The sequence below is a fragment of the Lampetra fluviatilis genome, chromosome 35, assembly GCF_964198595.1.
Source record: "Lampetra fluviatilis chromosome 35, kcLamFluv1.1, whole genome shotgun sequence".
Classification (NCBI taxonomy): domain Eukaryota; kingdom Metazoa; phylum Chordata; class Hyperoartia; order Petromyzontiformes; family Petromyzontidae; genus Lampetra; species Lampetra fluviatilis.
In genome coordinates, this window is record NC_136309.1 from 1,785,646 (window position 1) to 1,846,593 (window position 60,948).

The following is a 60,948-nucleotide window of genomic DNA, read 5'->3' on the forward strand; positions in this document are numbered from 1 at the left end:
TGTTGGTCATCCGAGTAGCTCAGTGGCGTTAGTCGCCGAGTAGCTAAGTGGGTGTTTGTCACCCGAGATACTAGGTGGATGTTGGTCATCCGAGTAGCTCAGTGGGCGTTAGTCGCCAAGTAGCTAAGTGGGTGTTTGTCACCCGAGATACTAAGTGGGTGTTTGTCACCCGAGATACTAAGTGGGTGTTTGTCACCCGAGATACAAAGTAGGTGTTAGTCACCTGTGAACGAGTTTGATAAAATAAAGAGTGTGTTACCCGTGAAGTCGTCTCCCGCCGAGTTACTACATTACACATACTCTTTGGGTTCTTTCATGTGAAGTGCCTCGTATCTTTTGAACACCCTCCTCGCCATTCTCGTGCGTGTTCGGTCGCCTCTCGGATTCGTTGGTGTGACCATCACCACGAGGCATTGCAGCTCTCCAGCGTCTGGGACGCCCATCGCTTCGCGAGCAGAATACCCACAATGCGTCTGAACCATGGGTGGAAAAAATACCAGATTTTTCCAGCGACAGGCATCGGGTTTTTTCTTTAATACAATTAAACCCGATTTCGGGGAATTAAAACCTGGTTTAATGAATACGAAACTCTGATCCAAGGCTTAGGCTGCTTCCTCGTCGGTGCTGCTATCATCGTACCCGGGGTTGGGGGGGGGCGTCGGGCACGGGGTAGTCGTTGAATGCGGCGGGCAGGTTGGTCTTGATGAACACGAGCTTCTCCTCCACAATCGTGGGCGCCAGTGAGTTCCTTCGCTTGGAATGGATGAAGCCCATCGTTGAGAAGTGCGGTTCTGCAATTATAACCAATTAAACCGGATTTCTCTCAATCTCAGATGATCGGGTTTAATATAAAAAGACAATTAAACCCGATTGTAAAAAACCCGACTGTGCCACCCTTGGTCTGACCTCGGCAGCCAGGCAGCCTTGAGCCTGGAGAGTCGTGCTTGGAGAGGCGAGCGCATGTTGCAGCACACATGCAAGGTTGTCGCAGAGGGGACACGTCGCTGGCAGGGGGCAGTGTGTAGCAGTGCATCCGTTGTGCTGTACTTTCTGTGCTCCCCCCCCTCTCTCTGCCCCCCCCCCACGTCCATCACCACTGCTCGCTCCACCGATCAATGTGGTGAAGTATGGTCAAATAAACCTGCGCGAGACGCAGGGCAGTGATGAGACTCTCTCGCCCAGCAGCGGATACGCACGTACTTTGAACTTCTTTCGCACCGTACGTAGCCAACGGCGCTAATCGGGGCGCACACAACAACAACAACAAAAGCAACTCGTCTAAAGAAATGAGTGTTTCAATCTAGATTTAAAAGTGCATAGCTCCCAAGTGGCTTCCTAATATCGCGAACGAAAGGGTTGTCTTGGACATCACTCGGGGGCGTTTGCGTGCGCGTTCGAGACACGGCGATGTGCGTGCCGAGCGCGACGCCCTTCGGGGTGCGTCGATCGAGCGCTGTTGGATTTGTGGTGGCGGTCGCAGCGAGCGAGGGAGTCGGAGCGAAGCGGCTTCCCCCGCACGGATTTGGGCTCGGCGCATTTCCCCCCGTGCCGAATGCGCCGAATCTCGAGCCACCTGCACGACACCACAAGGAGATGGGGGGGGGAGAGGCAATATTGTGTACAAACTCATTAATACCCGTTGCTGTGGAGCATCGTGTCAATGGCTTGCAAGCGCGTACTTGCAAGCCATGGCAGGAGACGTGGATGCCTGATGCGCAAATCGAAAATTTAAAAACTCCCCAGTAGCAGTGGGCGACTGTGATCGTGCAGAACAGACCGTGCAGCGGATGCCGAACCAATGCCCGATCCACAACTACGAAGCAGGCATCACGGCGCCACAATGCGCCTGGGCTTGGCCACGTGCACGTGACATTGCGGTTGTCGCTCTGCGTCGACGTCAAATAACACGCCCGCTGTATCGCGAGTTGACAAGGGAATGGACACGCGCAAAGACACGGACAGACACACGCGTCTCGTGGTCACCGCTGAAGGGGCATCAGGCTGCAGTCGCAAGCCCACGGGTTCCCGTGCAGGTGCAGGACCCGCAGACTCGTCAGGGACGAGTAGGGCAGCTGCAGCGAGCGCAGTTTGTTGTGCCGCAGGTCCAGGGAGCGCAACGTCGGGCTCAGGTCCCGCAGAGACTGCGCGTGCACCTGGAGGGGAGACAACACGAGGTGGGGGGGGGGGGGACACGAGCTGCGTGATGATGGGTGGGTGGCACGCTGGCTAGGAGATGTTCACTACCTCGCCTGGTACACAGGAGGTCGTGGGTTTGATTCCGACCCTGACACCTGATGTATATTTGGAGTTTGCGTGAGTCTCTTTCTCTCTCTCATCATCATCACGGTGGCTTGGAGATGTTAACTACCTCGCCTGGTGCACAGGAGGTCGTGGGTTACATCACGACCCTGACGCCTGCTATATATTTGGAGTTTGTGGTGTCTCTCTCTCCGTGGTCACGAGGATTTTCCTACAGATCCTCCTGTTTTTCTCCTCCACATATTTCAACACGTGTTTAGAATATTTGGCTGCTATAAATTTCCATGCGATAAGCCACTTCGTTGAGCTATCATTTGTGGCCAGGTCGCTTCTGAAAAAAATGTTATATAACTCAGTGGGCTGTATCTAGCAAAATAAAAAAAATCTAGTTTGGTTTGCAATGCCTCGTGTCATAAACCAGAGTGGTCTGGCAGTGTTCTGACAGCTCGTGTCAGACAATTGTGGCGTGGCGATCTTATCTTCCTGTATTTTGTATTACGTGTGGTTCACTGGGTTCAGAGCAGACGTCGATACCAGCTAAGGCAGCAAAACTTTAGTACGACCGATGAAATTTTTTTTTTACGGCTCATGCGAGTGAACTATATTGACGATCCGCTCCGTTGAAATGGTTATCGCATAATTCGCCGTTGTTCGTCACGGAGAGAGCGATGGTTCTCAACCGGGGGACGTGGCAATGTCCCAGGGGGGTATAACGTGCAACGATTTGTAAAAGTGTAAAATGATATCGTGCGCGTGAGTCATTGGTGAATAATCACGCATGAATCCGCCAATATAAAATAACTACGATACAATTTAAGTCCATATGGTAACCCAGAACGACATTAAAGACCTTTCTAAACTCATTGATGGTAAACAGCGCGGGTTTCCAACAGTAGCCAGCGAGCGTGAACACATTCACTTCGCGCGCGCACAAAGTCCGTGGCATTTTAGTTTAATTCGCTTGCAGTGACTTGGCTAGCTAGGTGACCTCACAAAATGCACAATTGGTGAACAAAAATATCGATGTTCATTATTCACACGTGCATTTCTCACAACCAAGTTGGATCAGGCAAGGTGGGGGGCGGGGGGGGTTACTCGGTTGAATCAAAATCCCAGAAGGGGGGGGGTAAGTAACACAGTTGCCAAAGAACGGCTGAGAATCACAAACATCGAGAGAGGTTGAAACCCCACGACAGCGATTGGGGGTCGTCTGCTCGGATTGTCCTTCTGCGTATGTGCTGTGCACGTGATGTGAAAGTCATTGCATTGGTGAAAGCAGAGTTCACGTAAAAGGCAAAAGTGCGGACCTGCACCTACGAGCTCACGTGGCCACGGCTGGGAGAAGGGCCTCCTCACTCGAGGGCATTGTGGCCTACGCTTCCACGCTGGCCAGAAGGTCGAGGGAACGATTGGAGTACCCACACTTTACCCCACCACGCGCGACTTTCCGATGGACTCTGGTGACAGAGGCGAATGGATTTAAGCAACTTGCCTCATTGCTTCAATTGCCGTGCGGGCAAATCGAGGGGGCTACCAAGCACCGAACAATGAACGCGTACGTGCAATGTGTACTCAACACGATGCAGAGGACATGCCCTCACCTTCTGCAGATCCGTGTAGCCGATCCACAGGTGTTGGAGGAACCTGGGCCCCTTAGCGAAAGCGTCCGGGGCGATGGATTTGATGGGGTTATAGGAGAGGTCAAGTTTCTTGAGGTTGGGCGCGTTCTGCAAGCATCGCGTTGGCACGTGGGCGAGCTTGTTCTTGTCCAGGGAGAGTGTCTCGATCTCAGGGGTCGAGGAAAAGGTCGCGGCTGGAAGCGACGAGACGTTATTGCTCGTCAAATTCAGACCGCGCAATTTGCGCGCCCCGTCGAAGGCCTTTTCGTCCACGAGATGGATTCCATTGTAGCCCAAATTGAGGGAATTCAGATTGTCCAGAGGTTTAAACATGCACGCACTCAGGACCGTGAGCAAATTATGGTCCAAGTATAGGTACGTGAGCGAGCTGAGGCCATTAAAGACGTAGTTTTTCAAGTGAGAAATGCTGTTATTCGACAAATATAGATAAATCAGCTTGCCCAAACCGTAAAATGCATCTTTACCAAAGTCGTTGATTCGATTGTTTTGCAAATGCAGCGAGAAGAGGTTATTGGCCGTGGAAAACGCCTTCTTGGGAACGACAGACACCTGGTTGTCCTGCAGGTCCAAAAGCCAGGTGTACCCTGGGATGTTCCCAGGGACCGCCGTGAGGGCCCTGCTTTTGCAGGCCACGTGGTGGACTTCTGGCCTGCAGTTGCAGCGTTTCGGGCAGCCTTTGGGTTCGAGCGGCGGCGCGCCGGGCCTCGGGGACCGCTGCCCGCTCTCGCACTTGAGCTGATCGGGCTGCAGGTCGGTGAGTGGCCTGAGATAGACCCCGGCGGGGGTCGCGCAGCTGCCGCTAAACGACAGATTGGCGGCGTTGACACGCAGCCACTCGCGAAAGTCGCGCAGGTAGCAGTCGCACTGCAGGGGGCTGCCGTGCAGGGACAGCTGCCTGAGCCGCGTGAGGGAGGTCATGGGGTGGACGACCTTGAGCTGACTACGCCGGAGATGGAGCCAGAGCAGGCCGGGAGACGCGTCGAACGCGCCGGGCGCCACGTTCTGCAGGGCGGTGTCGTCCGCGCGGAGACGCTGCAGGGCCGGCGTGCGAAACGCGGAGTCGCCGAGGAACGTCAGCGGGTTCTCGCTCAGGTCCATCGCGACCACTCGCCGCAGCTTCGCCAGCGCCTCCACGGGGACGAACTGCAGGCGGTTGCCGTCGAGGTCGAGACGCCGCAGAGACGAGAGAGCCGCGAAGACGTCGTCGCCGAGGCTGCTGAGCGCGTTGTTGGACAGCCGCAAATTCTCGAGCCACTTGAGGCCCCGCAGCGCCCCGTCCGGCAGGTAGGTCAGCCGGTTCCCCGTCAGGTTCAGCAGCCTCAGCTGCTGCAACGAGGAGAATGCCCCAGCTTTGATCTCAAGGAGCCGGTTGTTGTGCAGCAGCAACGTCTTGAGCGTCGTCAGCCCATCGAAAGCCCCGGGATGCAGAATCTGAATGTCGTTGTTGCTCAGATCGAGGGCTGCCAGGTGGCTCATTCCTCGAAACACGCCGCTGCCGATGTCTCGGACGCCGCAGTCCCGCAGCTGGAGATCCTCCAGGCGCGGCACGCGAACAAAGGAGTGCGCGGAGAGAGCGGCGATGCTGTTGCCGTTGAGATGCAGCGTCCGCGTGCGTGGTGGCAGCCCGCGCGGCACGCTCGTCAGCCGCTTGGAGATGCATCCGACGTCGCGCTTGAGGCTATCGCACTGGCAGCTCGAGGGGCACACCTGGGTCTGGTGCTTGACGGCAAACGCCGCGAAGGAATACATGAAAATGTGAATCATGCTTCGCTCTACCAAGACCATCTTGCGCAAAGCCGTTAAGCATACCATGGGATGTTAAGGCATATCAACGTTTTTGAATGGAGCGCATTTTCAACTCGGACTTAAAAGTGGGCTGCTCGGGGGAGAAACAACGTTTGTTTGGCTCTCGTGTCGGGCAACTTTCAGCTTCGCCGCAACTTGACAGCTTTGGCTGAAATTGAACCGTACCCAGATGGCGATTCAACGCGCGGTCTGTGCACATCTTCTTCCAAGAAAGCCCGAACGCGCTCCAAATTCAACATGCTCCTCAAAAGAATGTCAAGTGCAAATGCCGGTTTCTCCATCTGCGTGTGACGCCGCGCCTAATGAATGAAGACCTTTAAAAAAATACGATTATAAAAATACATATTTTATAATCGTCGATTCTCGCATTGTTTTGTAACACGTTGATAGGCTAAAATGCATTTATATTTGTACAAGAGTTGGTGAAGTCATGCATATTATTATTGCACATGTGTGTTGACGGTAACCTTGGGAAAGTGATGTTCACACGATTTCTTGGAAATAGTGACGAAGTTCCCAGTCTCGTGACATTTACATTGTATAAGGTCACGTGCTGGAAAGTAGCAACATTTTTTGGCAAAAATATGCCGATCTCTCATGATCATCATCATAATTCATCGGGACCTCAAGAATGTCCCTCGTCATCGCTTGAACTCACGCGAGCCCCTTCTGGACCCATGCGCTCAACCTTAAACGGTGCGAATTGAACCCCGACGAAGCTTGCAGCGCTGAATGGAGTTCAAAAGAGCTCGCAAACTAAACACCACTTTACTCTGTGGTTATTTCGGTAAAGTCGCGTAGAAAGAAAATAAATAATAATAGAATACGACGTTTCGATTGCAACACAAACAACCGTCATCAGGTGTGAATGAATGCAAGCTCGGAGAGACACATATACAGAGATAGAGACACACACAGACACGGAGAGAGACACATACACAGAGAGAGACACACAGAGAGAGAGAGACACACACACAGACACGGAGAGAGACACATACACACAGAGAGAGAGACACACAGACACGGAGAGAGACACATACACAGAGAGAGACACACACAGACACGGAGAGACACATACACAGAGAGAGAGAGACACACAGAGAGAGAGAGACAAACAAACATTAACATAGTGTCATGTTAATGGTCTCAACACCAGGAATATGTATGTACGTATGTATGTTGAACTTCTTTCGCACCGTACGTAGTGAACCGTGATGAATGGAGATGCGGGGTAAGGACAACAAACCAAACATAAAAATCAGTTTTAAACAAATGAGTTTTCAATTCAGATTTTAAAAGTTGCATAGCTCCAGTGGCGTCCTAATATGGTTAGGAAGAGCGTTCCAGACGGACGCCGAAGCACATCCGAAGCGCGCGATGCGGTGACCGTCTTTGTTCGTTGGCCAGCCAAAAGCCGCTGCTGCGAAGATGACTACCGGAGTTCGCGTGATGATGGTTTATGCTCCTTGACGAGATCAGCGAGGGATTGGTAGTTCATTTGTGGCGAGCAATGTGTGGAATGAGTGCGCTTCAAAGATGTCCTTTGTTACTTTTCCACTTAAATCACAAGTTGCTGCTAAACTGTGGAATCCGTATAACTTCAATCGCAAATCGACATGCGTCCGTGTCTGTTAACACACCGGTGGAATAACCAAGCTAAATCCATTTCAATGTTTCTGTAACGTAATTTTATTTTGAACGGTTTCCAAAAAGCGAATTGTCCGAGCCAACTTTCATCGCAGTACATCTATTGTATTTAATATCAATTTATGTTCGTGCAGTAAATTCATTTTCTTCTGTAACACTGTCATTTGTTTGTAACTACATGTTTGTTGTTGTTGTTTCTTTGAGTTATTATATATTTGCTTCGCTGTTGCACACGAGCAGTGCCACAATAGAGATAAATGCTGTCGCCCCGGGCTGAGGCCGGGGTGGCCGAGGTCACGTGAGGTAACGGGGGAGGGGTGAGCGATTATGGGGGGGGGGGGGGGATCCCCCAAACCACCCCCCCAATATCTGCAAGCCAAGGCGCTGTGGTGCAACAAAAGCTGACTGCGACGGAATTACCGATATTGCTGATATTAGACAATCAAATGAAGGGAATCGCCGATCTTGCTGAAATTAGCCAATAAAATCAAGGGAATCGCCGATCTTGCTGATATTAGCCAATCAAATGAAGGGAATCACTGATCTTACTGATATTAGCCAATCAAATGAAGGGAATCGCCGATCTTGCTGAAATTAGCCAATCAAATGATAGGGAATCGCCGATTTTGCTGATATTAGCCAATCAAATTAAGGGGGGCGTGCCACATTGAAAAAGCTATTATAAAAACCATTGTTTTGTATCTGCGAACCGTGGAAAACAATTTAAGATAAAATCGTACACTTTTTAAGATGGCCATCCAATCGACTTTGAGCTGGGTGGTGCCGGATCGACTGAGCGGAACCTATAACAATCAGCCGCGAGTCACGATCCACGACCACCACATGTCGGGGGAAAATCTCTGATCGGTGATTTCGTCGGGTGTACGATTTCATCGCATAGCATCGCCAACCACGGAGTCTGCCCTTGACCAGGGGACAGGGGCAGGGGCCTCGAGTTGGCCAGCGAGGGGCACGCCGCTTGGCGCGGGTTGAGAGGAAGGGGGGGGGGGGAGTTATTCGACGGGGTCGTGCGTGATTGGTGGAGAGCGAGGTCAACGAAAACAGTCAGGGGCTTACGTAACGATGTTACGGGGCTCTGATTGGAGGGCGCTGCACGAGGTCGAGTGGATTGACAGAGGCTGCGAGGGCGTGCGACCACATTTGTGTATCGAAGTGAGGGCTACCCGTGTACTAAACAGAGGGGACCTCGGTGGTCGACGTTTGCCAGAGCCGAGGGGTCTCCCGCGGGGTGTCCGGCTGCTGCGGGGAACTGATGCTGTACGGGTGAGTGGGTGGCCGAGGCTGCGGCTGCGTGGAGTCGCTCAGAGCGCTTCGTCGAGATAGCGTACACCAGGTCCTAAGACTGTCGTTACGTACCCTGGGCCTCTGCTGCTTAGCCTCAAACACCGAGGAGGGGGAGCGCGCGTGAGGGTTGGTGCGAACGGTCGGCGCCGTTTTCTGCACCAGGATACGTTTAGTCGCAGAGTTGTTCCGCGATTGTCGATAGGTGGGGGTGCTCTGGTAAGCCGGTGAACTACGAGGGTTATACACAAGTCGGTGCTGTTACTGTCGCCCGAGAGTTGTGATGATAAGTTGGTGGTACTGGGTTGTCATGAAATTGTTTTCTGCCAAAGTTGGTTCGCGTTCTTGTGCGGTGTCAATAGTGCATGACGAATCAACGGCATAGTTCATAGATTCAAAATCGTGTTAAGATGCATTGCATTCGAGTAATTGTCCTTTCTGTTGCCGTTATAGAAAGAGGGAATTGCATGGGAGAGAAAATGTATCCATACTCCTCTTTCTCCCCATATATAAAAAAAATCACAAGTACGCGATTGCTTTTTGTTATATTACTTTCGCTTAAGTACATGTCGTTTTAACTTGGAGAGAACTCAAGAGGCCAGGATAACACCTCATTTGCAACAATGACAAATGCAACAACATAAATTCTCAGCGCAACGGTGAAGCAAGGCGACTCTTGCAGAGGACACCAACCCGCGCGGTCTCTTGAGTCACTAACTCATCTCGTTCAACAAAATGAACGTGGATGTTGAAGAAAGTTCTCATCGGTGATGATTAAAGCCGTGGGACGTCATGATGATGGGCCAAGCACGTGACCAATCACGTGCATTGCACTTCAAGGGGACCATATGCCAAAGCAACAAAAGCAAATTATTTATTTTCTTTTATTACCAAAACAGGTTCCATGCAATACATAACCCAGCAATGCTTATATTAAAGAGACTTAAGAATACTCACTCCCCCCCGGTACCAAAAACAATATTAGGCAGATAAACATGTATGTATATATATATTTCAACTCTTCCCCCCCCATTAAACAGTCATGTAAACCCATCATCAAGATACAAAATATAACACGGGATTCTCATTCCACCTATTTGCACCTAAATGCAATACCTATGCCTGCCATCCTGTGCTTGATAGTTGAAGACGCGTCAAACATGTACACAGCAGAGCCCATGCTAAAGTGTAAGAGCATTCAGCAAACTAGGAGTACAGTCATGTAATAAACACAATTACACATCATGCATTAAACATCTTTACAAAAAAAAAACCTATAGCAAGTACCGTCATAAAAACTCATCACCACCAAGCTGGCATTTTACATCGTATGTAGAGGCGTTCATCCAGCAGTGGATTCACCAGGGCCATCATTGCCGCTGTTGCTGCCAATGATGACAACGAAACCAGCGTGAGAAGAGCAAATCTCCGCTCCAGACACCACCCCCTGATTGGCATTAACACAGCGCGTTTGTCGTGATGGCGGCAGCAGCCTTCTCTGATCGCGTCACTGGGCGTTGTCGTGGTGACAGCAGCCGTCACTGGGCGTTGTCGTGGTGACAGCGGCCATTACTGGGTGTTCAAGGCGGGTTTGCCTTTAAGACCACGTGCGCGATTTATTGCAAAGGCTTAGAGATGAGTTCGCACTGCATTTTGGATTTACGTTAAGTGAACATCACGTGCCTTTTGTGACGTGAAACTTGTTCACACCGCCACGGTTGAATCTAACGGGTAGGGAGGGTCAAGTGGCGACACGTGGCGTCCGACTAAACACCGAACGTTGGTCCAACGTTGCGTGTTTACCAGGGGTGTGACAACGACCGCGTCGAAGAGTATTTTTGGCTTCACCACCTTTGCTCCACCCGAACTCTGGTTGGCTGCTAATTCACTTAACGTGTACCTTAACTTGCTAAAGTTTCAACCCAGTGAATATGGCGGGTACGATAACCTTAACACCCTCCGTCACGTCACAAACGATAATTACGTTACGTTACATGTGTCACGTGATCCAGTCTAAACCGCATTAAGCCAATGTGCATGTGTCATAGCCAGTACCCAAAAAGAAAATGTCACCTGTAACTATAAATTATAAACAACAATTGCCACTTTGTCATATGGCTTTCGATTTATTCTTTGCAAAAGTGAGTATGCATTGGTATACAATACATCAGAGGATCTCACTCAGTTGTGCCAAGGAAATCGATATATCCTTTATCTAGCCTTTTACAATAATCATTCAGTAGATACGGAACCCTTGGTCCAACCACGTGTCAACGTTGCCCCAACGTTGCATGTTTGCTTGGGATGTAGCATGATCAATTGCAAATACTGTATACCCGGATGTACTGAGAGTGTGTAATGTGAACGTGTGTGACTGGAAGATATCCAATTTAGTTTTGGAACCAAATGTTATTTGAAATAAACGTGCTGGTGCATTTTTTAAAAGGAAAATAATTACGAATTGTGAAATAGGCAATTCCCTCTTGAGCCCAGTTGTTTTAACTTGCTTAATAATTACCTTGTGCATATTGTACAGACATATCAAGCCAGCATTTGATAACATTTTGATGAGATTTTAAATCAACAAAGCCCTGCATTGTAGAAATAACAGCTGGGGAGCAGTAAAAGCTTCTGCTGTTGCGTGCAATAAATGCAAATATGATTCTTGGATTCGACCTATTTTTTATATGCTACACTCGCATGTCTGTAAATAGTTAAAGGTTTTTTAAAATTTAAAGCTAAAGAAAAATGTAAGAAGTGTGAACAAGTGAACTCTTGAAAAGTGTCCAGTTTCACAAAGTGTAAATGAGCTACGTGAACACCTGACAGAAGTGCTGGGTTATGAGCTGTGCTCTTGTCACCCGAATAATTAAATTGGGTCCTACGGGAACTTAGGAAAATAATGGGAAAGGAATTTTTGTGTGAGCTTGTGTCGATTGGCAATGGATGTGAATGAGCATGTCCTATCATCGCTGCAGAGTTGTAGCGGAGCTCCCCTTTAGCGTGTAAACCTGGACGAGCCCCCGGAGCTCTTTGAAGACACCTTGAGAAGAGGCAACCCTGTGGAGCTCTCCACCTTGCACTGGTTCAACGCCTCCTTGTAGGTGAGCCGCTTCTTGGAAATGGGGTCCGTGATGTCTTTCGGGTGGCTTTTGTCATCCTCCAGTGCCCGCTTGTTTTCGTTGTCGATTATGCCCAGAGCCAGGGCCTCTCCCACGGGCACGCGGCCGGCCTTGTTGGGGTCTACCAGTCCCCCCGTGAGGAACTGCGCCTCCAGGTACTTGTAGGCTGCGTCTTGATACAGCCAGCCCCTCTTGAGCGCAATGCCCACGGGAAGCCGCTCCTTCGTTGTCGGATCTTCGATTCCGGTGTATGCCTTCTGCGCACCGAGAAGTCGCTGAACGGAGCTGCTGTCGATCAAATTCATGTCCGCAGCCTTGTGCACCGAGTACTTCTCGCCGTTGACCACGTCGATGATGCCCCCGGTCGCGGCCTGTGCTTCCAGCAGCTTTTGCGCCGTTATCGGATCGATGAGGTTCTTGCTGATGGCCGTTTTTATCTGCATCTTTTGGTTAGTGTCCACGTCGAACACGCCGGCGATAGGCGGCGTCTCGAGGTCCAGGATGGTGGAATCCTTGCTTTGGGCGGGCTCCCTTGGCAAGGAGCTGCTCACCTGGGAGGAATTTGTTTTCTTTACGCCCTCTTCTTTTTCAGGCTGAGGCTTAAAGGTTTGGCCCGACACCTTAGCAGCGAACTCGGCAATGGTCATCTTTCTGTTCTTGTACTGCTGCACGTCGTGTTGCGTGACCTTCCCACTCGCCAGGGCGTCTTCAATGGAGAACTTGGTTCCCGTTTTCTTGTCCCGCAGAGAGGATGATATCCCTTTTGGTCCGGACACGCTCACTTCTTCCCAGTCGCACTCCTGCCCTGCCAGCTGACTGTACGTCTTCCAGTCAATGAGGTCGAGTTTGTAAGCTTCGTACGGAGTCATTTCTTTTCCAGTCTCAGGATCCATGACGACGATCTTACGGCTCAGATGAGACTGCGTCTTTTCCGTTGAAGTCCTCGTCACCTCCGGTTGTCTGTTCTCCAATCTGCTAAGCTTGTCACGCAGCGCCACTATCTCGCCCTCTTTGCTGTTTATGACCTTATCGGTGTCCGTAAGTTTTCTCTTGAGCTTTTCGATCTCCGACTGGACATCCGATATAACCTCCGACTGTTTCTGCATCTCCCTCTCCTTGTTTCTCCGCATTCTCAACTCATCGTCAAGCTGGCCGCGAAGTTTCTCCAGTTCGCTGTCGACCATCTTGTCTTTCTCTATCTTTACCACTTCTTTATAAACAATCTTTTCCTTGGTGGCCTCAATTTCAAGATCGTGCATTCTCGCCTTCATTCGATCCACCTCATCCTCAAGCCTATTGCGCTTTGAGCGCTCGTCGTTCAGTTGAGATCTTAGAAGTACCGCTTCTTTCATAATCTCGGGATCCTGCTCCACTTTCACAACCTCTTTGTAAACCACTTTCTCTTCCACTTTACTTTTCTGCTGCTCCAGAGTTGTCATTCTATTCTTCGTGCGCCTCAGTTCCTGCTCAAGCTCGTTCTTTTCCTGCGAGTCCGTTCTCAGTTGCGTGATCAGTTGCTTCTGTTCAGATACAGTGCTGCGAAGCTGTCCCAAATCTTCTTCCAATGATTGCTGCCGTTTCTTCTCTTGATTCAAAGATTTTTTTAGCGAGTCAACTTCACGTTCCAGATTGGGGTCTGTTTTGTACTGGATGGACTCTTGGATAACAACCTTCTCTTCAATCTTCGGCGGCTGGTTTTCCAAGTTAAAAATTTTGTTTTGAAGTTTTGTTAACTGCAGCTCAGCATCAGTTCTCTTTTGCATTTCCCTGTCAAGCTCCTTTTTCATGCGTGTCGCCTCTTCTTCTGCCGCTGGATTCTTCTCAAACTTAACAGTCTCCTTAAGGACTTCCTTCACTTGAATTTCAGGCTTTCTGTTCTGCAACGTTTTGACTTCTTCACGAAGTTTCAGTGCTTCTCGTTCGGCATTTGAAAGTTGACCTTTAATCTTCATCATCTGCAACCGAAGTTCCGAGGCTTCTTTCTCGGTCTCTGGGTCAGGACGCACGACTTCGCGCAACACTTCCTGGATTTCCACCTTTGGTTTTTCCTTCTCCAGAATGGTATACTGTCTCCGGACACTGACCAAATCCCTCTGAGCATCCCTGTTCTTTTCTATTTCCTCCTCGTACATGCGCTTCAATTGCTTCAGCTCTCTTTCCAGCTCTGGATCTTTCTCCAATTTGACGACCTCTTTGATCTGCACGTCGGGCTTGCGATTGCGCAGCGAGTTCAGCTCTATCCTCAGCGTGTTGAGCTCGCCCATCACTGTATCATATCTCTCTTTCTCGACTGTCAATTTCCGCTTCAAATCGACTGCCTGTCGCTCCGTCTCGGGATCTGCCTTCACCACCTCCCTGACCACTTCTTTGATCTCCACCTTAGGCTTTGTGTTTTCAAGTTTAGTGAGCGATTCTTTGAGGTAGTGAATTTCATCTTCAAACTTCCTGTTTCTACGAGATTCTTCATCCAGAGACTTTGTGAGTTTGTTGATCTCCTTGTCTTGCTCCGGGTCTCGCTGTACCTTTACGACCTCCTTGATTTGCACATCTGGCTTGCGATTGCGTAGCTCATTCAGGTCTGTGCGTAGGGAGGCCAGTTCTCTCTCCGAATCCTTAAGTTTACGCTTCTCTTGTTCCAGCTGCCGTTTATACTCGGCCGCCTCCTTCTCAGTCTGTGGATCTGCCTTGAGGATTTCATGGACAACTTCTTTGATTTCAACTTTGGGCTTCCGATTCTCAAGCATCAGGATTTTCTGCTGAAGCGAATCATTTTCCTCTTCTGCCATGCTCTTTTTCTTTCTCTCGTTTTCCAACGTGTTCTTTAGTTTGACGATTTCTCTTTCCTGTTCAGGGTCTCGTTCGACTTTGACCACCTCCTTCACTTGAACCTCGGGCTTCTTGTTTTTGAGGGCCTCAAGCTCTCGCCGAAGCGTGCTCAGGTCTCTCTCCGCTTTGTCGGAGGTGCGCTTCTCGTCCGCCAGCTGTCGCCTCAGCTCAGCCGCTTGCCTCTCCGTCTCAGGGTCTGCTCTCACCACCTCCTTCGTGATCTCTTTTATCTCCACTTTAGGCTTGGTGTTTTCCAGAGTTGTGTACTTTTGCTGCATGAGGTTAATTTCCTTTTGTGAAACTTGATTTCTTTGTATTTCATCTTCCAATTTCCTTTTCAAGTTTACCAGATCTTGCTCCGTTTGCGGATCTTTCTCCACTTTCGTTACCTCTTTTATAACAATACGCTCCTCTAACTTAGGAGGCGCCTGTTCCACCTCTTTAATCCTCCTTTCAATGAGCACATACTTCTTTTCTGTAGCCTTTCTTGACTCAACCTCATCTTCCAGCTGCTGCTTGACTTTATTAAGTTCTCGGACCACCTCGGGATCTTTCTCTACCTTGACGACCTCCTTTACCTGCACCTCAGGCTTGCGGTTTCTCAAGGCCTCGACATCAATTCTGAGAGTGTTGAGCTCTCGGTCTGCTTTTTCAGACTTGCGCTTCTCTTCAGCCAGCTGTTTCTTCAAATCAGCTGCCTGCCTCTCTGTCTCTGGATCTGCTCTGACCACCTCCTTGATGACTTCTTTGATCTCCACTTTAGGTTTGGTGTTTTCAAGGGTAACAAATTTGTGTTGAATTGTCTGGATTTCTTCCTGAGATATTTTTGATCTTTGAATCTCCTGCTGCAGCTGTTTCCTAAGGCTGACGACCTCTTCTTCCAGTTTTGGGTCTCTTTCCACCTTCGCGACCTCCTTAATGACGAGTCGTTCTTCTATCTTTGGAGGCGCCTGTTCCACCTCTTTAATCCTCCTTTCAATGAGCACATACTTCTTTTCTGTAGCCTTTCTTGACTCAACCTCATCTTCCAGCTGCTGCTTGACTTTATTCAGTTCTCGGACCACCTCGGGATCTTTCTCTACCTTGACAACCTCCTTCACCTGCACCTCAGGCTTGCGGTTTCTTAAGGCCTCGACATCAATTCTGAGAGCGTCAAGCTCTCGGTCTGCTTTTTCAGACTTGCGCTTCTCTTCGGCCAGCTGTTTCTTCAAATCAGCTGCCTGCCTCTCTGTCTCTGGATCTGCTCTGACCACCTCCTTGATGACTTCTTTGATCTCCACTTTAGGTTTGGTGTTTTCAAGGGTGACAAATTTGTGCTGAATTGTCTGAATCTCTTCTTGAGATATTTTTGATCGTTGAACCTCCTGCTGCAGCTGTTTCCTGAGGCTGACAACCTCTTCTTCCAGTTTTGGGTCTCTTTCCACCTTCGCAACCTCCTTAATGACGAGTCGTTCTTCTATCTTAGGAGGCGCCTGTTCCACCTCTTTAATCCTCCTTTCAATGATCACATACTTCTTTTCTGTAGCCTTTCTTGACTCAACCTCATCTTCCAGCTGCTGCTTGACTTTATTAAGTTCTCGGACCACCTCAGGATCTTTCTCTACCTTGACGACCTCCTTTACCTGCACCTCAGGCTTGCGGTTTCTCAAGGCCTCGACATCAATTCTGAGAGCATCAAGCTCTCGGTCTGCTTTTTCAGACTTGCGCTTTTCTTCGGCCAGCTGTTTCTTCAAATCAGCTGCCTGCCGCTCTGTCTCTGGATCTGCTCTCACCACCTCCTTCGTGATCTCTTTGATCTCCACTTTTGGCTTGGTGTTTTCCAGGGTGGTGTATTTTTGTTGAAGTGTCAGGATTTCTTTTTTGGAAACTTTGTTCTTCTCAAATTCTTCATCCAGCATTTGCTTCAAGTTTGCGAGTTCCTTTGTGGTCTGGGGATCAGTCTCAACTTTAAAAACTTCCTTTATAATTGCCTTTTCTTCAACTACAGGTGGCTTCTCTTCAAAATTTTTAATTTTATTTTCTAGCATGTAAACTCTCTTTTCTGCAGATGTCTTCTTACTTATTTCTTCTTCCAGCTGCTGCTGAACAGCACTGAGGTTCCTCATCACTTCAGGATCCTTCTCCAGCTTCACCACCTCCTTGACCTGGACTTCTGGTTTGCGGTTCTGGATCGTCATGAGATCTGTCCGAAGAGTACCCATCTCCTTGTTCATCTGGTCATTTTTCTGCCTCTCAATTTCCAGCTGTCTCTTCAAGTCCGCTGCCTGCCTCTCAGTGTTGGGATCTGCCTTCACAACTTCTTTTAAGACTTCTTTAACCTCTACTCTGGGCTTGGTGTTTTCCAGTGTGGAGTATCTTTGTCTCAGCAATCGAAGTTCTTCCTCCGCTGCCTTATTTTTTGCGGTTTCCTGCTCCAACATTCTACGTGCCTCTTCCAAGTCTTTTAGTAGAAGGGGATCTTGTTGAATTCTCGGCACTTCCTTGATAGTCACTTGCTTCTCAACCCTTGGCCCTTGCTGTTCTATCTCCTTGATTCTCCTTTCGTACATTACGATGGACTTCTCAGCAGTTGCACTTTTGTTTTGCTCTTCTTCGATCTGCCTGGTCATGTTTTGCATCTGAATACGGAGGTCATTAACTTCCCTCTCCTTTGACGGATCCTTCTCCACCTTCGAAACCTCCTTGATGATGACCTTCTGCTCCGCCTCCTGCGCTGCCCGTTCCGACTTCTGAAGTCGGTCCCTCAAGAGGCGCAGCTCCTCGTCCTTTGCCCGCTTGTTCTCGGCCTCCTGTTGGAGCTGCTGGCGCAATAAGATTGCCTCTTGCTCCGTAGCGGGGTCTTTTACTGGCGTCGCCGCCTTCTGTTGTGCGACGTCCAGCTGCCTTTTGAGCGACTCCATGTCCTTTTCTAGCATCAGCCTCTTCTTCTTTTCTTCCTCCATCAGCTCCAAGTCACGTTTGCTTGGGCCCGAATATTCGGACTTCTGCAGGTTCTGTTGGGACATCCTCGCCTGCACCTCCTGCACTGGAGGGTTCTGTTGAAGAAAGAAAAAAACCGGAGAGAGCATGAGGCAAGGGTTGAACGAGAGCATAATAAGAGAGAAGAAGTATATTCCAAATGATGTGCTCTCATAGAATTGCCAATGTTTAAAAGTAAATTCGTCATCAGCCTAAAAAATATCTTATGGAAATTCTCATGGCTGGAAGAAAAAAAATCTCTCCTCGTGCAATGTTGGCAATGGGGGGTTGGTTGACCATATTAATGTGAACCATGACTGGGAATCAAACTCAGGTAGCCAGGTTCGTCGCGAATCCAGAGTTCACGATCTGCGCTTGAGCGGTCATCGGTGAATGAGATGAGATCTCAAGTTTCCTTGCCGGATTATTGGAAACTACCCAATGCTAGTGTGGCATGGCAAGGCACACATTCACGAAACTGCATTCACCATCAAATGCAACCAATATATGTATAATTGCTTACAATTACACGTTAGGAAATGAACAATATCTGCATGCAACCTCACCTTCACAATGTTCTGCATGTTTTGCAGATAGACGATCTGTTGCTGATTTGCAGCAGAAACTTCAGCAAATTTCTTGACGAGTTGTCTCTCCTAAAAAAACAAGAGAGGAAATTTCAATTTGCAAACTTGAACAAGCGTATTTTAATTTAGAATTTTTATCTATGCTACGCAGCATCTATTTTCTCGTGCTTTAGGTTTGATTGATATTATTTAAACTAGTTCATTAAAAATATATCAACTTAAGAGAGTTGACTTTTTTTGGAACAATGCTATATTTGCCAGATGTGATTTTGCTTATTAGAACCAGGGGTGTGATGGATGCACTATCATCGCAAGTAGCTGACATTTTAATGATTCAGGGCCATGCTTCAATTTGAGATTAAATAATTATTTTAAATTTTGATTTGAAGCTTTCGTGACTGCAGGAATCCATACTCTTTGGTTCTTTCGCTAAAGTCACGTAGGTCGAAAAATAACATAAAATAAATAATATTTTAAGCAGTGTTTACCATCTTGTTTGTATTGCTTCTCATTTAATATGGTTTTGTTTCCACGTATGTTGAATTTCTTTTGCACCATACATAGCTTACCATGCTCACCGTAGGTGCGGGGGAAGGACAACAAACTAAACACAAAAAGCAGTTTTAAAGAAATGAGTTTTCTACTTAGATTTAAAAGTGCATAGCTCCAGTGGCTTCCTAATATCAAATGTTTGCTCCATTAGCCTCAGTGTAGTCGTTTGCATGTAGTTTTCATATCGGGTTGCCACAGGGTCCTGGTATTCCGAGGATATCTTTCTCTTTCATGTAGCATTCCTGTATAAAATCTGTGGCTCTTCCTGGGACGTTAAAAGTTTTTGTCAGATCCATAATAATGCATCACCTCAAGATGGTGCATTTGCATGTACTTCTTTATTGGAAGGGCAAAATATATTCTTCTTCCCTTGTTATGTCCTAGTTTGTATCGTACCTTAGGGGTGGCCGACCCTATGCTTATTTCAAATGTAAATCATTATAAAAAACATTCTTCTTGTGCGCACGATGGGAAAGGCACGCATCGTAAGCCTTAAGAATCAACGTTCTGGGAAAGTTAAAGACCGCCCTTGGTCACCAACATTGGACTCACCTCGTCCTGCACCTGCCGCGTGGGAGACGATTTGTTTGTGTCCCAGTTCACGCCGTTCACCATCTCCGGCTCCACCAGCGTCCGGTAGCGATCGCTCGCCGTCTCGTAGTTCTGAAGGTGGCAGATGGGGAGGGGAGACAGCAGAAGTTTGTGACTCACACGTTTGACTACGTCCGTGAAATATTCAAACACTTAAAGGCCAGCTGCACACCTTCACGAAGGGATTACCATTTAGTGATCTGCCCCGGAATGTTATGAATTTTTGTTGTTGATGCGCCCTAATTTGCTTGTTTTGGTTATCAGACAGCGCGACCATCAACTCTCTACAATTGAGAGGCCGGTTTTATTCATGGGCCACTGCCTGGATTCAAATCCAGGATTTTGGTTGTGCTGCTTTAATATCCTGGACCTATGAGCCAGCCTCCCACTGTTGTGTCAAGTAAACCCAAACACATGGACACAGAACGAGGAGTATGGGTAAATCAGACATCCTGGTGGATAGATATAAAGTGGTACAAGAGCTATAAGAAAAAAACCCCAAACATTAAAATTGAGCAAAGCGGTAAAGAACTGGCATACAAATTTAACCGTGGCTGAAAGTTACTTGGGTCACATCATTACTATGAGCCGATCGAAGGGACAGACGATGAAAATGCAATGTTACTTTTTGTCCTATGAAGTGGGCTTTAATAAAAGGTCTTACCCGGACCGTTGACTGATAATCGTTCGCCAGCTGTTCCACTCTGTTCTTCTCAGTTTCCTTTCTGCGCAGCTCGTCCGCCAATCTCTGCAACGACGCGTGCACACACGACGACTTCAATACAAGACACAGAGACACGAAACGTGGTAGACAAGTGCTTTGACATTGATTCATCGACGTCCTAAATTATCCATTGAAGTGATGAACCAACGACGTGAACAGGAGCAGGGCGGGGGGAACTTTTGGAAAAAGCTGAAGTCGAATACGAAGAGCAGGAATACCAGCGCGCATTTTCTGCAGCAACAACAACGATAATTAGAAACATGGGCGGCATTGTCAAAGAAAATGGAACAAGATCTGCAAAGTGTGCCAAATATGGACAGAGATGCACCCTCGGAATTACACAACCGCGCCTGTGCACATGAAACGAAGAGACATGACCGGTACCTTTTGATCGGCGATCTTGGCATTGATGGATTCCACAGTCTCATTCTGTGACACACTTGGTTTGGGCACATTGTCCAGCCAGCTGTCGAGATTGTCATAGTTGCCCCGGTATTCAGAGTAGGTCTTCTCCGCATTGTCCAGCTCCTTCAGTCTGGCACACACACACACACAAAACCCAACGTCTGAGCAGCCGCTTTCGCAAGCAACGAACACCGGACTCTCCGATTGGCGATTTTTGGGGTTTGTGCTGTGGCGGGTTGTTGGACATGACGTCCACCTGCTGGGAGCCAATAAAAAAAAAAATTGTTATCATCTCCCCTGAAGAAGCCCCGCTGGGCGTGTGCGGGCAAATACGTCGGGTGACGGACCGTATGGTGCGCGGTACGACATCGAAAAACGCATCGGAGAACTACGCTGCAAAGTCACGAAAATCGTACCCAGCAACACAGCAGCAGGACTACCGCCAAGGTGAACACCGTCCCGGGTGGGGGGCGGGGGGGCGGTTTGCCTCACCTGAGGTTCGTCTGGTCCCCCATGTTGCCGAAGCGCTGGCGCAGTCGGTTCACCTCGCTCTCTTGGCGCTCCACGTCGGGGCAGCGCTCGTTGAAGTTGCGGGCGACGTTCTGGCTGTGCTGCTGGGTGTTCTGCAGGTTCCTCGCCGGCTCCTCCAGCACCAGCGCCTTCTTGGCGCTGAGATCCTTCTTGACGGCCTGCGCGGGCCCGACACGTCTGGCTGGTAAACGTTGCCAGCGGTTCGAGGAACTATTCGTTGTGTGCGTGCGATGTCTCGAGCCTCAACCGCGATCGTCAGAATTTTCGTCGAGGAAGTGAACCGACGGGGACAGCACGGCTCAGGTTTTTAAACAGGCACCTCGATTACTGCCCTTTGCTTTACGATTTTATTTTACCAGGTAAAGTCCACTGTGGTACGAGCTCTTTTTCAGAAGCGGCCTGGCCACAAAGGTTAGCTCGACAAAGTGGCTTATGTCGAAATTTCCAGCGGCCAAAATCATCTAAATGCAGCCAGGTAATCTAAACCCACGCGACCACGGGGAGAGAGACACGCAAACTCCAAATATACAGTCGTCGTCTGGGTCGGGATTGAACCCACGATCTTCTGTATACCAGGCGAGGAATATCACATCTCGCCACAGTTTTGTGCACGTGGTAGTGTAGCGGTGGCCTAAGTTCAATTCCCACTCACGGCAAACACCACTGACGATTATTTGAACCGGTACTGGGCTTCCCCTAGGTCGACTCAGCCTCAAATGAATACCTGGTGCGATGTTTTCACATCGTCACTGGCGAGACAAAGGGCTGGCCAGGCGTGATGCTGGCCACCCACGCCCTCGTGTACCGTTCTGGCCTTCATAATTGCTGCTCGCTAACAGCACTTGCCCCAACAGTCCGTTAAGGCTATAAGAGGTGGGGGGGAGGGGGGAACATTTGTCTCTGTATCCGGGGTCACCTCCAGCTCCTTGCGGCGCGTGCGGATGCCCGCCAGGTCCGTGGGGATGCTCTGCTCCAGCGCGAGGGAGCGCTCCAGGGGGGCAATGGCACCCTCCGCCTTCTGCAGAGACACCTCCATGCCCGACGCCGCCTTGGCTCTGGGGAGCGGGCAAAGAGAGGTGCGCCATTGAATGAATAAGGCTCTCGCTTGCGAGAATTAGATTGTTTTTATTTTTACGGCTATGGATTGTCGGACGCGAGCGTTAAGCTTCGTTGGCGAGGGGAAAAAAAAAAGACTAAAATCACAGTTCGGTGGATTTTCAGTGTTCTGCGCCGCACGTTACTTCGATTCGTATGAAAGTGAGACCACAGCGACAACCACCAGGGTATCGCAATGCCAGGCTTGGGAATGTATCTGTTCATTTTGCATCCTCCATGAGGCAACATAGGGCGTCGATGTCGCTAAGCAACCAAACGACAGTGGCCGCGACTACGCTCGCCACTGCCCCGTTGGCCGCCTCCGAGAACCGGACTACGGCCCATTTCGGGTTCACAGCGCAGCTGCGCGAACCGTTACCCCACCGCTCACACCCGCTTATCTCTTCACGTGTGTAGGACGAGCAGTGTGCGGTGCACGGTGGGAGGGGTGGGTGGTGGTGGTGGTGGTGGTGAGATCTCACTTGTCTCCGTAGTTGTTGGCCAGCAAGGAGACTCGTGTGTACTTGGTGTCCGTCTCGTCCAGCTTCTGCCGCAGCTTGGGGGCGCTCGGGCACTTGGGCTTGCGCGAGAGGAAGGCCTCGGCGGACTTGACCACCTTGGCCTTCTCCGTGTTGAGCACCTGCAGCCTCTTGAGGATCGCCTGCATTGTGCGCCATCGTCAACATCAATGTCAGCATCATCATGAACATCATCATCAGAAAAAGCAATAGTGGGTACAGCAACAGCACCCATCATCAAGAGCAGCAAGAGCATTTTTTGTTTATTGTTGAGCCTTGTTGTCATGATTTGTAGTAGCAGCAGCAGCACCATTATGGCATCATCGTCTTCATGAGCATCAGTAGCAGTGCCTTTAGCCACTATCATCAACGTCATCATCGACACCATCATAGATAATTCACACACGATTCAGCAGCATCATCGTCATTGATAGTCAGCATAATAATAAAAAAACTCTCAAAAAATGTTTGCGGATGTTTGCAGATGCTTGTGCTCCCGTGATGAGCTTGCAAAGAGAAAATGTTCACCAAAGACTGGAGGTACTTACGAGATAAAATGATAATGATAAGGTGTACAAAGGTGGAGGCTGTACAAAAAGGTCTCGTTTAATTATGGACAAGACATCCATGATGCTCTTGGCAGTACAAACATTAAATTGTACGTGTTTCACCCTTGTAAAGCTCCGCACGTTTGCAACGGTGTTGGGTGCCACCCATCGATCGTATTGCCCTCTTGACCACAGCGTGGATCGCCTCGATTGCGTACCGTTGCCAAATATATATTTTAAAAAATCACTCTGGGAGCATTTCGGCTTGTGTGGCGTCATCTGTAAGCAACGGTACGGTGCAGAAGGCATCGCCGGCGACAAATTTAGCGGGAAAAAAAAAACTGAAGAAGGCGCTCACGTCTTGCTCGCGTAGCCGAGAGGCGCCGTCCTCGGCCGGCCGGTTCTTGTCGAGTGGCGTGCGAAGTTTGGTCAGCATCTGCTGCTCCTGGTCGTCGAGCTCGTAGTAGATGCGCTCCAGGTCGGAGATGTGCTTGACGCACTCCCTCTCCTCCGAGTTGTCTGCCGCCAGAACTGGTGTGGTGGACGCACGCACGCACGCACGCAGCGGCCGTCACGTACTTATTCATCGTGTGCGTTTTAAAAACAAAATGACATCGTGGCCACTGAGCACAGGCACCGAAAGGGCCTAAGACGCGAAGTGGCCGAACGTGTCGGCATTGACGGTAAACGCACCGACGATTGCGTTACGCAAAACTTTACAGAACTCTCCACCAATCCCATTAATTTCCCCTCACGGTGTCCCAACCGACCCCTCATTTCCATTTAGTTTTTCCTGACGCCCAATCCGATTTAAATGACTTTCCACCTTGAAATCCAAATTGGGCGTGCCCCCTACGTCGCCTCCCCCCGTGATAGCTCCTGGCCAATGAGAATTCAGCGCCGCTATTCAAACTCACGAGGGAGCCATTAAGACTCGGCGAGTGTATATTTATTCATTTCCGAACAGTGCTTGCCTCTCGGCATCCCTTACCACGGGTGTATTTTTTTAAAATTATAATTATCTTCATTAAAACACAGATCAGGAAATTACTCAATTCAGGTACCACCCTGAACCCCCCTTCTCTCCCTCCGTAAGCGTCACCGCCGACACGCCGAAGGATTTCCTCGGAGCCGTACCTTGGCCGGCCTGCTGCTTGACGTCGCCCGCTCGCTTCCGCAGCGCCGCCTCCGTCTCCCGGCGCTTCTGCTTGAGCTCGCTGAACTGTGTGGAGATCCTGCGCAGCGGCAAAAACGAGAGAGCGCCTTCGTGACAAACTCGAGGCGCGTGTTGGCGAACGCGTGGAGCCACGTAAAGCCTGTGCAGGACTTTGTGCCCCACGTGACGCGCATCGGGCGTAGAGGCTGCACGAGGGGCCGGCAACCTGTGGCTCCGGAGCCGCTTCCGGCTGTCTAAGGACTGCTTTGTGATATTATTCACATTGCGGGACTTTTTATTTTTACCGAATTCGAAAAAAAATTGCTCTTCTTGTTAATTTGGTTGCCGACCCCTGGGCTACACAGTGGGGGGTAAGCGGGATAGGTGGATGTGGGGGGCACGGTGGAGGGGGGGGGGGATCGTTGCCTCCGTGGTAACGCACCCGTCGGCCAGCGCGATCGAGTCGGGGTCTGTGGGGGGGATGACGAAGCAGGCGCTCGGCACGGTCTCCGTCTTGCCGGCCGAGTTGGACACCACCCAGTTCTCCTTGTCGCTGTTGTCCTTCAGCGTGTACTTGTCTCCGCGGTGCAGGACCAGCTGCGGAGAACACACGCAAGCGCCGGGCTCGTTACGCTCCACGGGGCGGCACCTTCACGGCGTCCGCAGCGGAACGTACGCTAACAGGTGGGGGAGGAATACGTCGGATAATCATGCCTCGGCGGGAGCCCCAAATCAAGATCGCGTTGAGAGCCACTCTGACAAGACCGCCATCCCGTTGCATCGCGAAAAGCCGATTTCAACGTTAACGTGCACAGCCCGTGTGCCGAGCCACTGCTGGATGGATGGCGTCCTCAGGCCGAGCGGGGGTCAAATTTGGGGTTACCGGACCGTACTTCGCCTACCGTGTTGGCTACGCCACGACTCAATAAGCGCTCCAATGTGTCGCAGAGCTGCCCGATACGAAAACTTCCAGAACCCCTCCGGCTGCGTTTCGCGCGCGGTGATCAAACGACGTTGTCCTGAGTCGGGTGCAGCACCGAGGTCCCGCGCTGCACTCACTTCCCCGTCCTCGTAGTCGCACAGCGTCTCCACAGTGAGCGGCTTGGGGATCTTCTCGCGGCGATACTTGAGCGGCACGATTTGAGTGGCCCGGTTCCTCAGCGCCACCACGTTCTTCTCGTAGGCGTCCATCTCTTTTTCCTTCTCCTGCGGAAGGCGGAGGGGGGGCAGCGGAGACGCGTTGCACGATAGGCCGCAGGCACGCGAGTGGACGTTTTCACAACAACAACAACAAAACCCAACACAAACGGAACTCGATTTCCTGGCGTCAACATATATGAATCAGGGCTTTGCAGATTTTATGCTATCCAGCAGGATTTGTTTAAGCAAGGAAGCAAGTGAGCTCTGGGCCGGCTTTGACCTTTCGGGTATCATCGGCAGTCTGGCATGCGAAACTGACACTTGGGGGCCTGCGCTGAAAGTTTACTGCCATTTTTGTTGTTGTTCCCTCCGCCCAGATGTATGAATTAGTAAGTAACGTTCATGGCACTGTGCTCGCATCACACCGGGCAGGCTCAGGGTTCGACTCGGACCACGGGAGGTGTGGAAGCCAGGCGCTTGCAGATGCACTTTTGCGGCCCTCTTGAACACTCTCTTTCTTCCGAAATTAGGAAGCCACCGGAGCTATGGACTTTTAAATCATCTAGATTGATAAAACTACTGTCTTTCGAACCGCTTTTTGTGTTTAGTTTGTTTACCTTCCCCCGCACCTCCGATTAGCACGGTTGGCTACGTACGGTGCGCAAGAAGTTCAACATACACACGCACATTAGATCACTGCAGTAGCGTAGGGCAAATCACGGTTGGAAAATGTTATCCGTCATGTCTGGTTGCAGCTGATGCCTTCGACCCCCACTTGAGCATCAACAATGCCGTGTCAAACATCATCTGCTCAATCGTGTTTGGGAACCGGTTTGACTACGACGACAAGCGCTTCCGCGACTTTCTGCAACTCTTCGCCGAGAACTTCAGGATCGAAGGTGGCTGGAGGGGGAAGGCAAGCGGAGTTGAATCTTCAACGAGCGTTCGCTTATAAGTCTTTTCTTTTAAAGTCTTTTCTGTACTGGCCCAGTCTGGTAGGGCCCTGAGGAGGCACCGGGTTGCTTTTTGTACAACCCCTGGGGGGGTGGGAGCTGGGGGGTTGGGGGGTGGGGGGGCGCGTGAAGGTGGCGTGGCCCTGCTGGGCTCTGCACCCACCTGCACCTCCTTGAACAGCTCCTCGACTCTCAGGGCGCTGTCGTTGGGGTCGACCGTGTAGCGCCGTTTCATGTCCGCCGACTGCTTGGTCAGCCACTCGTTGGACTCCTTCGCGTCCTTGTTGAACTGAAATGGAACGACAACGCGCGGTGTCTCTCCCCCCGCCGGCAAGGCCTCTCCATCACACTCTCGATGGTACCAGATGTGAAGGAGTCCCAGCCCGAGTGAGTCTTGAACTCAGTCTTTATTCCGTCTTCCGCACAGCGCATCCCACATCAAGTAATCACTCCGTTCAGGTGCCAACCTTGAACCCCCATCTGTCCCCTCCTTTTATTCTCTTTTACATCCATTCCCGATCTTTCCACGACTCTCCATCAATCCCATTAATTTCTCCTCACGGTCTCCCAACTGACCCATCAATCCAATTTAGTGTTGTACCCCGATGACCAATCGGCTTTGAATGTCTCTCCACCTTCAAGTCCGATTGGGCGTGCCCCCTACGTCGGCTCCTCCCCCACGTGATAGTTGCTGGCCAATGAGAGGCGAGCGCCGCTATTCGAACTCCCGAGGAGCCGTGAGAGCCAGCGAGTGTTCATTTATTTCCGAGCAGGGCTTGCCTATCGACATCCCTCACCACAGGTATAATTAAAATGTTTTTTTATTATCGTCATTAAAACATTGCAATGAAACGTCGGTTCATCTCTGCGTAAACAGAGTTTGTTCGGCGTGTCTACCCAAATGCCGTAGAACGTTCAGTAAATTCGCACGCGCGTGTGTTTGTACCATCGTGTGCTCACCCACAAGGACACCTACCTTGTGGTGCTCGGTCATGAACTTGAGGTGAGCCTCCTCGCAGATGAGGAGGTTGAGGTATCTCTTCCAGTCGTTCTCCACTGCGTCCATGTGGGCCTGCACACCACCACACCACACGGATCAAACACCGTCGCATCGTACCACACACATCACATCACATGCCACTAAGACAAAGATCCCCCCCCCCCGTAGCCTTCACAGGACTGTAGGGGCAAGTGCTGTTAGTGAGCAGCACCTACGAAGGCCCGGAACAGCACGCCCCGGCCGCCTTTGAGGCGAGGGGGAGGAAAGAGGATAGGGATTGGACGATTGGAGAAAAGGTTGAGGCTTTAAGAGAGCAACAGAAGGAGGTTAAGGAGGGGGACCTCTTTATGTACGTATGTCAAACTTTTTTCGCACCCTACGGAGCCAGCCGTTTAGGGGGAAGTCGTGCCCGACTTTCATCGGCAAAATCATCACGGTGCGCCCTCTCCGGTCAGACCCCCTCGTCCGTTAGCGCTCACCTCGATCGTCGGCTTGGCCGGGTGCTTGGCCGCCAGCAGCTTCTCGCCCTCGTCTTGGATCTGGTTGATGGACGCCTCCTTGGCCACGAGCTCGTTGTTGACGATGTTCTGCACGTCGACACCGTTTTGATAGGTTAGGAGTGGGGGGGGGGCGTTTCCCATTTCACAGCCGGGAGCTATTCACTCCCAACCGCTGCGCCGTACGGCCAGGCCGAACACATTAATAGGAACGACAAACAACAATAACAACAACAACGGCAACCGTATCTCACGACGCTTGTCAGGCCAGGAATACACGGCAAGAGCGAGAGAGAGTTACGCTGCGAGCACGGCCCGGGGCGAACCAACCGGGACCCAAGACCAACAACGACAACAACAAGCCCCAGGGCACGGACGGCACGATGCTCCACGCGGTGTCGCGGCAGCAGGAAGAGGAGGAGGTGGAGGAGGAGGACGACGCACCTCATACTTCCGGGTGCGCATGTCATAGTCGAGGTTGCGGTCGCTCCAGTCCATGCCCTTGCGCTCCTCCTGCTCCGAGTCCAGCCACATGAGCTCGCGAGTGCAGCGCTGCATGTACGTGTGCAGTTCGTTCAGGTCCTTCTGCCGCTTGGTGGACGTGCCCTGGAAACAAACGGGGGGGCGGGGGGCCGTGTGGCACCGTCGTGATGAGCGGCTTTGCCGAGTGTTTTCGGGTTGTGTGGGGGGGGGGGGGGCGGGGGAGGGGGGGGGTCGGGGATGAGGGGGGGGGTGTTTCTGCGTTGCCGCACAGCGGTCGACGTTTTTGCTCTTCGCGCTCGGTAAACCCCCCAAAGTTCGACGCGGAAAACGCATCGCAGAGGAACACAGCACAGCCGCCAAAACCTACAATGGTAATAACCGTTCCACCTTAAATTAGTGACTCCTAAATTAATAGAAAGGGGAGGGGTCCCGTTTCAATGCCCGAAATTTCAAGCACATCAACTGCTGGACCAGGCTCTTGACCAGGCTCTGGACCAGGCTCTGGAGCAGTGCTTTCAACAAATTGAACTCTGATCCCGTGTTTTGGACTTCTCTCTAATGCGCGAGATGGGTGTGTGTGGGTGTGTGTGGGTGTGTGTGGGTGTGTGTGGGTGTGTGTGGGTGTGTGTGGGTGTGTGTGGGTGTATGTGGGGTTCTCATTCTGCACCAATATCTCCCAAGCTCTCGCGTGCACGAATATCCACCTGCCACCACACAATTCATGAATACAGCCGCGCTGCCCGTGGCGTTATGACCCTATAGAACACACATCTCTGCAGAAGATTAAAACGATTATTCGTCAGGCACATTGGGGGGGGGGGGGGGGGGGTATGTGGCTTTTCACTCATGTCAACTTCAGTTTTTATTTAGAAAAAAAACGCAATCACTTCATCCTGCATCTTTTTTTGCCCATCGGGCAATTGCGATCCCAAGCCGTGATCAACGATCGCCACTGGGGTTTCCCACATTTCGGCGGCATTTTAACGTCCCTCCACCACGCGCACGTTTCCCACGAGACACAATCGCCGCGTGTGTGCGCGCGCACGTGCAGGGTCACTGATATGTTTGCTTTAAAGCAGACGGCAGCACGAATGATGTCCGTGTGGAGCGCTTGAGGAATGTGCGGAAGGCACCCGCGCCCGTTGGGTAAACGCGAGCGGGTGCGTCAGCGTGCGTCAGCGTGCGTCAGCGTGCGTCAGCGTGCGTCAGCGTGCGTCAGCGTGCGTCAGCGTGCGTCAGCGTGCGTCAGCGTGCGTCAGCGTGCGTCAGCGTGCGGTGCGGCGCCACTGACCAGCAAGGTGCCGTACTCCTCGTTCAGCTTGCGCAGGTACTCCTGCCAACAACACGCGCGGGTCATAACGTCAGCAGCTGCCACCAACAAAAATTCCCAAAGCCTTTTTTTTTTACTCGTAAGAAAGAGAAAAAAACGCACACACACTTAACGCGCGTGTAGGAATGTGTTCAGGTAGGCCGGAGATGATCGGCCATCGCGTCATTGGTGCTCGTAATTACGGGGTCTCCTTCGGCCGCCTTGACGTGCGGTCCGTAAGCCTCGATCTCCTTGTGGATGATGTTGTGTTCGGCCATCTGCATCTCCACGGTCACCAGGTCCGATCCAAAGCCTTTCCGGTTGAGCGAGTACTGCAGGCAAAGACAAAGATCCCCCCCGTAGCGTTAACAGACTGTTGGGGGCAAGTGCTGTTAGCGAGTAGCACCTATGAATGCCGGCAAGGCACACGAGAGGGTTGCCAGCAACACGCCCGGCCGCCTTTGTCTCCCCAGTGGCGATGTTTTTACACACCGTACCAGGCTCTCATTTGAGGCCGATTCGATCGAGCGGAGGCCCAGGACCAGTTCAGATAATCGTCACTGGTGTTGGACATGATCGGGAATCGAACACGGGTCTCCAGGTTTGTAGAAAAATGTGCTAACTGCTAAATTACCACTTCCCATCCACACACACAGAGCGGTGTACGCTCGAGTGCTATGGTGGCTCGCTAACACGCGTTTGTCTTTGAAGGAGAAAACCACAAATAGAAAAGGGTAGAAAATGTATATCTTCTTAACGCTTCTTAGAATATCTGACTCGAGAAAAACTCGAAAAATGTGCAAACGTGAACTCTAAAAACTCGCGAACCGGTGCAAAATACTGTTTGAATATTGTCACAAGAGTTCACGGGAATATCCGAAGCGTCACGGGCCACGTTTGCTTGTGCTGCACATGGCGCAATAATCGCATGCGGTTTCTTTTTGCAAAATGCATTTACACGCGTGGCTGCGTGCATGCTCGCACAATTACACAGACGCTGCAGAGGTAATGTGCATAGTTGCACAGCGATCAACTATTCGGTGGGGGGAGCGTTGTTGGTGCAGCGCACTGCGCATTACAAGTGGCGAACAAATATCTCGTAATTATTCATAGGCGCCCCCATCACCAGCACGGTGAAGTATGGTCAAGCGGGTCAACATAACCGACACCTGCATAGGGAAGCCTTCTGTCCGCAGTCGATTAACTAAAGGCTTAAACATTGTTTTTAATTATTGCCACGTATAAATGGGTACGAATGTAATATTCAAATGCACGTTGCATAAACCCAATAAACGTGCAGCGCCGGGGCAACGTCAGCAGGAGGTTGGAACCGTTGCACCAACGTCGGCCCAACGTTGGGGATAGGCATCACGGGATACTTGCGACGGCGTCTGCTGCATACAAATCGGCCCTCCCGTGTTTGCCTCGGGAATTAAACAACGCTCCCCCGCAGCAAACATGAACCTCGCAAGACGTCTGCACGGCTGCTGCGCAGGCACAGCCAGGCTTGCAGGGCAGCCGAGCTCTGGGACACCACGGACCCGTGCACCTTCACGGCAATTCCTCGCTGAACGCACCGTCGTGTTTGCACAACGCGTTTTCTCGATAACGTGGTTCTTTCACGCGGGAAAACTTAACAGACCGCTCGGGGCAAGTAGCACCTATGAAGGCCGGCATGGCACACGAGGGCGTGGGTGGCCAACGCCACGCCCGGCCGCCTTTGTCTCCCCAGTGGCAACGTTCAAACACCGTACCAGGTACTCATTTGAGGCCCAGTACCGATTGAGATAATCGTCACCGGCGTTGGTGGCCGTGAGTGGGAATGGAATTCGGGTCGCCAGATTCTTGGGGCGGAGCGCTAACCGCTATGCCACCACTCCGTACTCACGCACGCACGCACACGCACGCGCACGCACACGCACGCGCACGCACACACACGCACGCACACACGCACACACACACGCACACACACACACACGCACACACGCACGGGAGGGATGAGCAAGCGTCGAGGCAGACTTACCCGCTTCTCCCCCACCATCTTGAGCCAGTCGACTTGCGGGCGCATGTTGGGGATGTTCACCTGCTCGTACACCTGGCGGTACTCGGCGCAGAGCTTCGACCAGCGGTCGTGCAGTTGGTGGATGCTGGGGGAGAAAGGCGACGGCAGGCACGTGCGGGACCACCGTTAGTTCACAGCGGGGCCTCGTTGTAGCCCACTCGGTCGTGAGTCGGTGCAAGGCACGAGGCGGTGAGCACGAGGTGGTGAGCATGAGGTGGTGAGGATGAGGTGGTGAGGAAGAGGTACGAGGTGGTGAGCATGAGTGAGGTGGTGATGAAGAGGTACGAGGTGGTGAGCATGAGTGAGGTGGTGAGAACGAGGTGGTGAGCACGAGGTGGTGAGCACGAGTGAGGTGGTGAGGAAGAGGTACGAGGTGGTGAGGACGAGGTGGTGAGCACGAGGTGGTGAGGACGAGGTGGTGAGCACTAGTGAGGTGGTGAGGAAGAGGTACGAGGTGGTGAGGACGAGGTGGTGAGCACGAGGTGGTGAGCACGAGGTGGTGAGGACGAGGAACGAGGTGGTGCCGTGCTTTCCCGGCGGCTCTCACTCTCTGTTGATCATCTCGCCCTGCGGGTGCTTGAGCTGCTTCACTTGCTCCGAGTCGAGGAAGAGGTCCTTGAGGATGCCCTCGGCTCGGCTCAGGTTCTCGGCATTTTTCGCTCGGTATTGGAATTCTCGGCCGTTTTCCAGATTCTTGATATCCTATGGGACCAAATCGAGTAAAACAGGGGGAGATGTTAATACAGAAACTACACAATGGAACGATGCTTGGCAGTTGTACACAAGCGCACATGAAACAAATGATCACATTTGTCATTAACGACGCCTTATTGCAGAACAGTACACGGTTGGCACATGTCTGTTTTTCAGTGTACGGCGCTTCTTCACGACAGAGAAGGAGCACACTTCACTTCATGAAACATACGTGTGTTGCGAGGCAGTTGTATTACTGTGAAGGGGGGGGGGGGATACTTGTTTACTTTAAAACTTTTGTCACAAGCAGATCGCGTGGGGCAACACGAGCTACGAATCGGGAGGCTTCCGCTTCGAATCAAACGACAGCAGCTGGGCAGCCCTTCGCGGTACGCGACGTAACCTGCCAGACCTATCGGAGTTCGTGTAGCCCCGTTAAAGAAAATTTGGCTGCGGTGTACTGAGAAACGGCCGACCCAACAGCATTGCGCGGTCAGTCCTCGGGTGCTGGCGGTGGCGAGAGGGGGGAAAGAGGACCCTGCTGCTTACAATGGCGAGCTTGTCCTCCGTGTCGATGATGTCCTTCTCCACCTGGTCGGCATTCTTCTGCAGTCGGCTGATGAGGATGGCCAACTCGTTAGCCTGGGCCCTGCGGGACACAAGACGCAAGCGGACGTTGGTGCTGGGAAACCGAGGGCACTCGTGGGCGAGCTGCGGTTGTCCTTCAAGACGCCGGACATCAGCTTGTAGCCGAAATACAATTTTTTTGGTATTTATTTATTAAACACATTTTTTGTCATCTTACCAGGTAAAGTCCACTGAGCCACATAGCTCTTTTTCAGAAGCGACCTGCCCATAAATGATAACTCAACGATGTGGCTTATCATCGCGTGGACATTTATAGCAGCCAGTGTGGAGGAAGAAACCGGAGGACCCGCAGAAACATCCACACGACCACGGGGAGAGAGACACGCAAAGTCGAAATATACAGCAGCAGGCGTCTGCATCGGGATCAAACCGACGGCCCGGTTCAGGGCATGAAAACAAACGACAGTAGAAGAAGAATTGTAATTCATCTTCATCATTATAATTATACAGCTGAAGTGTTTACACAAAGCGTGATTTAATTCATGGGGATTTAATCAGTTTCTCGACCGGGACAGCGAGGAGGAGAAGCCTCATTATGTATTACCCTTAACTCTCCACACGTTCGCACACAATGGGAGTTGTTGTAAGAAGCTGTAGGTGTGTCTGCCGAGGGGAGTGGTGGCACGGAATGTTCTAAGAATGACTCCAGGGTCACACAGGCAGGCTGTGCGTAGTGAAGGAGCCCGATCATAATGCAACTGCAGTGCAGGAAGTAATTATAATAACTAACACATTATGAATAATAAGAATAGGATGGAAATAATAAAATAAAAAAAATAAAACATAATAAAATAATTCTCACGATGTTTTATTTTTATTATTTTATTATTTCCATTCTACGTGACTTTACCGAAAGAACCAAGAAGATGAATCCCTGCAGTCACGAAAGCTTTAAATCGAAATTTAATAAGAATAGGGTTTACCCCTTCTGACAAAACAGTTGTGTAAAGACGTTCAAACACCAAATAGAAACCATATATGGAATTGTCTTTGAAACTGATTGGTCTACCCCAGAGACAGCAGCCTTCTTCAGGGCATAGTCTCACCACCAGCGTCACACCAGAGAACAACGCCAAAAGGCGACCAGCACAAAGACAATGCACCATCAGAGCATTTGTAGATCGTGGTGAGCAGCTATATCGTGGGACCTTTCTGCCAGTATCACACATTATACCCTTTCTTGATCCGTGAAAACCTCAGAGTCGCAAAGTTACAAAAAGTGTTTGGCGATGCTGCGTTGGCTGCAGTGCAAAAGTGTAGTTATCAAAAAAAAAAACCCTCACATTCGTCAATAACGCTGTGGAAAAAAATATTAAATAATATATAGGCGACGTTTCTGACAGGCCATTACCCAAAATGTCGCCTATTACATACATTGTGTATATGCTTTATTTTGTTCTAAGGCCACAGTGTTATTGATGAATGCGTTGAGCATTTTTGAGTCTTAAAAGGCTGTTGTCAGAGGCTCCACCGTTGGGTTGTTGGGCCAATTCCAAAGCCACGGCAAATTGTGCGGCAAAGCCCGAGTTGTTGGAAGAGAGAAGTACCACAGCCGTGCCGTTATAAATCTCATGTTTGTGCGCTATGTTCCACTAAACTCTTGTTCATTATTATTATAAAGCCATTGAGGAAATATAAATACATGGCACTCTGATAAAACACTGCCCCATCTCCCCAGCGCAGAAGCTGGAAGTTACTATTTAGAAGGGGGTGCGGTGTGCTTTAATACAACGAGACTAAACGAATGATCGGTGTGGTGTTGTGAACGTCAACGACGGAGAGACAAAGGTGGCCGGGCGTGGTGCTGGCTCCCCGCTCGCTTGGCCTTCATGAGGTGGCTGGACAACCAGCACTTGCCTGCACAGTCTGTAAAGAGGCTATACGGGGGATCTTTGTCTTTGCAGCATGAAGTGTGCCAAGCGAAACGTAATGCTTTAGTAATACAGTAATGCTGTGGTAATAACATACCAGCAGCATCGAATGATAAAATGTATTTAGGGAAAGAGTGTCAGCATTGTCTTCGTGTCGTCTTTCCACGGCCAGCTGTTAACAACGCCGGTGGCAATGAGGTTCTCCACGCTTGCATACTGGACTGGAGTTCACAACCCACTCGCTAAATCCACCTCCACTCTATCACGGACGTAAATATTCAATGGCATTCCATAATCCGGCCCACGGACTTACGTTAGCTCGCATAAGTCTGTGGGGTCGTTCCTCGCACCTCCGATTAGCGCGGTCGGCCACGTGCGGTGGAAAACAAGTTCAACGTACGCACGAGACGACCCGTGACCGGGTTTGAACTTTTGAGTTCTCATCAGCAAACCGCGATGTTGAAACACCTTTCCAAGATTTGGGGCGGGGAAAAAACGTCACTCAACTCAAATATGTCCACGAGTTATAATTCAAAAGCGCTGCACTGCATCAGGGCTCACGCATTGCCGGATAATGGTGTTGTGTTCCACAATGTTCCATGCGATATTAATGTGTCCGTGCTATTGCTGCTGCATTTCAGTACCTGTCGTATGCTGGGCTGGGTTAATTGGGTTCTTTAGCCCAAGGCTGTGCCAAATACATCCAAACAAAATCTTCACGAAAAAAAAAAGTGCGGTTTCAAAAATGTGGGCTTCAACTAACCTCAATGCTTCCTAAACTACACGTTTTGACGTGAAAATTAAAACCAATTCTCACAAAACCCACTAAAAGGACAATTAGCCCGTATTTAAATACAGGTTCTGGTTTTACATTGATGGTGATCGCTTTTGTAATTACATTTGCTGGCAGAAGACACTGCCAAAATATGCAGCGAGCATTGTGGAATACATTGACTGTACATTAAACACACACACACATCTGCACCTGCCCAAACTTATTCCACATTTGTGGTTGATCTACCCCTTGGCAGGGAGATGACAAATGCTGCCCAAATCTCGGAAAAACAGGTTGTGTCGTTGATAGATGTTCTTTAATATGCGAGCAGAACAATATCCATTTCATTTATTGCCCATCCAAGAAACATTTTTGTGATCAGAAAATTGAAAAGACAGCATATGCTGTCCATAGAGGATTGATATTCTGGCTTTGGGTATTCAGGTGCCAGTTTGTTAGTGAACCCGGTGACCCCAGCCTGCTTCCTGGCTATGCCTCAACCATAATGGCGAGTCATGTCCGAACCAGGTTTGGAGGCCCTCTTCTTACTAACCACCCCCCACTGACAAGCGTGGTGAAATATGGTGAAACGAGCCCCTGTGAGCTGCCATGACTTAGGGAGGCCTTCATCCAGCAGTGGATTGACAAAGTCGTTTCTACCTATCACGAGTTCAGTGGTTCATTATCGTGTTTTAGATTAGCACTGGCAAAGTAAAAATTTTCGTCTTTTTAAAGTATTTTGATAGCAGGAGTTCATGACAAATCCAGCTAGTAACATTTATACCAACAACAACAACCGCCACTAAGTAGTGGTGACATCACCACGGCGCTTGTGCCAGGCTACGTGCAGGTTAGGGCCTCGTGAAGTGCCGAACGCCCACTGGTAGGTGGTCACAGGACAGACCCAGGTGCCATGGGTTGACTTGACTGAGCTGACTGGCCGACGCACCACCTGTGTTTACACCACATCCGTCAATACACACAACTCAACGAGGCGAGGAATCACTTCGAGGAATAATCTCACATGCCGGTCGTGGTTTGAAATTCCACATTCCTATGGTCCCCAGCCAGCTTAGTCGACACATATCGTCAAGGACCCCAACAGACATACCTCCCTGTACCCAATCTGATCTGGTGAGTTTCTGGCGCTGTTATCTGCTGATCAAGGTAGAGGACATTTTCAAAAACAGCTGTGATAGACTGAAAGCGCCTTCATTTAAGCGGGGGGGGGGGGGGAACATAGCTGGCACGTTTGTAAGCATATTTGCCACGATTTACCCCTCTGGTGATTCCATTTGTCGTTAACAGATTTCAAAATCGATCATTTTTGTTAACATCGCGGTGAATGTAGCTACCACTATTGAACTATTACGTGCAACGTATGTATGCACGTATGTAGAACTTATTTTGCACCGTACGAAGCCAAGCCGTGCTAATCGGGGCATTGACATAAAAGGTGTCATACCCCTGGCTTGTCAGGAGAAGGCAGTGTAGCAAACATTTGGACTCCACCTGTTCCGTCTGAATGGGATCGAGTGTTTCCCCCTCGCACGAGTGGGGTTTTCTCCAGGTGCTCCAGTTTCCTCCTCGAATGTAAAACTCATTATTTGTCCAATAACGGAGTGCAAAGCTTGGGCGATTGTTGGCGTGGCTGGCTTCTCGCTCGTCTGTGGTACCCGCTCACGCTTCGAGTCGTTGTTCGTCTAGGAGAGCGAGCGAATGCCGTGTGCGGTGGCGCTTTACAAGCTGGGCTCACCGCTATTCACTATTACGATATTCAGATTCGTACTTAAATGAGGTGATACTTGTGATGTCCATCAGGCTATGTCCCAAGTTGTCCACCGGCTCAGCCACTCGCCAACTTTGACGTCAAAACTTACAAACGTTGCCGATCAATTCCCCACCATTCAAAAGAATATTAATCTATGATATCATCTATAATAATCAATGATAATCTATAATAATCTATAATAATCGATTCATCACTAACAGCTGTACTTGCCGGTCATCGCCGAACCAAGTTTTGCAGTCGGCAAGAGTGGTTTTGTTTGTGTGGCATTGCTGTTGCATGTAAATGCTTCTAAAGACTTTTACAAAAGTACATTAAAAAAAATCCACTCAACAGTTTCGTGCCAAATTACAATAGTTTCCCAAATAAATCCGTGGGCCCTTACGTGATTTAGAAATAGACATTTAACTATTACGCAACAACAATTACCACAGAACCGACAAAATACAAACGCCCCAAATCTAATGAAGTTTCGGGATGGGTGTGACTTCACACTTCAGGACATTGAAATAGCTTTGATCGTTTCTATCACGCACATCGGGCTTCTGTTGACGCTGTCCTACAGTTCCTGCTCCACATTGTTGTTGTAGCTGGCCCGAGGGTAGGGCGTGTTGTGCTGCTCCTGCTGCTGCTTAGAGTCGGGAATCACGTGAGGGGCGGCTCCTGCAATTGGCGTTGTGAGCAGAGCTCTCTAATCTCACGTCCTCACGGCGGCGGTGGCTGTCTTGCATTCTACCTCGAGGCGTGGCAGTGGACCATCTTCAGCTCAACGACATCCCCACATTTCAGCTTTTGCCAGTCCACTGCCGGAAGTTCCCGCCCCCCCCAGCCCCACACTCTGAACTGCAGTCATGCGGGAGTTGTTTGACCATACGTGACCATGCTGGCCGGTGAGAGTTGGTGAAGGAGGGTGGTGGGTAGGGGGAGGCAGCCAACCACGGTGGCTATGAGATGTTAACTACCTCGCCTGGTATGCAGGAGGTCGTGGGTTTTATCCCGACCCTGACGCCTGCTGTGTATTTGGAGTTTGCGTGTCTCTCTCTCTCTCATCATCATCATCATCACGGTGGCTATGAGATGTTAACTACCTCGCCTGGTATGCAGGAGGTCGTGGGTTTTATCCCGACCCTGACGCCTGCTGTGTATTTGGAGTTTGCGTGTCTCTCTCTCTCATCATCATCATCATCACGGTGGCTATGAGATGTTAACTACCTCGCCTGGTATGCAGGAGGTCGTGGGTTTGATCCCGACCCTGACGCCTGCTGTGTATTTGGAGTTTGCGTGTCTCTCCCCGTGGTCGCGTGGATTTTTCTCTGGGTCCTCCGGGTTTTCCCTCCACATTTAGAAACATGCTTTTCAGAGAATCTGGCTGCTATAAATTTCCACGTAATAAGTCACTTTGCTGAGCTCTCATTTGTGACCAGGGTGCTTCTGAAAAAGAGATGCATAGCTTCGTGGGCCTTTCATTGCAAAATAAATAAAAATAAGTTTTAAAGATCACTCGCCACTGGGAATAAAACTTTAATCTAGGCGTTAAACACTTTACACGGCAGTGAGTACTGGTATTGTGTAACCCACAAACTGGAGACTAATCCACAGGGCCTGCCTCTTGAGATGAAGAGTCGGTCTTCATCCAGCAGTGGATAAACACAAGGCCTGCCTCCACCTTTGCACCCGGTGTCCAAACCAACTCTTACGCAGAGACTGGGAGACTGGGCTCTCTCACGCAACCTGGCGGTCACACTCCCGCATTGCCAGAGTCATGAATTTGAGAGTTGTGTGGAAGTTGCTCTGTCACCGTTTGCCAGAGAAGTGATTAGTAACGAGTGGCATAGCGGGGGAAGGCAGTCTAATGGGATTTTGTGGCAGTAAGTGGGTTGCGGAATGCAAAGGAGGAAGGGAGGGAGGCCCAGTTGCACAACACATGAAGCGGTGGATTACCCTAACTTGTATACATGCGTGCCGGTAAATACAAATTAAGGGAACATTGTGAAAATGGCCACGAGGCGGCTTGGGAGATTTTGTGAGAGAGGCAGAGGAGCCCAAGGCCACGGCGGGAGACGGAGTCTGCAGCGCAGGCCACGGGGAGGGATGGAGGAGGTAGGCAGAGCGGGAGCTGCGAAGCTGGGGAGAGAGAGCAGGCGGGACTCCGGGCAGTGGCGTTGTGATCAAGTGTGCAGGCGGCCAGAGGGGTCCAAGGCGGTGGGCCATGGATGAGGAGGCGATGGGGGGGGGGGGGGGGCATTTAATGCCTTGTGCCAGGGCCCGTGCCACCCATTGGACCCAGGGGATCTGCAAGGCTGTGGGAGCGAGGAGGAGTCGTGAGGACGGCGGTGGGGCTGAGGAGCAGAGCTGTCGTGGCACGAAGGAGTCGTGAAGGACACGGAGTGAAGGACACGGGAGCAAGGGTGAGGGGGGGGGCCGGACTGGGAGGGGTTGAGAAAAAAAAATGGCCAGAACCACAAACCAAGAAAAGAGCGGACCAAAAGAAAATGCATCGTGGACATTACGAGTCTAACTGAAAGTGGATCCGTTTCGAATGGACTTCATGCATTGCCGGCGATTTTGTTGAAGGGAATGTGACAACTGCGATCTCGAGTAGAAAACCTCATTTTTTGAGAGCGTATTTTCAGTGACAACACAGCTCCCTGAGATAGTTTGGAAGGAAGTAATAGGGAGGGTTAATATTACGAACCATCAACAAGATTACAATTTGCACCATCACAATCAACACCAACGGCGAAACGTATCGTATGTGCTCGTTCCCTCCTTTAGCTGCCATTCCATCACCAATCTCGTCCATCAGCCATCAACCCATTTAGTGAATGAATGGTCTTGTCCTTACCCAATACGCCGTCTCTAATTCGTGGACAGGCCAGGCTCGCCATCACGGCACCGTGACATGCCAACAGTCACCAGGGTCAGTGGTGGGGGGGGGGGGGTCAACGAAGGAGGGTCACGACGGGCCTTCGACGGTAGCTCGCCGCGAGGGGGTTTACAAATGGCGCGCCGCACTCGGCGCCTCTGCCATCTCGGTGCGGTGGCCGTGGGTGCGAAGGGCTCGTCGAGCGAGAGAGCAGACGCGGCGATTTGTTGCGAACGCGGCGCGCAACATCGGAGCCCTCGAGGAATCCATCACGGAAGGGAGTGACAGCGCTGCGGCATCGGAATTTTGCCAAAAGTGTTGGAAGACACAACCCACACGTGGTCGAAATAGCACGTATAGCAATGCGTTGGGGAATGTAATACGCTGCAAGGTGAACCCCCTCTGCCTCAAAGAGCTGAAGCAGAGGAGGTATTTCGGGGCAGATCATGCAGACACGAGTTGTGGGACATTTCACCAGCGGGTGAGGAGACAATGACCGTACCAGCCGGAACATGACCAATCTTATCATCAAGCCGAGGTTGAATGTTGTGGCGAGTTATTTCGATGGGAGACTTCCTGGTCATGGCAGATGTTGACGATCTTGGGCTGCGAGGTGGCCAGGGGACGGCAGCAGTAACACGAGAGATTCTTACACATGTTCCTGTGGGGCTCTTAGAGTGCGATCCCCTCGTAATTCCTGGGGTTTCCTCCGAGTGCATTGGGCACACCGCTTCCCTGCACCGGAAGGGCACGTCGCGGTGTAAGCCACTTTTTGAACGGTGGAATTTCAATAAAATGTGCTTCGTTAAAATATAGGCCACGAAAATGTCAGCCTGTCTTGTTGCTACGCGACGCACGCTCACAACAACAATAATGATGATGATATACAGGCCCCGTTTGGCAAGCCACTGCTGGATGAAGGCTTCCCCGTGATGTTTCACACGCGGGGGCCGCATGACCATACTTCCCCACACTTGTCAGTGCGGGTTTGGTGAAGGGGGACAAGCGGATGCATCGCTCGCCACCGACGTCACCCGTGACTAGGACTCGAACTCGAACTCTGGAAAGCCGCCGAAATTCGAGTCACACTTGAAGACTCCTTAAATGCTACAAACACAAAGTTTTAGAAGGCGTGGTCACGCCCTTGCATGAGGAAAACAGACGATAAAGTTTAACCAGCATCTGAGCTGCGAGGTGTGGACGGAATAAACTGGTTATTCTGGATCACAATTCACGTCCCAGCCCATCACGCCCATCACGCCCATCACACATTAACCACGACCTGTGCCATGCAGCCAAACACGGACAAAGCTCCCCCGCACGGCCTCTCACAGAGTGTAGGGGCAAGTGCTGTTAGCGAGCACTTCTGAAGGCCGGCACGGCACACGATGGGGTGGGTGGCCAGCAACACGCCCGGCCGCCTTTGTCTTCCTAGTGGCGATGTTTACATAAGTACTCATTTGAGGCCGAGTCGACGTAGGAGAAGGCCCAGGACCGGTTCAAACAATCGTCACCGGTGTTGTTGGCCGTGAGCGGGAATCGAACTCGGGTCGCCGGGTTCGTAGCGTAGCGTAGCGCTAACCGCTGGGCCACCGCACCCCACTGCCTTCAACTCCACCCTCTCTGTGCCTCCAGCTCCCCGGGCATCCCACAAGTTAGCGATGCCTTGAACGTTCACGAGAGAGCCCAGGCCCCTTAAACCAGTGGCTCTTAGCCTGGGGCGCGTCACGTCCCCCCTCCCACTGAGAGTGCGAGATGCCCTCTCTGGGGCTGTGCGAGACACGGCCAGAGTGATTTTTGGAAGGTCAAATGATCGAAAACACAAATCGAGCACCGGCACGTTAAGTACAACTTACTTTGTTTAAATCGGACCCTGCGTGTTTATTAACATGCTCAAGTGTTTAACGACTGAGAACCAGATGGGTCCAAGGTTGCAGTAAAGGTCAAGAGCCACTGCCCCCCAGACTATCTATAAGTGCAACTAGGGCCGGAGTAAGACGTGGGGGCTTTTAGGGGCTCCAGCCCAGGGGGTCTTCGCCAGCTGGAGAGGGCCTCCAGAGATGGAGTGGAAAGTTATTTAATTTGTGAATGCCGAATTGTATTTGTTGTTAGCCGTGTAAAAATACCATGTCATTTTTCGTTAACTTTGTTTTCCTTTCGAAAATATTCCTGGGGAGGGGGGGGGGCCTCACAGTACCCTGTCGCCCAGGGGGGCCACAGAATCTTTAACCGGCCCTGAGTGCAACGCGTAACATGCCCCCTGCCTGTGGTGACAATGCCTCACGGTGATGTTTGGACAAAGGCGGGTCATTGCCCGAAACGTCGCCTGCTCTCCGTTTTCCTCGGAAGGGGTGCAGACAGACGTTTGGTATCGACATCGCAAGCGCGCGTTTTAGTTTTAATTCCGGAAAACTCGTCCGTTCCACGTCTGTTCCGCGTCTGGTTCGCGTCTGTTCCACGTCTGTTCCACGTCTGTTCTACGTCTGTTCCACGTCTGTTCCGCGTCTGTTCCACGTCTGTTCCACGTCTGTTCCACGTCTGTTCCACGTCTGTTCCACGTCTGGTTCGCGTCTGTTCTACGTCTGTTCCACGTCTGTTCCACGTCTGTTCCACGTCTGTTCCACGTCTGTTCCGCGTCTGGTTCGCGTCTGGTTCGCGTCTGGTTCGCGTCTGTTCCACGTCTGGTTCGCGTCTGTTCTACGTCTGTTCTACGTCTGTTCTACGTCTGTTCCACGTCTGTTCCACGTCTGGTTCGCGCGCACGCAAATTATTGGTTTCGCTGCCTGTGCATTCGAACGGCGCGAGGATGGCCGCCCAGAGGACCCATCGCGCTCCAACCGCGACACGCTGCACCGAGCCTTGAAATCCTCGCCGCGTCAACGTCGTTTTGCCACCGAATAACAACAACAACAACAATCGCCGTCGTCGTCGTCGACCATCGCACACAAGCGAGGAGTCTGCGAGCGAACGATATACAACGCCCACAGCAGAGGGTTGGGGGAAGTGCGCAGTGCAGAAACACCTGTGCCACACCCAAGGTGGACGGACACAGGTGGAGGTGGTCAGCTGAACGCGCACACTTACAACAAAACAGGAAGAAAAAAAAAGTTGCACGCACACCGGTAGAAACGCACGTAGGTACGCGTACAGGTGAGCGTGTGCACGATGCCTCGTCAAGGTAAGCGCGAGCATGTTCGGACGGGTAAAGGCGTGCCGGTACACGGGCAAGTACGCGCACAGGGACATGCACAGGTGAGGACACAGGTAACATACACGAGTGGACACACCCAAGTACAAAGAGAGTTACATGCACGCGCAGGTGCGTGCGCAGGTGAACATGCACGCGCAGGTGCGTGCCCAGGTGAACATGCACGCGCAGGTACGTGCGCAGGTGAACATGCACGCGCAGGTGCACGCACAGGATGAAAACACAGACACGTGCGTAGGTGGATACACACACACACACAGGTGAACACGATAAGGAAACACACACACACACAGGTGAACAAGATAGGGACACACACACACAGTGAACACGATAGGGACACACACACACACAGTGAACACACCCAAGCGACTGCATATAGATGTAACTGACTTGGGGCAAGTGCTGTCAGCGAGCAGCACCTATGAAGGTCGGCACGGCACACGAGGTGGTGAGCACCACGCCCGGTCGCCTTTGTCTCCCCAGTGGCGATGTTTTACTACACACCGCTACCAGGTACTCATTTAAAGCCGAGTTGACCTAGGGGAGGCCCAGGACCCACTCGCATCATCGTCACCGGTGTTCGATGCAACACACGCAGGTGAACGCCCGCGCGCATACAACACACACACACAAGGCAACCAAACACACTCGACAACACACAACACAATCACACACAAGACAAGCACACACACAAGAAACCCACACAAGAAACCCACACACAACCACACACACACAAGAAACCCACACAAGAAACCCACACACAACCACACACACAAGGTAACCACTGGCGTCGCTGTGGAGAACAACTTAAGCAGGCGATTGGCCTCCTCCACGTATTTGCGCCTCCGCTTATAAACATTAAAAAAGCAACTTTTTTACGCACACACAGACACACGCGCGCGCGTGCAGCACCACCAGTTAAACGCGGCAACGTTGGGTCAACGTTGGGCCAACGTTGCCGCGTGGGTTGTCACCGTCCCACGTTCACCTGGGTGCCCCTGCAGCTTCCACCACCCCCACCACCACCACCCCCACCCCCACGACCACTCACTTCTTGATCTTCACCACGGGCGGTTTCCCAGCGGCTGTGCTCGAGTCGCGGTCCCCTCGCCGCGGGAGCTTCAGCCCCTTGAGCATGGACATCGCGCCGGGGTCCTCTGGCGGTCCCGATAGGACCTCGCGCCTCGCCTCTCACTCCTCCTCCTCGTCGCCAAACTCGACGCGGCTCAGCCGCAGTCCTTGCTCGGATGCTCGCAGGGCAGAGAAGTGGCCGGGGGTTGGGATGATGGTGGCGGTGCTGCTGCGACGGAGACTCTCAGAGCAGCGGTGCTGTAGCTCACAGGTGAAGGGGACGAGAAACAGGTGCGTGTGTGGTGTCCGTGAAGGCGTGGAGAGAGATCTGCTCGCACCGTGGGACGCGGCGCACCCGTTTTAAGTGGCGCATCGCAGCCCGATGGGAGGAGGAGGAGGTGGGGGGGTTGCCTGGGCGGGCCCCGAGAGCAGTCGCGCAACGAGCCCGCGGCTCTCTCCGCCCGTCTCACCTCCCCCCCCCAACCCCTCGCCCACCGCTCTCTCCGTCTCTATCGCTGCCCGCCCCCACCCAGACCGTGTCCATCCCCACTCTCCCCCCGTGTCTCTCTCCATCCCCATTCTCCCCCCGTGTCTCTCTCCATCCCCATTCTCTCCCCGTGTCTCCCTCCATCCCCATTCTCCCCCCGTGTCTCCCTCCATCCCCATTCTCCTCCCGTGTCTCCCTCCATCCCCATTCTCCTCCCGTGTCTCCCTCCATCCCCATTCTCCTCCCGTGTCTTCCTCCATCCCCATTCTCCCCCCGTGTCTCCCTCCATCCCCATTCTCCCCCCGTGTCTCCCTCCATCCCCATTCTCCCCCCGTGTCTCCCTCCATCCCCATTCTCCCCCCGTGTCTCCCTCCATCCCCATTCTCCCCCCGTGTCTCCCTCCATCCCCATTCTCCCCCCGTGTCTCCCTCCATCCCCATTCTCCTCCCGTGTCTCCCTCCATCCCCATTCTCCCCCCGTGTCTCCCTCCATCCCCATTCTCCCCCCGTGTCTCCCTCCATCCCCATTCTCCCCCCGTGTCTCCCTCCATCCCCATTCTCCCCCCGTGTCTTCCTCCATCCCCATTCTCCCCCCGTGTCTCCCTCTATCCCCATTCTCCCCCCGTGTTTCCTTCCATCCCCATTCTCTCTCTCTCGAGCTCCTCCTGCATCCCCCTTTCCCCCACTACCCCATGTCTCCCCCAATGCCCCCCGCCCGTCTTCCCGTCGCTTCCTCGATCCTTTCGCGGTCTTCTTGTGCATCCCCATGTCCTCCACAAACCGGTCTCTCTCCGTGTCTCCCGGTGCGTTCCCCTATCCCCAAACGTTGTTTCCCAACTTCCCCACGTATGCCTCTTGTCTCTCCCCGTTGTCTCTCACCCGTCTCCCAATGTCTCCCCCAACACCGCCGTCTCTCCCTGCTTCCTCCTGCTCCACCCTCCCTGAGAAATGCCGGGAGACTCCCCAAAGAGGAGAGGGGATGATGGTGACACGCACGCGTGCATTCCTGCAGGTGTAGCACACCTGATGACATTACCTGTCCGTGGTTGTTAAAGGGCAGTGGTAAACAGAGCATTGGGGCCACCAACACATCGGCTAAAGGACAACAATGAATGGGTTTTTTTTGCGTTGAACAGGGCCCCCATCGTTTAGATGGAGTGATCTTGCCGATTATAATCGTGGCCCGGAAGCATTTGCTCAACAAGTGCGACTGCTGGTGAGACCGCGAAGATCAAAACCGGGCGAGTTTTCTTTCGTGAAAACAATGCAGCTGGTTAATTTTGGTGGTCTATAGAGCCAATTCATTGGCAGATGGATTAAATCGTGGATTTGAAAAAAACACTGAAAGTGTGGATACACAACTTTTAGATCTGCTAATATTTTAGATTACGTGGTTATGCTTTTAAGACATTGTTATTAACGGATGTGAGTTTTTCATTTTGTTAGTTGTACAAACTCATCACCAAATAATTTGTGTCTAATATATGTATGCACGTTTGATCATATCTGTTGCTGGGCGGTTTATAATCACATTGTGTTTGTGGGGAAAATAATAAGGTTAATCTGCTGAATTGAATGCGTCTCATTATAAAAATGTTTACGCAAAAATTACACTGCAATATTTGAAAATACATTCGCTAATGTATAATTATTGTTATTGAAATCCCCAATTGCCGTCTAGTAAGTCAAAAATCAAGTCAAGGAGCGTAAACCACCATCACGTGAACTTGGGACGTCATCCTCGCAGCAACAGCAGCTTTAGAACAAAGGCGGTGGTGACTGCACCGCGCGCTTTCAGATGCGCTTCTGTGGCCGTCTGGAACGCTCTTCCTTCCGATATCAGAATGCCACCGGAGCGATGCATTTTTAAATCATCATTTAGATTGGCAAACTAGTCTACTAAGAACTGCTTTTTGTGTTTAGTTTGTTGGCCTTTCTCCGCACCTCCGATTAGCACGGTTGGCTACGTACAACATACAAATAAACGTACGTTGCGATGTGCGTATGTTACGCATGACTACAACATGGATGTCAGTATTTATATGATATCAATGTCATTATTTTCACCCTTTCCAGCCTTTGCGCCATTTCGTTTGTCAGTATTCACGTTTCCGATTCACGTCATCGTACGGTGATGTGCACCGATTGAACACGCTCTGCTTTAGGTCCATTGATATGATCGTGGATAAATACAAAGTGCAATTCCATTTGTATTCACATTGATATGATCGTGGATAAATAAAAAGTGCAATACCATTTGAATTCACATTTATATGATCGTGGATAAATACCAAGTGCAATACCATTTATATTCACATAGATATGATCGTGGATAAATACAAAGTGCAATACCATTTGAATTCACATTGATATGATCGTGGATAAATACAAAGTACAATACCATTTGAATTCACATTGATATGATCGTGGATAAATACAAAGTACAATACCATTTGAATTCACATTGATATGATCGTGGATAAATACAAAGTTCAATACCATTTGTATTCACATTGATATGATCGTGGATAAATACAAAGTGCAATACCATTTGTATTCACATAGACTCTACACAATGTCACATCTAAGAGATGGATCATGGCTGATGATGATGAGTTAAATTATACATATCCTCATTATCACATTTACAGAAAAGTCACGTTAGTATGGAACAACGACCCTGAACACACATCAGAGAGAGACGTAGCGCAACCATGAAAACTCGCGCAGGAAAAACAATGAAATGCTAACAAGCAAAAGTTAGTTTTATTAGCTGTACATTTTTGTGGATTTTTCGCGGAGCAAGCTGCAACGTGTCGATTCCAATTCCACGCTGTCAACATTTTTCCGCCAAGGGCATTTTGCTTCACGATTTCAAGAAAAGTGGCTTTTAACACACGTACACGCTTTATTAATCAAACACTTATTCACTCATTGTATGTTGTCCGTGGGGACTGTTTCTTCTTGAAGCAGGATGCTTTTACACCGTGCTAACGTTGTGCTTCCCAGCCACAGTGGCGATGAAAAGGGGATGTGCTGTAAAATCATTGATTGTTGTTCTTGTCACCAAAACAAAGGTCTGTTCATCTTCTTGGTTCTTTCGGTAAAGTCACGTAGAAGGGAAATAATAAAATAATAAAACATAATAAAATAATTCTCACGACGTTTCGGCCACAACGCAAGCAGCCGTCATCAGGTGAAGAACAGGGCTGTCGGAAAGACAGCGTCTGAATGAACACCACCACGCTTGGCAGCGTATATTTATTATTTTATTATTTCCCTTCTACGTGACTTTACCTAAAGAACCAAAAAGATGAATCCCTGCAGTCACGAAAGCTTTACATCGAAAGCTCTGTTCATTTAAACATTACAACGTGGGCCCTGCGTTGACTCTGATTGCATCTTGACACCACACCGCAACTCGGGAGCTTTGAGGCTGCCACCGCATGCACCCTCGTCACGGCCACCCATCGTCATGGGAAACTGAGAGAGATAGAGACACCGCCCCTTCTGCTCACCTGAGCGAGAGACGACGACGAGGGGAGGAGGAGGAGGGGAGAGGAGGAGGGGTGCGGCTGAATGACTGCCGCACCTTTGCGATGTGTAAACTAAGGCGGTGGCGGCGGCGGCGGCGGCTCGAGCTCCCATTCGATTGTGCACCATGCAAACGAAGACACGCGCGCGACTCACTCGCAACAAATGCACCAGCGCCAACGCCCTTCACGGGCTGGTCGCCCAATAATAATAATGACGCTAAATTTGCCGGTGGAAAAAAAATTGTAAGTTTCAAAAGCAAACAAAATCATCAATCTTATTCCCAATCGTGCCGAGGGATGTCGCTGACGGTGTGACGACAACGAAACGTCGCCCTTTTCGAGCCCCTGCATCGTCGCCGCAGGGAATTGGCTGCTGGGTATTGGGGGCACAAGAAATAGTTGTACGGGGGGTCGATCACCTGAGTTGATTGCAAATCCTAGCAATCAGAGTTGGGATTGGCTTCATTCATGGCTGGAGATCCAGCATCGCTCTCAGCCCTCTCAACTCGGATATCAATCACCCAGATCCACGTAATTTAGAAGGGAAAAATAACCCCATCAATAATGATTTATATATATTTTCGCACTTTTAATACGGTGCGAAATAAGTTCAACATCCATGTATTTGTCTAGATTCACTTCCGGTTGAAGGCCTCCCCTTGACGTGTTGCCACTTTTTTTCAAATTTTCTTGCTGTGGATTTCACACCTGATGATAATCGCTTGTATTGCAGTTGAAACGTCGTGAGAATGTTTATTGTTTTATGTTTGTATTTTATTATTTCTCTTCTACGTGACTTTACCAGACAGTAATCAGTAGTTACACTATTGGAACCTCATTTGCCAGTAAAAAATATGATAATTGTTTTTTTACCCTTCTATCTGGCAACAAAACTGACACTTTTTTTACAAGGAGTCATGTTTGCATAGACCACAATACCTGCAGTCATAATGCAAACAAAAAACATAACTCTGATAATGTGCACTGTCCTTGATGTTTATTGGTCGACACCCGAGACAGCTTTCCTTAGAGCCTAGTCTCACATGGGTTGGACCAGATGACGCCAAAAGGGTTGGACCAGATGACGCCAAAAGGCGCCAAAAGGCGTCATCTGGTCCAACCCATGTGAGACTAGGCTCTAAGGAAAGCTGTCTCGGGTGTGGACCAATCAACATCAAGGACAGTGCACATTATCAGAGTTATGTTTTTTGTTTGCATTATGACTGCAGGTATTGTGGTCTATGCAAACATGACTCCTTGTAAAAAAAGGTGTCAGTTTTGTTGCCAGATAAAAGGGTAAAAAAACAATTATCAGTAATCAGTAGGTAGACAAAATGAACCGACCAGCACGACCTCTGCGGGTGATAGTTCATTTGGAGGACGCGTGCTGTGTTAGCAAGCCATTGTTGATCTCCATTGTCTGATACATCCTCTAAAGTACCAACCTGCTGTAAAGGTTGTGCATGAGGTGAGTGCACGGAACTGTATTCCCCCGTGCCATCCGTGCCATCGACCTCCCGTGGCCCTGTTCAAGTCCAGGCGCAAGACCTGCCTTGTTTCATCTGCCCATGACCGACCGCCTCTCGATAAAATAAATATTAATATTAATACTTATACCCCCAATGTTCCCGTTCAGCGTCTTGAGACGCGGTCACATTTAGACACCAAACGTGGATTGAAATATCATCGATTTTTTTGGTGCACAGGCTGTAACTTCCCATTGCTCGACAAACCAAATTGTATCACATTCCTTTCTTTCCGTAGTTCAATAGCGGCCACGGAACCCCTTGAGGTTGTTCTCACCATCTATCCTCTGATTATTCTTTTTCCGCCGCTGCATTGTATGGAACACAATTCACACCCCCTCGCTGAGCCCTCTTCATGACAGCATTGTAAATGTCTCAGCCGGCAGAGGAATGCTGCCAAGTGACTCCGCAGGTGCATTGCAATTCCTCGAGGTGTGGACTTGACGGTGAGTGGGTATGTGTTTTGTGCGGGCTTGGCCGATGTTCGCTTGCAGGTGGAGTGAGCCTCGCTCTGCTTTACCCATATCCACGCCTAGACCAGTCGGACTGGCTGAGAGGCGCGGCAGGGTGCGGATGTCGTTTAAAAACGTTGTGTAACTCAGTGCCCTCCAGATCCCAACCACGCCGCCACCAACCAAAATTCGGTGTTGTTTTTTTCTGGAAGACGTTGCTGGTTTTTTTCCCAGGATTTTTCTGTTGCGTGTAGTCACTTTGAGATGTTTCTTGGTCATGTTTTTGTTTTGTTGCGGTTGCACCCGAGTCAAGAGCCGCATGGTTCACAGGGTTATACCTAATCAATGCAATGAACTGCATGGAAATGACTCGTGTGTGTATCGTTTGTGGGTTACATGGCGTGCATTCAGACGTCCGGGCGGAAAGCATTTTGGTGACAAGCCTGAAACGTTTACCTGCCTCTTTTGTACGCGTAACATCACACGCATTGTACGCAGAGTTTATTTATTTATTTGAAAGGACAATAGTGGACTTGTATAAAGTTTTTCCACACTCGTGATTTGAATACTGTATTTGCAATTAGTTATTCGCTTGTGAATACTATAATGCATTTTTGTTAGCGGTGAACATGTTTTTGATGCACTGTTTATATAATATTTTTTTCTTCATCAGCGATGCAATGGAAAGAGAAAGAGATTGTATGAAAGAAAAATATTATACAACAGAATTACTACATGGAAACTAAACATTTTTTTTCTATTTTACCAAGGAAGGCCCGCTTAGCTTTATATATATGGTGGTGGTGGTGATGGTGGTGGTGATGGTGGTGATGGTGGTAGTGGTGGCCCATCAAAAGCACGGTTCGGGCTCAACGCCGCTTCGGCGTCGAGGTCCAACGAGATTCGTGTCGCCAAAGGTCTCAACGTTCGTGCGGATTGATTTAAATTTATTCCTAAAAAAAACGGTGAGATCGTGAACACTATGGGGGGAATTTGACTTCTATATTTGTGGGGGGGGGGGGAGCGCAGGGGGCTTAATAACATTTAATCTCCACGTCTTCCGTTGTGTTATCATTTCACTGTCAAACTTGAAGAAGAATGCGGTTGCATATTTGGCATCACTGCTCTACGCAAACAACGCGGAATGGAAGCACAGTTGGGTTCCGTTTGGCTGTGTCCCTCACGTTAGGAATCGAGGGCGCATATCATTTGTTAATTTAAAATCTTAATTGTAAACTACTGAAAATGTATTCATAAATGTGTCCAGTTTAGGGGGGAAATTGCCTCCCTTCATGCCCTGCCCCACCGTGATCAACATATCGCTGCTGAATGACGATTATTGGTGCAAAACGAAGACCCTCCACCCACCCCATTGGATCAAACAGCTCGCTCGAGCAAATGCTAACCTTTTTACTACAAATCTGTGCACAAGTTGTATGACTGCAATAAACATGGGACGCGCTATGGTGAATCATTCATCGTTCGTGGTATGTCCCCGACCCCACCTAGAATTGCATTTGCGATAAGCTGCGTCTCCCACCAGAGTCTCTCTCTCTCACCGTTTGGCATCGCTGTTTCGTGATGGTGGTGGTGATGATGAACCAGAGAGTCGGTGGTTGCTGGTCAGGGGTCAATTTCACAAGGCGTGTGGCTGGCGAACAGCAGGAAGGCGCGACTCCCATCTCGACTTGGCTCCAGCCCGCAAGCATGTTTGAAGCTTGTTTATGAATGGCTGTTGAACTTTGGCGCCGCACGTTGTCAACCGTGCCAATAGGAAAGCATTTCAACATACACGTGTTATAATGTAACAATAATTAATATTTCACGGCACTCCTGCCATTCCTCTGCTGAATGAAGACATTCTTGATTTGAAGCTTTCGTGACTTTACCGAAAGAACCAGAGAGAGTATGAATGAAGACATGGCGATCTTATCGGTTGTTAGTTTCTAGTGAAGGTCCTTAACCGCTACTCTACTCCTTCACTGGCACATAGGTAAAGTGTAACGACATATTTTTGTCTAAATGTAATACTACGTATGTCTGTTGAACTTCTTTCGCACCGTACGTAGCCCACCGTGCTAATCGGAGGTGCAGGAGAAGGACAACAAACTAAACATAAAAAGCAGTTCTAAAAAAATTAGTTTTCAATCGAGATTTTAAAGTCCATAGCTCCAGTGGCTTCTTAATATCGGGCGCGAGAGCGTTCCAGACGGCCGCAGAAGCGCATCTGAAAGCGCGCGATGCAGCGACCACCGCATTTGTTCGATGGCTGAGGCATCATCGTTTACAGAAAGTTTTGCCTTTGAAAGGCACGGGTCATGGGGTCCATGGGCTGTGTACGGGCAGGCAGAAAGTCGGCCACTGCGGCCCCGAGAGGGACTTCATTCCATGCGGGGTTTACTATGAGCCCTTACAGCTAAGACAGCAACGAAAAGAATGCCGTTAAATAACTTGCACGCAAAGCTGATATCCTAGAAACGAGGGCATTTGGAATATCCCCCCCGATAAATGGGGCTGTTGTTTTGCTCTATGATGGAAGTCGGTTACGTGGATTTCATTTGAACGTACGTGAGAACACCTGGAATGAAAATGTTTACCATCAAGGGTCAGCTGGAGGCATATGTGGGGTATTTAAGGGGCCGTCCATAAATGACGTCACGCACCTGGGGGGGGGGGTCAGACATTTGTGACGATGTGTGACGGGGGGGGGGTTTGAGAAATGTAACGTCACATGAAAATGCACAACTTTAAATAAATATATACAACACGTTCTACTTAATTAAATAGACTTTTTAATAAATGTTTTCTCCTACAACATCAAAGTGCAGCGCCACATTACATAGGCACTACAATGACAATAGTTTAAAGCGATTTGAATCATGTTTTATTTTGTGGGGGGATGGGGGGCAGAGCTTTGTGACGTCATATTTGAGGGGGGGTCTGACTTTTTGGGACGCCGTGTGACTTGGGGGGTGGGGCGGGTAAAAAACCGTTCAAAATCGCGTGACGTCATTTATGGACGGCCCCTAAATGGCAAGAACACGCGGTATGAGACTGGTACAGAATCTGGACAAAAAAAGACCAATACAAGAAAGCGTGTGACAGATTAGATCTCAAGTCTTTAAGACAAAAATCACAAATGCCAAGAATTTACAGAACATTGCAATTGTATGAAGACGCTGTTCAGCATTTGTACAGTCTATTGGAATCAAGTTCAATGCCGTACTACCCTGCTTAAAGAAAAACAATAGGCAGTGTACAGTAGTATGTTAAATACAATCAAAGCTCGAATATCACATCAGCCTAAAATCTGTCTGAACACCTGCTTCTAAAGCATTTACACTCTTTAAATATTACAACTACACCCACAGGATGCATTGCGTAAATGGGTGGTGGTTTCTCCGGCGTCTGTTTGGGATCGCACCGCGTGTCATTCGGCACCCGAAGAAGCTCCCAGAACGTGGAGTGGAACGTCGGGCATCGGAGAGCCGTGCTTTTTCACAAACCCAAGGCGATGTTGCTCAACCCAAAGCCTCAATAAATGTCGTTGCCAATTTTTTTCCACTGCGTTTATAACGTTAACTAAAACAACCACACTATTTATTTTTAAAAGACCTACGGTTTCTTTTATGAGGTAAAGCTATGTAGCTGCTTTACTGGTCGGAACCTCCTGGTTACATCAGCCTACAGGGGATTATTATGTCCGTCCGTCCGTCGTGGATCAAAAAATGGGAGGGGTGGGGCTGGGTGGAGAGGGGAGGATGGGGAGGGGCTGGGTGGGGAGGGGTTGGGTGGGGGGTGGGAGGGGTGGGGCTGGATGGGGAGGGGCTGGTCACCCCGTGGTGCCCTTATAAAACTCAACGTTTAACCTACTCACGCCGGCTTGTGCCCGCCCTCACAGTCGGGCATATTTGCTGAATACACCACGCCGCCGTTGACCCTGGTCATTGACCGAGCAACCCAACGTTCCTACCAGCTCCCTCCGCAGGAATGTGTTTCAGAAGCGACCTGGCTATCACAAATGATATCTCAACTCAGTGGCTAATGGCGTGGAAATTCATAGCAGCCAAATACTCTAAACGCATATTTCTGAGTGTGAGGAAAAAAAACCAGAGGACTCGGAGAAAAATCCACGCAACTACCGGGAGAGAGAACTCCAACTATACAGGATCAGGATCGAACCCACGACCTCCTGTATACCAGGCGAGGTAGTGAACATCTCACCACCGTGGCACCCCATGTTTTTATTGCCTAAAGTTCTGAAAAGTCATATGGGACTGTGCATTCTTTAAACGAGCGTGGCTTATGCAGGGAGAATGTTGGGGAAGTTATTACTATTAGAATGTGGCATCAAGGTGTATGATGCATGTGCTTATTTTTGACTTCACGGAAAAGGGGAGTTTGGTAAATGGTTAAAGGCTGCATGGTTAATGCAGTACTATACTTCCATACGATGCAATAATGCAAAATTCACAGACTTTGTCTGTGGCTCACGAGAAGAGAAAGTGGTAAACACTTGAATGATATGTGATATATTGAGACAGTTAAGGATTTGTGCGGTGTTTAAAAAAACAACAGTTACACATGAAAGTATTATTGTACTACAGGGCAGACCTTCCTGTGGAGGGCAGGAGATGTCATTCATAGTACAGGTTCGCATAAATGTGAATGTGTCGTTAAACCAGCCACCACCCGACACAGCCAATTAGTAAGGTTTGTCACGTAAACAGAACGTGCCAATTCGTTACTAGTACAGCACCACCGGTGTGTTGGAGAGCAAATCCAACACCCAACACACCGATCTTGTGTGATGGATGATATTGGTCGCGAAAGCATTTACGTGTTAAACAGGAGATGTCATTTTGTGTTTAGAAATGGAGTGGCGTCTGGTGAGTATGCCTGGTTAAATCGTTATATATATAAAAACATATTATTCTGCATTGTAAAGTACACACTTCATACCCATGCAAAGCCCTGTTAAATGTCAGTGGCGAGTGTCTTAATGAGTGTTTAGTTGAGTTCGAGGTGGTATCAGGTGAGTGGTGAGTGCCAGATGAGTGGTGAGGTGTGGGAGGGCGTCTTGTGAAGGGTTGGGTGAGTGTTGAGCAAATGATTGCGGAGCGTGAGTCTGATAAAATAAAAAATAAATACGTCTCCTCCACACATTCCGCCTCTCCGCATATAAAAAAAAATAATACGTATAAAAGTGGATCTTACACAAGTCATCAGCCAGCATGACCGTCTTCTGGCAGTGCATCATTTCAGCAGCCCTTGTTCAAGACAAGCATACCTCGGGACCAGCTTGGACACGCGTCGTCTCTGTTTGATACTGTTGTGTGGTTTAACGTCGTACTGCTGCTACTGCTGCTACTGCTGCTGCTACTGCTGCTACTGCTGCTACTGCTGCTGCTACTGCTGCTGCTACTACTACTGCTGCTGCTACTGCTGCTGCTACTACTACTGCTACTACTGCTGCTTGCTACTGCTGCTGCTACTACTACTGCTGCTACTACTGCTGCTGCTACTGCTGCTGCTGCTTGCTACTGCTGCTGCTACTGCTGCTGCTACTGCTGCTACTGCTGCCGTGTGTTTTTGTCCGCACATTGTTTCCTGGTGTACGATTATTGAAAACGTGGCCGAACACGTCAACAACGCCTACGGTTTCAATATGATCTGGTAGATTACGAGTCGGAACATCTGATAGGCTCATAAAACGTTGAAGATTTCGCCAGGGTTATGCGTGTTTTTTTTACAAGCGCGCTGAACCTGGCGTTGTGTTATATAGCAGTCACAATTCAGATAATAAAAAAAATCATTAAAAAAACACACGCACTGATGTGTACCGATGAATAAAAACATATACCTGAAGAATGGGATATCTAAATAACCTTCCCCTTATCAAAGACGCATTCCACCGTGTGCCACACCTACATACCACGTAGCTATCACATACTGACATACAAGCACACCCATAAACACCTGCATACCACACAGCCATCACCTACACACACACCCCCATGCGTACCTGCATACCAATCAGGCATTTTGGGGAGCTGCCCTCTGGTTTGAGCCACGCGGCAGGGACGCGTGGAATGCCGCCACGTACCGAATGGCAACCGAGGTTTGGAATGTGCATGGGCCGGGAGGGGGGAGGGGTCCCTTTGTCTCGAGGGCGAGCGCTTGAACAGAGTTGTGTACAAGGTGAGACCAGAAACTTGACCTCAGCTTACACGTGGTGGCCGGGTACAAGGCGCAGCCCTGAAATTGCCTTGCTCGCGTTACTATGCAGGGGCAGAATGGCCCCCACAACAGTGAACACATTTTGGCCTAACCTCTTTTTAACCCGCGGTGGTCAGATACATCTTTGGGACGGGTGGCAGTACCCACACTTTACCCCACCACGCGCGGCCTGTCGATCGGCTGGCTGTGGGTAGTGCAGCCGTTGACACTGATGGGGTGGACAGAGATGGCAGGGGGGTGGAGGGGTGAGGTGTGTGTGGGATTTGAGAAAATTTCCTCTCTCATTGTTTCAGATCGGGAGATGGAATGGAACTGGCCGTTCTGCGAATTGCTCGTTTTGAGTCTGTTAACCATTTACACCACGGGAAGGCCCCTCAGGCTGCGGTTTAACTTAAAATTCACTTGGGCGGTTGCTAAGCGGTAAATGCGTCGTGTTGTCAAGCAGAGATTCGATCTTACACGATACGCTTCACCGCACTTGAGATATGAAATAGTACGATATTAGCCTGGTGACTTGAATTCGATATCTGGTGAAGGCGACGTATCAGCGATGAGTGAAATAAGTGAGCCTGCCCACACCGCCAATCAACCCGTACTCACTAGCGTGGTCAAACATGGGCCAACATTCTGGCACATGATGACCTGTTGCGGAAAGCTCCTTCATCCAGCAGTGGATTGACAAGTCCATGCTACGTTACATTGCGGCCCACTGAGACTATGACCCATGGAACGTTGGGCCGACGGTTCCAACCCGATGCCAACGTCGGTCCAACGTTGACATGTTTACTGGGGAGTCTGCTGTCTCGAGAATTTGGCGGCTGCTTTACAGTTCCACGTGATAAGCCACTTGGTTGAGCTATCATTTGTGGCCAGGTCGCTTCTAAAGAAGGGTGTTATAGCTCAGTGGGCCTTATACCTGGTATAGTAAAATAAAAAATAAGTTTAGTTGAGTTTTGGAGGTACGTGCGTGGGGTATGGAGGCAACGTGAAAGACGATAGTATCCAATGTCATAAATGTGCATGTACGCATGCCCACATGAATGCCAACTTCTACACCAACATCACCGGACCAAACGTCTGTGCTCCGATTGTATGACGCCGTCGGAGTGAAACAAGCCGCAGTGTGTGTTCGTCATCTCGGAATTTACGGTGGAGATGGAGCGATAGAATCAGCCCACGCGCAGCAGGCACGGGATGGATTGCTGCATCGCTGGTTCACCCGTGAGAGAATGGCGAAAGCTCTTGGTGAGGCCTTCATCCACCAGTGGATTTATCTTCGCTGCTGCTGCTGCTGATGATGATGATTAAGACCACGCTGCCTCGAATCCATGATCAGTCCATTGCAACAAAATTGACAAGTTATTTTTTGGACTCAGGTCAAACCGAGCGGAAGGAATGTAACTTTAAATAGCGAGCGAAAAATGCTGACACGTTACAAATGCATGTGTCAGTCACAAAAAATGCTTTAAAACTGCAAAAAAGACGACAATGTCTCAATTATGTTTTCACATCTCATGATCCCCATGACACGGCTCTTTTGTATTTGTATAACCCACTGCTGGATGAGGAGCTCCCCACTATCTTGAGGGGTCCATGCGGGGCCGGATTAAGATTCTGTAGCCCCCCTGGGCTACAGGCGCTGTGAGGCCCCCAGTAATATTTTCAAAAGGAAAACAAAGTTAAAGAAAAAAATATATTTTGAAACGGCTAACAACAAATAAAATTCAGCATTCACAAGTGAAATAACTTTACACTTCATCTCTGGAGGCTGCTCCAGCTGGCAGAAGCCCCTGAGCTGCAGCCCTTAAAGCCCCGTGCCTTGATCCAGCCCTGGGTCCACGGGCCATTATTTGACCATACTTCTCCACTTTTCCGCCCATCTCTTTGCGCATGGAGGTTCACCCATCCAAGCTGCACCACACAAGCTCGGCGCTGCTTCGTTTCCGAGCTCAGACAGGGGTGCATTCTGGGTGAGGTGTTCATCGGCTTCACCTTAAACCAAAAAATCCTGGCCTCACCAAAACATTATCTTGAGATGCCCTCCCCGTTTTAATCGGGGTGTGTGGGAGGGCTACAATTAAATTCCATTGAAAGGGAAGTTGGCGGAAACATCCCAATGTCAGCAGTAATAGGTTTTTACTCTTTCAATTGGTACAAAAACTGACACATTTATACAAGACATCATGTTTGCAATAACCACAACACAAGCAGTCAAAATGCAAACAAAAAGAAACAACTCTGATGATGATAATGATATGCATTGTCCTTGGTTGTGTTGTGGTTATTGCAAACATGATGCCTTGTATAAAGGTGTGAGTTTTTGTACCAGTTGAAAGGGTAAAAACCTATGACTATATTTTGCTACTGGTAAAGGAGGTCTCATAGTGTAAATGCTTATCCCCATGTCACCCAGCGTTGGGAGGCGCGCTCCTGCGACTTGGAACGATTTTGAGGCAAGAGTTGGTGACTCACACAAGAGACGATTTCGTGAAAGTCCCAAAGAAAAACCCGCTGGGCAAGTGCTGTGTTTTTTTGTGTGGCAACACAGCAAGAAGTGGATGACTAAATTCGTGTGGAATTGTTAAAAGCAGTGCCACTTAGCCTGGGGTGCGTGATGCCCTTTCTGGTGGTGCGAGATATGGCCAGAGTTTGTTTTTAGAAGGCAAATAATCGAAAACACAAATCAATCACGGGCACGTCAGTACAACTGCTTTGCACGCATTTACTAACATGATCAATGTTTAACGTTTGAGAAACAAAGGGGTGCACGGCTTCAGCAGAGGTCGCAACCGGGTACCCGATACCCGTACCCTACCCGATACCTGGCTACCCGTACCCGGCCGGGTACGGGTACGGGTACCCGTTTGCGACCCTGGTGCGGCCGGGTACGGGTAGGTCGTGAGTCACTGGTGAGTAACCGTTTGTCACTCATTTCGGGTAGGGTACGGGTAGGGAACGGGTACCCATTTGCGATCCTGGTGCGGCCGGGTACGGGTACGGGTAAGGAATCAAAACCCGTTTGCGACCTCTGGGCTTCAGTAAAGGTGAAGAACCGCTGGTTTCAAGTGTTGTCACGTGGGGTGTTCTCTGAGTACTCCGAGTTTCTCACCGACCTGCAAAACATCATGAAAAATACAAATAAATAAATCATGCAAGAACGCGGGATCTTCCTCTTCGCGAACTCAGAATCAAAGTATTAATTTCCACTGGAGGAATCCGACGAGCTATAAAGCTCTTTATCACAGACGTCCAGTAGAGGCACGGGGTAAGAACGCCACAACAAACGATACTAAAACACAACAGTAGTGCAAAGCACACGAAAGGTAAACAAATCACCGAAACACATCCCCCATCTTAGCAAGCAAAGCCCGCTGACCGGCGTGGTGAAGTAAGGCCAAACAATCGAGCCGACCCCCAGCATGTGGAGGCCAACCGGTCTGATCCAGGACGTATCGGAATATGACATTCTATTTACTTCCTATCACCTGCGCATCGAGGAGACTGACAACTGGTTTCCACCGCGCATTGGTGATGTTGGCACAGTCGTTAGCGCACTGCGCTATGAACCCAGCCAACTGAGTGCGGATGTCCCCAGCAATGGGTGTCCACAAAAAAAACCGTTAGAGTCCTGCCATTATTATTATAATACAGAGGATGAATAGATTGCAGCACGTCGTGTTGTTATCTCATGCACTCCGCCCGAAATCGGTCACACTCTGCACGTCCAAAGCATCGCAATGACGGTGCGGTCCGCTCCAGTTGGAGCGAGCGCTGCTGGCTGCGTGAGGTCAGCGCCAATGTGACCTCGCGCCCGGCCAGGTGAGTTGTGGGGTGGTCGCAGGGCAACTGACCTCTCTCTCTCTTGAAGGGGGGAGGGGGCAAAGGGGGGCATGGGACGGTGTGTGTGTGTGTCTGTGTGTGGGAGTGTGGGGTGTGTGTGTGTAGTGTGTGTGGGTGTGTGTAGTGTGTGTGTGTGTCTGTGTGTTTTCTTTGCGCAGGAATGGAGCGTGTGGAATGTCTATGGGGGTGTAACGCCGGCTCGACTGGCCCCGCGAGTGGAGCACACCCCCACACAC

At 50.1% G+C, this 60,948-nt stretch overlaps 2 protein-coding genes across 2 annotated transcripts in view; both read right to left on the reverse strand.

Annotated features, from left to right (window-relative positions):
- Positions 1–5,684, reverse strand: part of LOC144944690 (chondroadherin-like protein) — a 7,386-nt gene extending 1,702 nt beyond the window's left edge. Inside the window, exons 1-4 of the mRNA XM_078873050.1 lie at positions 4,364–5,684; positions 3,861–4,072; positions 1,984–2,153; positions 1,418–1,573 (exon numbers count right to left, since the gene is read on the reverse strand). Coding sequence (XP_078729176.1) covers positions 1,418–1,573; positions 1,984–2,153; positions 3,861–4,072; positions 4,364–5,684 — 1,859 coding nt within the window. The remainder of the gene's footprint in view (positions 1–1,417; positions 1,574–1,983; positions 2,154–3,860; positions 4,073–4,363) is intronic.
- A 3,785-nt stretch (positions 5,685–9,469) lies between these two features.
- Positions 9,470–44,975, reverse strand: LOC144944468 (periplakin-like). Its single transcript, XM_078872633.1, has 22 exons — positions 44,613–44,975; positions 32,954–33,053; positions 32,259–32,413; positions 31,673–31,796; positions 29,853–29,981; positions 29,632–29,673; positions 28,302–28,463; positions 27,840–27,947; positions 27,337–27,432; positions 26,524–26,649; positions 25,327–25,473; positions 24,710–24,864; positions 24,249–24,346; positions 23,470–23,642; positions 22,528–22,706; positions 21,867–22,005; positions 20,912–21,108; positions 20,399–20,549; positions 19,955–20,038; positions 19,252–19,362; positions 18,127–18,216; positions 9,470–17,637 (listed from the first exon to the last, which is right to left on the reverse strand). The coding sequence occupies exons 1-22, from the start codon at positions 44,702–44,704 to the stop codon at positions 11,653–11,655; spliced, it is 8,643 nt and encodes a 2,880-aa protein (XP_078728759.1). The 5' UTR covers positions 44,705–44,975; the 3' UTR covers positions 9,470–11,652.
- Between the last annotated feature and the right edge of the window lie 15,973 nt (positions 44,976–60,948).

What these genes read in the sequence shown, in the direction of transcription:
- LOC144944468 (XM_078872633.1), bottom strand. Translation starts at nt 44,704, where the DNA reads ATGTCCATGCTCAAGGGGCTGAAGCTCCCGCGGCGAGGGGACCGCGAC. An exon ending in AGGAGTACGGCACCTTGCTG is followed by an intron (nt 28,464 to 29,631) that starts GTCAGTGGCGCC and finishes GTTTGTTTCCAG; the next exon opens with GGCACGTCCACCAAGCGGCA. An exon ending in GCGACTACGAGGACGGGGAA is followed by an intron (nt 24,865 to 25,326) that starts GTGAGTGCAGCG and finishes TGTTCTCCGCAG; the next exon opens with CTGGTCCTGCACCGCGGAGA.